Source organism: Rhincodon typus, chromosome 23 (assembly GCF_021869965.1).
Source record: "Rhincodon typus isolate 14 chromosome 23, sRhiTyp1.1, whole genome shotgun sequence".
NCBI classification, from domain to species: domain Eukaryota; kingdom Metazoa; phylum Chordata; class Chondrichthyes; order Orectolobiformes; family Rhincodontidae; genus Rhincodon; species Rhincodon typus.
In genome coordinates, this window is record NC_063354.1 from 2,516,760 (window position 1) to 2,577,673 (window position 60,914).

Below are 60,914 nucleotides of genomic sequence, written 5' to 3' on the forward strand. Positions count from 1 at the left end.
TTAGATTCCAGCCTGTAACTCACTCCCGGGTATCTGCTATTCTATATGTAAACCACCCCAAACCCCTCAATTAGATTCCAGCCTGTAACTCACTCCCGGGTATCTGTTAATCTCTATATAAACCATCCCGAACTGGGGCCCCGTACAATTATAGCAAGACATCTCTGCTCCTGTGCTCGAACCCTCTCACTATGAAGGCCAACATACCATGTACCTGCTGAACCTGCATGCTGAACAATTACTACCAGGTCTAATTATACCTCTCCCTTTCCAATTTATCCGATTCAGAGAAGAATTGGCCTTCCTGTTTTTGCCACCGAAGTGGATAACCTCACATTGATCCGCATTATCCTGCATCTGCCGTGCCTTTACCCGCTTACTCAGTCTGACCAAATCACACCGAAACATCTCTATTGTCCTCACAGCTTACCCTCCCACCCAACTTTCTTTCATCTGCAAATTTGTAAACGTTACATTTAGTTCCCTCATCTAAATCATTAATATATTATTGAGAATAGCTGGAGTCCTAGCAAAGATCCCTGCAGTACCCCACTAGTCTCTGCATGCCATTTGAGAAAAAACCTGTTTATCCATACTCTTTGTTTCCTGTCTGCTAACCACTTTCCTATCCATCTCATGACACTATAGTAACAGAATCAGTGTTTGTCTGCATGTCTTTTCAACCCACTCAGTAACTTCTCTCCTTCCAGCGCCCTGTGTTACTGACTGTATCCCTACTGATGTTAACCCAGCTCCCTCACACTGTCACTCAGTAACCCCTCTCCCCCCAGCACCCTGTGTTACTGACTGTATCCCTACTGATGTAAATCCCTCTCCCTCACACTGTCCCTCAGTATCCTCTCTCCCCCCCAGCGCCCTGTGTTACTGACTGTGTCTCTACTGAAGTTAATCCAGCTCCTTCACACTGTCCCTCAGTAACCCCTCTCCCCCCCAGCGCCCTGTGTTACTGACTGTGTCTCTACTGAAGATAATCCAGCTCCCTCACACTGTCCCTCAGTAACCCCTCTCTCTTCCACAGCGCCCTGTGTTACTGACTGTATCCTTACTGATGTTAATCCCTCTCCCTTACACTGTCACTCATACAGTCATAAAGTAATCCAGCATGGAAACAGGCCCTTCAGCCCAAACAGGTCCATGCTGACCATGGTGCCATCTCAGCTAGTTCCAATTGCCCGCATTTGGTCCATATCCCTCTGAACCCTTCTCATCCATGTACCCATCCATGTTTTTTACATGTTGCTATTGTACCTTCCTCAACCACTTTCTCTGGCAGCCCATTCCATATACGCACCACTGTCTATGTGAAGAAGTTGCCCCTCAGGTCCTTCTTATATCTAACCCCTTTCGTCTTAAACCTATGCCCTCTAGCTTTCAATTCCGCATCACTGAGGAAAAGACTATAGGCATTCATCCTATCTATGCCCCTTATGATTTTATATACCTCAATAAGGTCACCCCCCATTCTCCCACGTTCCAAGGAATAAAGTCCTATCCTGGCCAACCTCTCCCTATAACTCAGGCCTACTAGTCCTGGTAACATCCTCGTAAATCTTCTTTGCACACTTTCCAGTTTAACTATGTCTTTCTTATAACAGGGTGCCCTAAACTGTACACAATACTCCAAGTGTGGCCTCACCAACAACTTATACAACTGTAATATAACGTCCTAACTTCTACTCAATGCCCCAACCGATGAAGGCCAGCATGCGAAAAGTCTTCTTCACCACCCTGTCTATCTGTGTTGTCGCTTTCAATTAACTATGTACTTGTACTCCTGGGTCCCTCTGTTCCACAACAATCCTCAGGACCTTACCATTTACTATATAAATTTACTGTAAGCACAGTAATATTCATTAAAAATCTCCCTCATCTCCTGTGGCTCCACACACAGACAGCCGTGCTGATCTTTAAGGGGACCTATTCTCTCCCTAGCCACCCTTTTACTCTTAATATAGCCATAGAACCTTCTGGGATTATCTTTAACCTTATCTGCCAGATCCATCTCATACCCTCTTTTTGCTCTGATTTCCCTCTTGAGCGTGCTGCTACACTTTTTATAGTCATCTAGGGATTCACTTGAGCCCGATAGCTTAAACCCAATGTATGCCTTCTTCTTTTTCCTGACCAGACCCTCAATATCCCTCGTCAGCCAGAGATCCCTAAACCTGCCAGCTTTTCCCTTCACCCTAACAGGGACTCACTATCCCTGGACACACTTTTAAAAGCCTCCCATTTGCCAGTCGTTCCTTTTCCTTCAAACAGACACACCCAATCCACCTCTGCTAGATCATGCCCAATGGGCCCAAAATTGGCCCTGCTCCAGTTCAGCAACTTATCCTGGCGACCTGTCCTATCTTTTTCCATAACTATGTTAAAACTAAGAGAGTTATGGTCATTGGACCCAAACTGCTCTCCAACTGACACTTCAGTCACTTGCCCGACCTCGTTTCCTAACAGGAGGTCCAGTGTTGCACCATCCTGAGTAGGACTCTCTACATATTGATTTAGGAAACTTTCTTGGACACATTTCACACATTCCACCCCGTCCGGGCCTTTTACACCCTGGGTGGCCCAGGCAATACAGGGGAAATTAAACTTTCCAACCAATACTACTCTATTATTCCTACAGGTATCTGCAATCTCTCTACACATCTGCTCCTCTGGCTATTTGTGGGTCTATAATATAGTCCCAACAGAGTGACCATCCCCTTCCTGTTTCTAAGTTCTCACCATATGACCTCATTTGAGGACCCCTTAAGAATATCCTCTCTAAGTACTGTTATTGTGTCCTCCCTTATCAAAAGGGCAACTCCCCTCCTCTCTTACTTGTACTTCTGTCACGCCTGTAGCTTCTGTATCCTGGAACACTGAGCTGCCAGTCCTGCCCTTCTCTAAGCCATGTTTCTGTTATGGGTATAATATCCCAGTTCCCAGAGCCAATCCATGCTCTGAGCTCATCTGCCTTAACAGTCAGGCCTTGTGTGTTGAAATAAATGTACTTTAAACCAGAAGCATTTCCCTCCCTTTACTATGACCCTGGCTATCCTGAATAGTAAACTTGCTCTCGATGGCTAATGTATTTTCCCCTGACTTCTCGATGGCCCCTCTCTCATTCAGAGTCCCACCCCTCTGCCAAACCAGTTTAAACCCTCTCGGGTAACAGTTGCAAATATCTCCATTCGGATATTGGACCCCCTCCGGTTCAAGTGCAACCCATCCCTCTTGTACAGGTCACCTCTACCCCAGAAGAGATCCCAACGATCCAAGAACCGAAAACTCTGCCTCCTATACCAGCTCCTCAGCCACACATCCATCTGGCCTATCTTTGTATTTCTATCCTCACTGGCGCGTGGCACTGGGAGTAATCCGGAGATCACTACCCTCGAGGTCCTGCTTTTTAACTTCTTACCTAACTGCCTATACAGGACCCCATCCCTTTGTCTCCCTCTGTCATTTATACCGATGTGCACAATGATCTCTGGCTGTGCACCCTCCCCCTTCAGAATGTTCTGCAACTGCCCACTCAGTAATCCCTCTCCCCCCAGAACCTTGTGTTAATGACTGCATGCTGACTGTATCTCACACTGTGCTGTGATACAGTTTCACAGGACCTGGGACACAGTTACATCGGTGTTGCAGTACATCAGTTGCTGTCCTTACAGTATAGTGACACAGGGGTGATACATTGTAACTGGTGCTGCAACACATTAAACCAAAGAACAAAACATAAAGAACAAAGGACAGGGCAGGAACAGGCATTCTGGCCCACCAAGACTGCGTCAATACATAACACCTTTCTAAACTGAAAACTTTTTTGCCCCTACAGAGTCCATATCCCTTTATTTCCTGTCTATTCATGTATCTGTCAAGGTGCTTCTTAAATGTCACTGTTCCATTAGCCTCTACCACCTCCTCTAGCAACACATTCCAGGCACTTACTATCCTCTGTGTAAAAATCCTGCCTCTCACATCTCCTTTAAACTTACTCTCTTTTACCTTAAACCTATGCCCCCTAATAATTGACATTTCTACCCCAAGAAAAAGACTCCAGCTATCCATTCTATCTCTGTCTCTCATAATTTTGTATTCTTCTATCAGGTCACCCTTCACCCTTTGCTGTTCAAGTAAAAACAAACCAAGTTTGTCCAGTCTCTGCTCACAGCTAATACCCTCCAAACCAGGCATCATCCCAGTAAACCGTTTCTGGACCCTTGCCAAAGCATCCACATTCTTCTGGTAGTTGCCGACCAGAATTGTACACAATATTGCAAATGTGGCCAAAAGAAATACAGCCACAACATGACTTGCTAATTTTTATACTCAATGCCTCGACCGATGAAGGCAAGCATGCCATACACCTCTTGACAACTTATCCACTTGTGTTGCCACTTTCAGGGAACTTTGGACCTGTAAGCCTAGATTCTTCTGTATGTTGATGCTACATGGGGAGGCAATGACCTAGTGGTATTATCGCTGGACTGTTAATCCAGAGACCCAGATAATGTTCTGGGGACCCAGGTTCGAATCCCGCCACAGCAGATGGTGGAATTTGAATTCAATAAAAATCTGGAATTAAGAATCCAATGATGACCATGAATCCATTATCGATTGTTGGGGAAAAACCATCTGGTTCACTAATGTCCTTTAGGGAAGGAAACTGCCATCCTTACCTGATCTGGCCAACGTGTGACTCCAGACCCACAGCAATGTGGTTGACTCTTAACTGCTCTCTGTGCAATTATGGATGGGCAATAAATGCTGCCTGGCCAGCGATGCCCTCATCCCGTGAATGAATAAAGGAAAAAAAAAAACTAAGCATTCTGCCATTAACTGTATACTTCCCTCTTGCATTAGAACTTCCAAAATTCATCACCATCGCCCAAGTCTTCAGCCTATCTATACTCTGCTGTATCCTCTAGCAATCCTCCTCACTATCCACAGCTCCCCCAATCATTGTCTCCTCCAAATCATTTACATATATTACATAAAAGAGGGGTCCCAGCACTGATCCCTGTGGGACATCACCAGTCGCACACCTCCAGTCAGAAAACACACCCTTCCACCGTTACTCTCTATCTTCTGTGACCAAGCCAGTTCTGTATCCATCTCACCAGCTCACCAGGGATCCCATGTGACTTCACCTTTTATAACAGCCTGCCTTAGGGACCTTGTCAAAGGCCTTGCTAAAGTCCACATGGACAATATCCAGTACCCTGCCCTCAATCATTTTTGTCACTTTCTTAAAAAACTCAATCAAGTTTGTGAGACGCAACATTCCCCACACAAAACATTGCTTATTTGTGCTCATAAGTCCATATTTTTCCAAATGTGAGTGAAGGGGCCATGAAATGTCCTTGCAAAAGGCATTAAGGAAAATCACTAAGCCTTTTGTATTTTGTTCTATTCATTCACGGGATGAGGGCGTCTCTGGCTAGGCCAGCATTTATTGCCCATCCCTAATTGCCCAGAGAACAGTTAAGAGTCAGTTAAGTAAAGGGTCTTCTCCAATAATTTCCCTACCACTGACATTACACTGGCCTGTAATTTACCAGATCATCCATGGTGCCCTTCCTAAACAAAGGAACAACATTGGCTATTCTTCAGTACTCTGGGACCTCTCCTGCGACTGAAGAGGATGCAAAGATTGGTACAAGGCCCTCACAATTTTTTCACCTGCCCCCCCTCAGCATTCTGGGATAGATTCCATCAGATCCTGGGGACTTGTCTTCCTTAATGTTTTTCAAAACACCCAATGCCTCCTCCTTTTTATATTGACATGCCCGAGAATATCAACATTCCCCTCCTGAGACTCACCATCCACCATGTCCTTCTCCTTTGTGAATACCGACACAAAATATTTGTTCAGGACCTCACCCACTTCTGCTACCTCCATGCATAGATTCCCTCCTTGTCCTCGAGTGGATCTACCCTTTCCATAGCTATCCTCTTGTTCTTCATTTATGTATAAATTTTCCTTAATCCCATTTGCCAAGGACACTTCATGGCCCCATTTAGCCCTCCTAACTCCCGATTAGTTCTTTCCTGCTATCTTTGTATTCTTTGAGGGCTCTGTCTGTCTTCAGTTTCCTAAACGTTATGTATGCGTCTTTTCTCTTTTGGACTAAGCTCTCCATTTTCTCTTGTCATCTTGCTAGGTTCCAGAATCTTGCTATCCTTATCTTTCATTTTCACAGGAGTATGCTGATCCTGAATTCTAATCAACTCACCCATGACAGATGTGGATTTACCCTCAGACACCCAACTTTAATCTATACTCCCCAGTTCCTGCCTAATGTGGTAGTGAGCCTGCTTTCTCTCAAGGACTACTCCTTCCCTTAAAACTTTAATTTAGCATTTAAAGAATTATAATCACTGTTCCCAAAATGATCCCACACTGAAACTGTGATCACTGGCCGGGATCATTCTCCAATACCAGATCTAGTATGGCCCCTTCCCTCCTTGGATTACTTACATATTGTTTCATCCCTCCAGGATGCACCTAACAAACTCCCACACGTCCAAGCCCCTGGCACTAAGCAAGTCCTGGCTAACATTTAGGAAGTTTAAATCATCCACCATAATAACACTGTTGTTTCTACATTTTTCCATAATTTGTCCGCATATCTGTTCCTGTATCCCACTGGGGTTATATTACAGTCAAAGTGATCACACCCTTTCTATTCCTGACCTTTACCCATATTGCCGCCAAGGTCTCATCCCTTGCAGCTGCAATATTCTCCCAAATCACTAACATAACTCACCCATCTTTTTTACTCAGCCAAGTCTCTATCTTGGCTGAAACATCCAAATCCCAGAACATTAAGCTGTCGGTCTTGGCCCTCTCTCAACCAAATCTCCGTAACTGCTACAACATAGTTATATGTAGTAATCCAAGCTCTAGGATCATCTGCCTTACCTACCATACACCTCACATTAGAACAAGTACACTTTAGACTGCCAGTCCTGCCATGTTCAGTAACCTCTCCCTGTCTGTTCTGTCTTTTAGCCATACTGGCCTTACTCTCCAACTCTTCCTCAGTCATTTCACCTGATGACCTACTGCTCTGGTTCCCACTCGCTTAAACCCTCTCAAATGACACTAGCAAAGCTCCCTGCTGGGTACTGAGGCAACTCAGCATCCTGGTGATTTTCTGAAAAAGGGTCCAGACCCGAAACGACAGCTTTCCTGCTCCTCTGATGCGGCTTGGCCTGCTGTGTTCATCCAGCTCCATACCTTGTTATCTCAGATTCTCCAGCATCGGCAGTTCCTACTATCTCTCCTCACCATCCTGGAGTCCTGTTCATGTCCACAGAATATCTGTCTGTGCCCCTAACTATAGAGTCACCTATCACTACAGTTTGCCTATGTATCAACCCTCCCTGCTGTATAACAGTGCCATTCACACTCATCTGGCTGCTGTTGCTTTCATAGAACATAAAAATAGAACATAGAACATAGAACAGTACAGCACAGTACAGGCCCTTCAGCCCATAAAATTGTGCCGAACTTTTACCCGAAACCTAATGTCTGTCTAACCTCCACCCCTACCTTATACTATCATCCATATGCCTATCTAATAGCCGCTTAAATGCCCCTAATGAGGCCGACTCCACTACCCTCTCCGGCAATGCATTCCACACCCCGACCACTCTCTGAGTAAAGAACCTACCTCTGGCGTCTCCCCTATATCTACCTCCACTCACTTTAAAACTATGCCCCCTTGTAATAATTACCTCCACCCTAGGAAAAAGTCTCTGGGCTGTCTACTCTATCTATACCTCTGATCATTTTGTACACCTATATCAAGTCACCTCTCATCCTTCGTCATTCTAAAGAGAAAAGCCCTAGCTCTTTCAACCTTTCCTCGTAAGACCTTCACTCCATTCCAGGCAACATCCTGGTAAATCTCCTCTGCACCTTTTCCAACGCTTCCACATCTTCCCCTGAGAGACCATCCCACCCAGCAGTATCCAAAACGATACACCTGTCTGAGAGGGGAATGGCCAAAGGGGACTCCCACACTGCCTTACTTGTCTTCCTGGTGGTCATCCAACTCTTCTCTGTCTGTCTCACTAAGCCTGCTATCCACAACATTTTCAGCCTCATGGACTCTCCATCGTGAGGTCATTCACGGCTCCATGTCCTCCATGCAGTAAATCAGGAGCTACAGCTGAACACACTTCCTGCATACAGAGTCACCACGGAGACTGGATGTGTCCCTGATTCCCCTGAGATTGCAGGAGGAGAATCACTGCTGCCGTACAATGGTGCTGTGACACTGTTATGTCAGTGCTGCGATATTGTTTACACTGGGCCTGCAATACAGTTCTACCAGTGTGTGACACATTTGCAACACAGCTGCAACATAGTCACACTGAAACTATGACAGTTACACCAGTACTGTGCCACAGTTATACCAATGCTCTGACTCAGTTACACTAATGCGGCACGGTGGCTCAGTGGTTAGCACTGCTGCCTCACAGCACCAGGGGCCCAGGTTCAATTCCACTCTCGGGCAACTGTCTGTGTGGAGTTTGCACATTCTCCCCATGTCTACGTGTGTTCCCTCCTGGTGCTCTGGTTTCGTCCCACAGTCCAAAAGATGTGCAGGTTAAGGTGAATTGGCCATGCTAGATTACCCGTTGTGTCCAGGGATGTGCAGGCTAGGTTGGTTAGCCACTGGAAATGCAGGGTTATCAGGATAGGATAGGATAGGATAGGGTACAGGGGCTGGGTGGATCCCCAGGGGGTTGGTGTACAGTTGATGGGCTGAATAGCCTCTTTCCACACTGTAGGGATTCTATGATGCTGTGATTCAGTTACACTGATGCTGCGTGACAAATACCCTGATACAGGTATAGCACAGTTATGTAAGGGCTGGGATAGAGCTGTACTGTCTCCTTCTAACAGGATCCTGGGTGAAGGATGGAGTTGGTGGCTGAGGAACAGACTTTATACTTCAGCAGAGCCCAGTGTGGTCCGAGTACATTTACATAATTACTGGGATTGCGTTCCTGTGATGACTGAGGTGCCTTCCTGTAAAGAGAGGGGATTCCTGGTCAACATTGTCCTCCCCAACCAACTGCATCACAAACTTATTTATTCTCTCATCCATCATGCCTCAGTGTAACTACACCGTGTGCTCAAAGAGCAGGGTTTTATAAAACATTACACTGCCTCCTCTCTTACCATTCATTCAGCATTCTATCGCATTGACAACAGTCAACATTACAACCGCAATAGGTTCATTAGATTAACCCAATTCTCCACAGAGATTAGATTTTTCAGATGATTAATCTCTCTCGTAACAGGTCTGATAAGGGATGCAGAATCGACAGAATAACAACAAGGTGGGAGGGGAGGGGAAGGCAGAAAGACTGTCTCACAGACACAGTGACACACATTGACAGAAGCAGAGAGGGAGTGTCAAATTCTCATTAGGCTCCCTTTCAGAAACCCCTCCAATCATCACTGCTCCTGTTCTCCATTAGCTCACTGAGTGAGAGGGAGAAATCTAGAGAGAGAGAGAGAGAGAGAGAGGCAGGGGAGAGACCAGGAGGCCAAGAGAAAAGACTAAGAATAGTACAGAGAACATGAAGCAGAAACATAATGCTAAAAAGAGTAAGAGGCACAGAGTGAGAGAGAGACAGGAAAAGCGGTGGTGGAATGTGAGACAGAGGGAGAGGAAGAGAGGATGGAAAGTGTGTGTCAGCGAGAGAGAGAGATAGAGATAGTGACTGCGACAGAAAAGGTGATGAAGGTTTGGCCACCTAAGATCACAGCTGCGAGTAATGACTGCCCAGACAGCGAGGTAAAAATGTTTTTATTCACTTATGGGACGTGGATGTCACTGGCTAATAGGCAGGCATTCATTGCCCACTCAGAGTTAAGAGTCAACCACGTTGCTGTGGGTCAGGAGTCACATGTAGGCCAGACCAGGTAAGGATGGCAGTTTCCTTCCCTAAAGGACGTTAGTGACCCAGATGGGTTTTTCCAACAATCAGTGGTGGTTACAGGTCATCTTGAGACAAACATTTAACACACATTAATAAAGGCCGACAGACTATCAGGGTGCTGAGGCCATTACCATGGCAATGCCCAGCGAACAGCGGCACTTACTAAACACTTGCTTTTTTTTAACTGCCAATCGCTCAATAATATTTGCTCTGTTTTGTTCTATTCTCATTGGCAGGGAGATACACACAGATCCTGCGGCATTGAGTGCTCCATCTCGAGACTGTGGGCTCATGTGAAAGCACTGACCCTCACTACCTCACTTCATTAAATTTGATACACACTGCAGCTCCTCAAACGGAACACAGCCATTCCCTCCCCTCCCACTCCTCATCTCACCCAGGCCAATCCCCTCAGACTCAGCCCTCCTCTATCCCCCTCCTCTCCTCTTCCACTTCAGCTTCACTTCCCCTTCCCCCTCACTCCTCAACTTCACCTTCACACTCCCTCTTTTCTTCGCCCCTCTCACCTTCCCTCTCTCCTCATCCATTTCAGTGCAGCACCTGCTCTGAAATATCTGCTCAGTGACGCCCAGTTTGGGTTCCGCCAGGGCCACTCAGCTCCTGACCTCATTACAGCCTTGGTTCAAACATGGAAAAAATACCTGAATTCCAGAGGTGAGGTGAGTGACAGCCCTTGACAACAAGGCTGCATACAATTGAGGATAACTAAGGAGAAGGTAGGACCACTCAAGGAAATGGAGGGAATTTGCACTTGGAGGCAGAGAATGTGGGTGAGATCCTAAATAAGTACTTTTGTCAGCATGCACCCAGGATAAGGATATGGAGGATTGTGAGATTTGTGTGGAGCATGCTAATATGCTAGGGCAATTTGAGATCAAAAAAGAAGTGGTGTTGGATCTCTTGAAGAGCATTAAGGTGGGTAAGTTCCCAGGGCCCGATGGTATCTATTCCAGGTTGTTGAGAGATGCAAGAGAGGAAATTGCTTGGGCCTTGACCAAGATCATTGTATCCTCATTAGCTATTAGAGAGGACTGGCGAGTAGCTAATGTTGTTCCTCTGTTGAAGAAGGGAAATAGGGATAATCTAGGAAACTATAGACCAGTGAGTCTCACATTAGTGCTTGGGAAGCTATTGGAGAGAATTCTTAAGATCAGATTTTCACACATTTGAAAAAGCTTGGCCTAATTAGGGACAATCGGCATGACTTTGTCCAGGCCAGGTCACGTCTTGCTAACTTGATTGAATTTTTCGGAGGAGGTGACAAAGATGATCAATGGGGGTAGACCAGTCATCCAAGTGGATTTTAGTAAGACTTTCAACAAGGTCCCTCATGGTAAGCTCATCCAAAAGATTAAGATACATGAGATACATGGGATACATGGTGACTTAGCCACATGGATTCAGAATTGGTTTGCTGATAGAAAGCAGCGGGTAGTGGTGGAAGGTTGTTTTTCTGTCTGGAGGTCCATGTCTAGTGGTGTTCCACAGGAATCCATACTGAGATCTCTGCTGTTAGTGACATATATAACTGACTTGGATGAAAATGTAGATGGGTGGGTTAGTAGGTTTGCAAACGATACAAAGATCGGTGGAATTGTGGATAGTGTAGAAGGTTGCCAAAAGGGATATGGATCAGTTGCAGATATGGGCAGGGAAATGGCAGTCCAGGTAAGTGTGAGGTGCTGCACTTTGGGGGATCAAATGTTAGGGAAAAGTATAAGTTAATGACAGGACTCTGAACAGCATTGATGTACAGAAGGACCTTGGGGTTCAAGTCCACAGCTCCCTGAAAGTGGCCACGAAAGTAGATAGTGTGGGAAAGAGGGCGTATGGCATGCTTGCCTTTAGTGGTCAGGGAACTGACAACAAGAGTCAGGATTTCATGTTGCATCTTTATAAGACTTTGGTTAGGCCATACTTAGCGTATTGTGTTCACTTCTGGTCACCACATTACAGGAAGGATGTGGAGGCTTTGGAGAGGTTGCAGAAGAGGTTTACCAGGATGCTGCCTGGATTCGAGCGTATGAGCTATAAGGAGAGGCTAGAAAAACTTGGGTTGTTTTCTCAGGAGCAGCGGAGGCTGAGGGGAGACTGACGGGAAGTCTATAAAATTATGAGATGTACAGATAGGGTTAACGATCAGAATCTTTTTTTCAGAGTTCAAATGTTGAAAACTAGAGGGCATACATTTCAGGTGAGAGGGGGAACGTTCAAAGGAGATGTGAGGGGCAAGTGTTTTACACAGAGAGTGGTAGGAGTCTGGAACGCACTGCTAGGGGTAGTGGTGGAGGCAGATACGATAGGGGTGTTTGAGGGACTTTTAGATAAGTACATGAGTATGCAAAGAATGGAGGGATACAGACCAAGGGCAGGCAGAAAGGATTAGTTTAATTTGCCATCAAGTTCGGTACAACATGTTTGGTGAGGTACTGGAAGACTGGAGGTTGGCTAATGTGGTGCCACTATTTAAGAAATGTAATAAGGAAAAGCCAGGGATCTATAGACCGGTGAGCCTGACATCAGTGGTGGGCAAGTTGTTGGAGGAAATCCTGAGGGACAGGATTTACATGTATTTGGAAAGGCAAGGACTGATTAGGAATAGTCAACATGGCTTTATGCGTGGGAAATCATGTCTCACTAACTTGATTGAGTTTTTAAAGAAGTAATGAAGAAGATTGATGAGGGCAGAAGGGTGGATGTGATCTACATGGACTTCAGTAAAGCATTCGACAAGGTTCCACTAGGTCGACTGATTAGCAAGGTTAGATCACACGGAATACAGGGAGATACAGAACTGGCTCCAAAATAGGAGACAGAGGGTATTGATGGAGGATTGCTTTTCAGACTAGAGGCCTGCGACCAGCGGAGTGCCACAAGGATCAGTGTTGGGTCCACTGCTTTTCATCATTTATGTAAATGATTTAGACGTGAACACAGGAGGCATGGTTAGTAAATTTGCCAATGACACCATAATGGTGGTGTACATGGACAGCGAAGAAGGTTACCTCAGAGTACAACGGGACCTTGATCAGATAGGCCGGGGGGCCAAAGAGTGGTGGATGAAATTTAATTTTGATAAATGTGAAGTGCTGCATTTTGTAAAGGCAAATCAGGGCAGGGCTTATACACTTAATGGTAAAGTCCTGGGGAGTATTGCTGAACAAAGAGACCTTGGAGTGCAGGTTCATAGTTCCTTGAAAGTGGAGTCGCAGGTAGACAGGATGGCGAAGAATGCGTTTGGTACGCTTGCCTTTATTGGTCAGTGCATTGAATATAAGAGTTGGGAGGTCATGTTGCAGCTGTACAGGACAAAGTTTGGCCACTTTTGGAATACTGTGTGCAATTCTGGGCTCCCTGCCATAGGAAGGATGTTGTGAAACTTGAAATGGTTCAGAAAAGATTTACAAGGATGTTGCCAGGTTTGGAGGGTTTGAGCTACAGGGAGAGGCTGGATAGGCTGGGGCTATTTTCCCTGGTGTGTGGGAGGCTGAGAGGTGACCTCATCGAAATTTATAAAATCATGAGGGGATAGATTGGGTGAATAGCAAAGGTCTTTTCCTCAGAATAGGGGAGTCCAAAGTTAAAGGTGACAGTGAAAAGATTTCAAAGGCACCAAAGGGGCAACTTTTTCACACAGAGGATGATGTATGTATGGAATGAGCTGCCAGAGGAAGTGGTGGAGGCTGGTACAATTACAACATTTAAAAGGCATCTGGAAGGGTATCTGAATAGCAAGGGTTTAGAGGGATATGGGCCAAATGCTGGCAAATGGGACTAAATTAATTTAGGATATCTGGTCAGCATGGACGAGTTGGTCTGTTTCCATGCAACTCTATGACTCAAACACTGTGGACCGAGAGGCCTGTTACTGTGCTGTACAATTCTATGTTCTATGAATGTGGCATCAAAGAGCCCTAGCAAAACTGGAATCAATGGGTATCGGGGACAAACTCTTCAGTGGTTGGAGTCTTACCTGGCATATGGAGATGGTTGTGGTTGTTGGGGGTCAGTCATCTCAGCTCCAGGACATCTCTGCTGGAGTTCCTCAGGGTAGTGTCCTAGGCCCAACCATCTTCAGCTGCTTCTTCAATGACCTTCCCTCCATCATAAGGTCAGAAATGGGGATGTTCGCCGATGATTGTACAATGTTCAGCACCATTTGTGACTCCTCAGATACTGAAGCAGTCCATGTTCAAATGCATCAAGATCTGGACAATATCCAGGCTTGCACTGACAAGTGGCACATAATATTTGCACTACACAAATGCCAGGCTATGACCATCTCCAATAAGAGACAATCTAACCACCACCCCTTGACATTCAATGGTGTTACCATTACTGAATCCCCAACTATCAACATCCTGGGGGTTATCATTGACCAGAAACTCAACTGGACTCACCATATAAACACAGTGGCTACAAGAGCAGGCCAGAAGCTGGGAATACTGTGGGGAGTAACTCACCTCCTGACTCCTCAAACCTGTCCACCATCGACACGGCACAAGTCAGGAGTGTGGTGGAATACTGCCCACTTGCCTGGATGAGTGCAGCTCCAACAACACTCAAGAAGCTTGACACCATCCAGGACAAAGCAGCCCATTTGATTGGAACTACATCCACAAGCATCCACTCCCTCCATCACTGGTGCTGAGTAACAGCAGTGTGTACTATCTACAAGATGCGCTGCAGAAATTCACCAAAGATCCTCAGGCAGCACCTTCCAAACCACAACCACTTCTAGCTGGAAGGACAAGGGCAGCAGATACATGAGAATGCCACCACCTGACAGTTCTCCTCCAAGCCATTCATCATCCTGACTTGGAAATGTATCATTATTCCCTCAGCGTTGCTGGGTCAAAATCCTGGAATTCCCTCCTGAGGGCATTGTGGGTCAACCCACAGCAGGTGGACTGTAGCAGTTCAAGAAAGCAACTCACAACCACCTTCTCAAGGGGCAACTAGGGATGGACAATAAATACTGATCCAGCCAGCGACACCCACATCCCATAAATGAATAAAAGAAAGCCCAGGGTGAGATCCAGTCAGCAACACAGGGCACTGGGGAGGAGAGGTAGACAGATTCTATTTAATTGAGGTGTTGCTATGGAGAATGCACCAGGGAATATTTGTCCCCCAGGCTCCTGTTTAATGGTAACTGCACGAAGAGTGGACATGGTCCTCTTATGTGCAGAGGATCTAATGCAGATAATGCATATCTGTGACTTCCAGTAGGTCTGATGTGAGCCCAGGAGATAATATTTGATTTGTTGTTCATGTATTTCTTTGCACATTATCCCCATGCTCTTTGTGAAAATCTGGCTCAGAGCATTTTTAAACAGGTTCTGTAAATATCTGGTACAGTACATTGTCTGGCAGTTCCCATTCCCACTGCCATTCCCATTGCAGAGACCACATTGCAGTAAGTGTTGGTTGTTCAAGGAACTTCGGATCAGAGTTGATGAGCTAGAACATGAGCTTCAGACACTGTGGCACAGAGTGAGTATAAAACTAACTGAGCTCGGGGATCATGACCTAGTCTGCAGGGAGCAGTCGGAGGGTGGAGCAGTAGTACAGAGTGAGTATAAAACTACCTGAGCTCAGGGATCATGGCCTAGTCTGCAGGGAGCAGTTGGAGGGTGGAGCAGTAGCACTGAGTGAGTATAAAACTAACTGAGCTCAGGACACATTGTAGCTGCAAAAAAAATTGGAGTGATATAAGCTGCCACCTGATTGGTAGGAAATCTGCACTAAATTTGAAGAGGAACACAGCAAGTAAGCATTAATACATGAATTAACACATTAATAAATTTATTTAGATTATTAAGGTAATTAACTAAGTAGAAATGGGTAGGTGATGAGCTGTAGCTGTATGATGTGAGAGCTGACTGATCCCATTGCCAGCTGCAGTGACCACATCTACAAAACATGTTGAATAAAAACCGAAAGAACTGTAGATGCTGTAAATCAGGAACAAAAACAGAAGTTGCTGGAAAAGCTCAGCAGGTCTGGCAGCATCTGTGAAGGAAAAAATCAGAGTTAACATTTCACGTCTGGTGACCTTTGCTCAGAACCTGTGTTCTGAGGAAGGGTCATTGGACCCGAAACGTTAACCCTGAATCTTCTTCCTAGATGCTGCCAGACCTGCTGAGCTTTTCCAGCAACTTCTGTTTTTGTTGCAGCAAGTGTTGGTTGCTTGAGGAAATTCAGCTCGGAATCGATGAGCTGGAATCTGATCTTCAAACACTACAGCACATCCAGGATTTAGTTTTCTTTATTCATTCATGGGATGAGGGCATTGCTGGCTAGGCAGCATTTATTGTCCATCCTTAATTGCCCAGAGGGCAGTTAAGAGTCAACCACATTGTTGTGGGTCTGGAGTCACATGTAGGCCAGACCAGGTAAGGATGGCAGTTTTCTTCCCTAAAGGACATTAGTGAACCAGATGGGTTTTTCTGACAATCGATAATGGATTCATGGTCATCATTAGATTGTTAATTGGGAGAAGTACCTGGATGCTTTGTTTCAGGAAGCAGTCACAGCTGGTAGATTAAGTACATCACATACAGTCAGTGATCAGGGACAGCAGGGTATGATTGTAAGTGAGGCTGGTAGGAGGATCCTGAATTCAGCAACAGAGGAGCCTTAGCTCTTGACCTTGTCTAACAGGTACGAGGTACTGGCTCCCTGTGAGGATGAGGAAAAGGGCTGCAGGGAGGATGAGCCAACTGACCACTGCACCATGGTACGGGAGGTCATTCAAGAGGGGGGAGCAAAAAGACAGGTGGTAGTTGTGGGGGACTCTATAATCAGGGGGATAGAGAGTATCCTTTGTAAGCAGGATCGAGAGTCCCACATGGCGTGTTGCCTGCCTGGTGCCAGGGTAAGGGATATCTCTGACCGGCTTGAAAGGATATTGGAGCGGGAGGGGGAGGATCCAGTTATTGTGGTCCACGTTGGGACAAACAACATAGGCAAGACTAGGAAGGAGGATCTGTTTAGGGATTATCAAGCACTACGAATAAAATTAGGGAACGGGTCCTCAAGGGTTGTAATCTCCAGCTTATTACCTGAGCCACATGCAAATTGGTGTAGAGACAAGAAAATTAGGGACGTAAACACGTGGCTAAAGGAGTGGTGTGGGAAAGAGCGGTTCCATTTCATGCTGCATTGGCATCAGTTTTGGAACAGGAGGGATCTGTACCGTTGGGATGGTCTCCATCAGAACCAGTGTTCTAACAAAAAGGATAAATAGGGTGGTCACTAAGACTTTAAACTCATGAATTGAGGGAAGGGAAAGGGAAAACGACAGGAGGTATAATGGCAAATAGGTTAACATGTGTGCAGGAGGGTTTAACTACATCGAAGAATATGAAAGAAGTTAAAAGGAAGGAAAACTCAGGAGATAGTATTAATGGAGATCCTAGAATTCAAAAAGAAGGTATAAAAGCCAGCATAAAGGCACTTCATCTGAATGCTCATAGCACTCGAAACAAAGTAGATGAGTTAATGGCACAAATCATCGTGAATGAGTATGATTTAGTAGCCATTACGGAGACATGGTTACAGGATGGTCATGACTGGGAACTAAATATCCAGGGGTATCAGACTATTCGGAAGGACAGACTGGAAGGTAAGGAGGTGGTGGAGCTCTGATATTTAAGGATGATATCAGGCTGATAGTAAGGTTGAATTCATTTGGGTGGAAATTAGAAATTCCAAGAAGAAAAAGTCACTGATAGGTGTAGTCCATAGGCCGCCAAGAAATAACATCACATTGGGGCAGGCAATAAACAAAGAAATAACTAATGCCTGTACAAATGGTACGGCAATTATTGTGGGGATTTTAATCTACACGTCGATTGGTCGAACCAGGTCGGTCAAGGCAGCCTTGAGGAGGAGTTCGTTGAAGGTATCGACGATAGCTTTCTTGAACAGTATGTAATGGAACCGACAAGGGACCAAGCTGTAATAGATCTGATCCTGTGTAATGAGACAGGAATAGTTAATTATCTCATACTTAGGGATCCTCTTGGAAGGAGCAATCACAGTATGGTTGAATTTAGAACACAGATGGAAAGTGAGAACATGAAATCCAATACCAGGGTCTTGTGCTTAAACAAAGGAGAGTAGAATAGGATGGGGGAGGAGTTGGCTAAAGTAGACTGGAAGCAAAGACTTTATGTAGGGACAGTTGGGGAACAGTGTAGAACTTTCAAAGCAATTTTTCAAAGTGCTCAGCAAAAGTATATACCAATGAAAAAGAAGGACTGTAGAAAAAGGGGTGATCAGCCATGGATGTCTAAGGAAATAAGGGAGGCTATAAATTGAAGGATAAGGCATACAAAGTGGCAAAGACCAGTGGGAAACTAAACGATTGGGAAAACTTTAAAGATCAAAAGCAAGCCACAAAAAAAGCTATAAAGAAAGGTAAGAAGATTATGAGAGTAAGCTAGCTTAGAATATAAAGACAGAAAGTAAACATTTCTACATATATATAAAATGAAAAAGAGTGGCTATGGTAAACATTGGTCCATTAGAGGATGAGAAGGGGGGTTTAATAACGGGAAATGAGGAAATGGCCGAGGCTTCGAACAGGTATTTTGTGTCGGTCTTCACAGTGAAGAACACGAATAACGTACCAGTAATTGATGACAAGGAGACTAAGATAGGTGAGGACCTTGAAATGATCATTATTACAGAAGAGATAGTGTTGGGCAAACTAATGGATCTAAAAGTAGACAAGTCTCCTGGCCCTGATGGAATGCATCCCAGGGTTCTAAAAGAGATGGTGGGGGAAATAGTAAGTGCACTTGTGGTAATTTTCCAAAATTCAGTGGAGTCTGGGGCAGTTCCAGCGGATTGGAAAACAGAAAATGTGACACCACTGTTTAAAAAAGGAGACAGACAGAAGTTGAGGAATTATGAGCCGGTTAGTTTAGCTTCTGTAGTGGGGAAAGTGCTTGAATCTATCATCAAGGAAGAAATAGCAAGACATCTAGATAGAAATTGTCCCACTGGGCAGATGCAGCATGGGTTCATGAAAGGGAGGTCATGTTTAACTAATTTACTGGAATTCCATGAAGACATTATGAGTGCAGTGGACAATGGGGACCCAGTAGGTGTGCTGTATCTAGATTTCCAAAAGGCATTTGACAAGGTGCCGCACAAAAGGCGGCTGCATAAGATAAAGGTGCACGGCGTTACAGGCAATGTATTAGCTTGGATAGAGGATTGGCCAACTAACAGGAGGCAAACAGTGAGGATAAATGAGTGCTTTTCTGGTTGGTGATCAGTGGCTAGCAGTGTGCCTCAGGGATCAGTGTTGGGACTGCAATTATTTACAATTTACATAGATGATTTGGATTTGGAGACCATGTGTCGTGTGCCAAAGTTTGTGGATGACACTAAGATGAGTGGTATAGCAAAATGTGCAGAGGACTCTGAAAGTTTGCAGAGGGATATAGATAGTTTAAGCGAGTGTGTGAAGGTCTGGCAGATGGAGTATACTGTTGATAAATGCGAAGTCATCCATTTTGGTAGGGATAACAATAAAAAGGACTACTATTTGAACAGTAAAACATTGTAGCATGCTGCTGTGCAGAGGGACCCGAGTGTCCTTGTGCATGAATCACAGAAGGTTGGTTCGTAGGTGCAACAAGTAATTAAGATGGCAAATGGAATATTGTCCTTCATTGCTAGAGAGATAGAGTTTAAAAGCAGAGAGGTTATGTTACAGCTGTATAGGGTGCTGGTGAGGCTATACCTGGAGTACTGTGTGCAGTTTTGGTTTCCTTATTTGAGAAAGGATGTACTGACACTGGAGGGGGTGCAGAGGAGATTGACTAGGTTGATTCCAGAATTGAGAGGGTTGGCTTATGAGGAAAGACTGAGTAGATCGGGATTATATTCATTGGAATTTAGAAGAATGAGGGGGATCTTATAGAAACATATAACATTATGAAGGGAATAGATAAGATAGAAGCAGGGAGGTTGTTTCCATTGGTGGGTGAAACCAGAACTAGGGGGGCATAGCCTCAAAATTAGGGGGTGCAGAGTTAGGAATGAATCGAGGAGGAACGTCTTCACCCAAAGGGTTGCGAATCTGTGGAATTCCACATCCAGTGAAGCAGTTGAGGCTTCCTCATTGAATGTTTTTAAAGCTAAGCTAGATAATTTTTTGAACAGTAAAGGAATTAAGCTTAAGGTGAGAGGGTGGGTAAATGGAGCTGAGGTGATGAAAAGATCAGCCATGATCTTACTGAATGGTAGAGTAGGCTCAAAGGGCCGGATGGCCTACTCCTGCTCGTGGTTCTTACGTTCTTATGTGATGGTCCCCTGTAGCTGGATCACCTTCTGTTGTCACCTTTCACAGCCGTGCTACACTCACTCAAACCTCGCCAATTTAACTTCACGAACCAGGCACCTTCCAGAAATAATCCCAATTAAATATAAACCAACTGCTCTGAGTTTGTGGCTGCAGCAATGGTTTTGCCCCTGGCTCAGCATCAGGAACTTGATTCAAGCCTCCCCCTCTTTGTTGTTTCATGGTTTAGTTGATTTTCCTCCTCAGTCCAGGATTGAAAAGATTCGCAGCTGCTCCTAGGGGTCATTGCTCTATCGAACAATCGGCTCTTTACTGCTCGGGACCAAGGGGCATTATCGAGACAATACAAACAGGTTTATTTAAACTTCCACCTGGACATAAGGAATAGAATTCTCACTCTCACTCTGCCTGCCTCTGCCGCTCTCTTTCGTTTCCTTTCATTTTCTTATTTTCCATTTTCTTCTTTCAGGTCTATTATCAGTCTCAGTTCCTTCCTTTTTATCTCTTTCTGTTTTTCTTTCTTCTGCTTACTTTTCCTTAGTTTCTGTTTTATGTCTGATTCCCGGTCACTGATCCACTCAGTCAGTGATCACGTGACCCTTGAGGCTGTCTAGAGGATGGATCTCCTTCCCCTCTTGCTCCTGAACTGGCCGATAGAGGACTCCAGTCCGCTCCCCGACCTTCCTACAGCCCACCTCCCTTATCTTCCTTCTTATCCCCTCCCTAGCCTTCCTACAGCCCCCCCACCTCCGCTCCCTGACCATGCAGTTCTCCAATCCAGGAGGGAAAAGACATGAGAACCCAACAGCTCCTCATGTTAATGAAAAACCAAAACCCAGAAATCCTGTTCTGCCAGCTGGCCACACCCATTCAGGCTGTTTTAAAACAAAACCCCAAGGCCTACCAAGCTGTTTAGTGTTTCTGGGCATTTCTGCCTTACAAACTCTCTTCAAAAAAAACCCAACAAAATAACCATTTTAAAGCCACAGCATTTGATACACAGTTCATTCCAGTTCACAACAACTTACAGTGTCATAGGATGTAGTTCCTCATTTCTACAGCCTCTTCCTCACACTGATGTCTGTTGCTGATTATCTTCAATCCACGTCCTCTATTCACTGAGCACCACTGATGCTAGAAACAACTTCTCCTTTGATTTAATCAAACACAATGCGATTCTAAACCTTCACTTGCGCTGCTCTGTTCTAGGGAGAACAAACCCAGTTTCTCCAAAGACCCTCGCCCCAGACACCATTCTCCTCCCAGAGCTGTCCAAGGCTTGGATATCCTTCTGAAAGTGTGGTGCCAGAATTCACCATAATATTCCAGCTCAGACCTTACCAATGTTCCATAGAAATGTAGCATCACTTTTCAGCTTTTACACTTTTTGTTTGCCAAGAAACCTGTTATTTATTTTTTAAACAGCCTTCTCAGCTTATCCAGTCAACGATTCCTGTCCCCAGTCCTCCACAATCCCATTCCCCCTTTAAAACTGCATCATTGCCTCTGTCAGTATTTACACCAAAATGCACCATTTTTGAAAACAAGATAAACTGCTTCTATTAACCGGCTACTCCCCAGGATAACTAGAAACCTCTGGCATGATTTCTTACACAAACAACTTCAAGCTGTGGAGCCTGTGAAATACTTTCCTCAGTACACACCAGAGATTTGGTGTCAAACTGAGCTCAACAGATTCACTATATTGCAGCCTGCTGTGTCAGTGTCCCTACAACCCAAACAAAATAAACCAGAGCACAGCGCAGCACAATTCTTTTAAAGATTAGGCCTTCGAGACTACTCCATCATTCAATATGATCATGGCTGATCATCCAACTCAGTCCCTTGTTCCTGCTTTCTCTCCATATCCTTTGATCCACTTAGGCAAAAGAACTTTATCTAAGCCCTTTCTTGAAAACATTCAACGCTTTGGCCTCAATGATCTTCTGTGGCAGAAAATTCCACAGGCTCCCCACTCGCTGGGTGAAAATATTTCTCAGTCCTAAAGTCTTTCCTGCATCCTTAGACTGTGATCCCTGGCTCTATCCTCCTTGGTCATTGTGAACATCCTTTCTGCATCTACCCAATCTAATCCTGGCAGAATTTCATAGGTTTTTATAAGATCTCCCCATTCTTCCAACAGCCAGTGAATACAGTCCTAATTGACCCAGTCTCTTTCTTCGTACGTCTATCTTACCATCCCTAGAATCAAAGGAAAGTTATAACAGAATTTATAAATTTACTGCTTGGAAACCACTAACTTACTTTTTAAAAAGACTGAAACCACATTCCACAGATTTGAAATCATAGTCAAAGACAGATGAACATTTGTATCACTGTGCCATCTACATTCAAACTCCATTTCAAATGGAGATAGACTGTCTGCAAAGCATTATCAGGAACAACATAAGGACTACGAATCAGATCCATCAGCTTCCCGTTAGCAAAGCAATCCCAGCAATCATCTGGATACGCAACTGGTTGGAGACAACTATTCGATGTGATCGGGTTATGGGACTCAGTATCCGAAAGGAATCTGCCCAAGTGTAACCTAATCATGCAAGGCAAGTCTGGAATCCACTAGCCATATTTGGGTTACTGGGCAGTCAGAGAGAGATCATATTTGACAAGCCAGCCAACCCTTTTGTGTTAAGTACCTGCTTTTTCTCTGTAAATGACACACTGAAGAATCAGAACCTGAAAAGAGTTGCCACTCTGTCTTCCCATTGAACTTGTAAGTTTTGAACCATTTGCTGATTTTGGCTCTCCTGAGACCAGAAGAACTCCTCAAGAACTAAACCCAGTTCCTGCTGTCTCCTGAACAGATGAGCCATTCCTCTGCAACTTTAAATCAAAATAAGAAGTCACATGACACCAAGTTACAGTCCAACAGGTTTCTTTGAAATCACAAGCTTTTGGAGCACCGCTCCTTTGTAAGGTGAAGTGAAAGGAAGCACACAGACACAGAATTTATGGGCAGAGAGATAATTATAACATAAGGGTGTCAAAAGATAGTACAAAAGATAGTGTGAGTGGAAGGTTGACAGGCTGAATAACAAGTCTTTGCCGGTGATCAAAAGTGTCAAATAGTGTGAGTAAAGTGTTAACAGCTGAATAGCAAGTGAAGGGGGGAACACTTCAGTGGACAAGGACATTCAGCCTCCAATCTTCGGATAAGCGTCCTCCCAGTCAGCTTTCGAGACACACAATTCTGTTCTGAGGAAGGGTCACCGGACCCGAAACGTTAACTGTTTTCTTCTGATACCTACAATGTTATTCCAGCCATTTGGTTTGTCTCTAAGTGAAAAGAGGGAAAGTTGGTCACAGGACATAAACAGTTTAAAATTCACCGAATTGGCAAGTTCATCCCTTCCCTTCTTAAAAAAAAAATTGTTGCAGTTAAACAGGGCAAAGGGAAAGACGAGAAACCATCCTACAGCTCCTCATCTGATCACAACACCCTGATTCAGGTGTGAGGTCAGTGCAGGCCAATGTCCTGACTCCAAGAACAGGTCAGAGGCTAGAAATACTGAGGGAGCAACTCATCTCCTGACTCCTCAAAGCCTGTCCACCATCCACAAGGCACACGTCAGGAGTGTGATGGAACACTCCCCACTTGCCTGGATGGGTGCATCCCTAACAACACTCAAGAAGCTTGACACCATCCAGGACAAAGCAGCCCGCTTGATTGGCACCAAATCCACAGGCATCCACTCCCTCCACCATTGACACTCAGTTGCAGCAGTGTGGACTGTTTACAAGATCCTCAGACAGCACCTTCCAAACCCACAATCACTTCTTTAAAATTTAGTCATGGGATGTGCACCTCTCTGGCTAGGCCAACATTTATTGCCCATCCCTAATTGCTCAGAGGGCATTTCAGAGTCAACCACATGGCTGTGGGTCTGGAGTAGGCCAGACCAGCTAAGGATGGAAGTTTGAGACAACAAGGTGCAGAGCTGGATGAACACAGCAGGCCGAGCAGCATCATAGGAGCAGAAAGGCTGACATTTCGGGCCTAGACCCTTCATCAGAAATGGGGGAGGGGAAGGGGGTTCTGAAATAAATAGGGAGAGAGGGGGAGGCGGATAGAAGATGGATAGAGGAGAGGATAGGTGGAGAGGAAACAGACAGGTCAAAGAGACGGGGATGGAGCCAGTAAAGGTGAGTGTAGGTGGGGAGTTGGGGAGGGGATAGGTCAGTCCAGGGAGGACAGACAGGTCAAGGGAGTGGGATGAGGTTAGTAGGTAGGAGATGGGGGTGCGGCTTGAGGTGGGAGAAAGAACAGGTTAGGGAGGCAGGGACGAGCTGGACTGGTTTTGGGATGCGGTAGGGGGAGGGGAGATTTTGAAGCTTGTGAAATCCACATTGATACCACTGGGCTGCAGGGTTCCCAAGCGGAATATGAGTTGCTGTTCCTGCAACCTTCAGGTGGCATCGTTGTGGCACTGCAGGAGGACCAGGATGGACATGTCGTTTGAGGAATGGGAGGGGGAGTTGAAATGGTTCGCGACTGGGAGGTGCAGTTGTTTATCGCGAACCGAGCGTAGGTGTTCTGCAAAGCGGTCCCCGAGTCTCTGCTTGGTTTCCCCGATGTAGAGGAGGCCACAACGGGTACAAGTAGATGGGGTTTTCCAACAATCAACAATGGTTTCATGGTCATCATTGGATCCTTAATTCCAAATTCTTTTTTGAATTCAAATTCCACCATCTGCCAGGGCAAGATGTGAACCCAGGTCCCCAGAACATTAGAGACAAGAAGGTGCAGGGCTGGATGAACGCAGCAGGCCAAGCAGCATCATAGGAGCAGAAAGGCTGATGTTTCGGGCCTAGGCCCTTCATCAGAAATGGTCTAGGCCCGAAACGTCAGCCTTTTTGCTCCTATGATGCTGCTTGGCCTGCTGTGTTCATCCAGCCCTGCACCTTGTTGTCTCGGATTCTCCTGCATCTGCAGTTCCTACTATCTCCCCAGAACATTAGCTGAGTTCTGGATTAATAGTCTTATAATAATACTACCAGGCCATGATTTCCCACTTGCACCTAGATGACCAAGAGCTGCAAATACATAGGAATACCACACCCTGCAAATTCCCCTCCAAGCCACCCACTGTCCTGTCTTGGAAATATATTGCCATTCTTTCAATGTCATGGGGTCAAAATCTTGGAATTCTCTCCCTATTGGCATTGTGGGTCAAATCACAACACACAGACTGCAGCTCACCACCACCTTCTCAAGGGTAATTACAGACGGGCAGTAAAAGCCATCTTTTCCATTGACACTCAATAAAGAATGAATAAAGGTTATAATGCCCAGGCCATAAAAAGTTTGATACAACATCACCATCTAGTGGCACAATTTAATAAACATAGCTAGATCACAAATCTTCAATATAAATTACAAGCCTTTTGGTGCAACTCATCCCAATTGGTGATTACTCTGGATGTGAATAACTTATTTTCATCACATTAACCTCATCATGATCCTAACCCTTCATCTAACTCTCCCATAGATCCTTCTCAAAATCTACCGTTTGGTCACCTGTCCTAATTCTTCATTATGTAATTCAATAATGATTTTTTTTTTGTGATTACACTCCTGTTTAATACCTTGGACATTTCACTATGTTAAAGGTGCTATATGAACACAAGGGATGAGAGTGGAGTCCAGAATTAGTTACACTGTGCTCTTTATGCAATCTCCAGTAATGAATTAAAATCTCAGATAAAAGAAAAGTACTGCGGATGCTGAAATTCAGGACAAAAGTTGCTGGAGAAACTCAGAAGTCTGGCAGCCATGTGTGGAGTGAAAAATAGAGTTAACGTTTCAAGTCCAGTAACTCTTTTCGGAACTGAAGAGTTCAGGCTCCAAAGAATTGTGTTGGACTCAGAATGTTAACTGTGTTTCTCTCTCCACATGTGCTGCCACTCCTGCTGAATTTCTCCAGCCAAAAACCTTCTTGTTATTTCTGCTAATGAGATTAAAGTCTGTTGCTAAATGCAGTCCCCACCTACTGTTAAAGCCTCTTCTGTCTGATCCTGAAAGAAAAACTGAGGGATTCAGTGTGGAAGATGATTCCATACTGAGGAAGATGTTCAGTAACAGACACAGCTAAGAGTTCAGAAATCTCAGTGTGTATGTGTGCTCACAGGTAGCAGAACAGCAAGGTATAAATGCTGGAGTAAAATGCTTGAATTAAACCATCAAATGATTCATTGGTGATGCAGCTCTGAGATGAGCTAATGGAGAAAAAAATCCAGAGTAATAAGTGATGAACAAAATAACAATTGCAAAGAAGTAACACCAGCCAAATCTCACATTTTGCAACACTTCATTCTGCGATCTCTCAGCCCTCCAGCTTTTTACAGAAATATCTCTATTTCGCCTTTTTCTCCAATGTATTACTGGGCAGGTGCTGCACTATCAGGAGGATCATCTTTTAGACGAGACATTGGATTGAGGTTCTATCTCTCTATTTTGAAGTAGATCAGGTGGTTCCCAACCCCATCCCATCTACTTTGACACATAATTAACCCAGATTATTTTGTTATTTTCATTCTAGTGTGGTAGTTTGATGTGTGCAACATGTGATTTTGAGAACAGACACTGCACTTCAAAAGTACATCACCGGATCCCACATAATCTATCACCATTACTGCCACAGCTCACCAGCTGCAGACTACCTCAACTGAGCTTCTGCTACATCTAGATGCGACTGTTCCAATATTCTCCTGATCCTTCATAAACTTGAGCTCTTCCAAGACCCTCACTAAGTTCCGTTCATACATCACTTGCATTCACTCTAATGGTTCCTGATCTGGAAACACCTCAAATTTAGAATTCTTGCCTTTATTTTCAAATCTCCTTTTCTGTACCTTCCATCTGTATAACATCCTCAGAGGTCTTTGCACTCCTCCAATCCTGACCTCTTGAGAATCCCCAATTATGATTCCTCCATCATTGGCTAAGCTCTCGAATTCCTCCCATAAACATTTCCACCCCTTGCTCCTCCTTGAAGGCACCTCTTAAAATCTACCAAACTGCTGTGCCTAATATCTCCCCATATGCGGCTGTGATAACTGTGTACATTACCACTTTTACAATTTGGATTTTTCTAAAAATAGAGGTAAACACATTTTGGTTAGTCTTGTGAAGGTGATTATTTTTTAAGGTCAGAAAGTCATTTGAATAGTGATCTAAATACATAACTTCTAAGGTATGCAATTTCAGTAAGCTGCCTAGGTGTTAATCAATGAAATGTTTAAACTGATGAGTTTATGACAGGCACAGTAAATAGATCACAGTGTTGGAGCAGAGGAATCAAATCAGCTCTGCATAATTGTTTTGTAGTTTCCAAGTCAAGAGAGCTTGTATAAAACTCTTAAGACAGTTCAGGCCATCAGAACTGTTGAAGGCTCAAGTCAGCAGACTCTGAAAGGCATTGTAAACTCTTGCCAGGGGTCCAAGGAAAAGTAACTGAGAGAAGTAAGTTTAATAAAGACCTAGAAAGTTGAGGATGGAGTGAGATTTCCATGGAACTGAATTTCCGTTTTGTGTTAAGATATTTGTAACTTTTATACATAGCTTTGCTTCTTTTGTGTAATAACCTTATGCATATAAAAGAACACCTGCAGCTTCACATGAATATGTTTCAATGACTAGCCACCACAGTAACCAACTGTAAAGATTAAACATGATCTATCAAGCCAGGTTTTATTCAGGTATCTGACTTGTCCAGTATTACCATCAAGTGGGATCATAACTTGGCTTCATATAAAATTCTGTATAATGCTTCTGAAAAAGCACTTTGTATTTTGTACATTAAAGTTGCTGTATAAATACAAATTCTTTTACTGCTCACACTGAAGCAATTATTATAGTGAGAAAGAAGTAAGTTTAGGGAAAAAAGATAAAAACAGGAAGATTTGCATTCATACAACATAATATGTACAGTACTCAATTTACACACAGCAAGAACTTTCAAACAGTAAAGTTACAATGATCCAATAATGTACTTTAGTGATGTTGGTTAATGGATAAATATTGCCTAGCACACCAGGCAGAACACGCCGCCAACCACCCCAAACAAACACACACACTCTTCTTCGTATGGCAAAGAGTGGAATCGTTTGAGTTTACCAGGAGGGAGAAGATTGGGCCTTGGTTTAATGTCTTATCTCAGACAGAGCACCACTCCTTCAGCACTGCACTGGAAGTCTCAACTTTGACTTTGAAGTTCATGCTTCTGGTAAGCAACTTTCTCACCATCTTCTGACTCTGAGGAGAATGCTACCCATTAAATCATGACTGCTGTAATACTGGAGGATGTCCTCTGGCATTGCTCATCCGAGCATTTAGATTGAGATGCCTGTGCATCTGTCCCCTAACCATCTAATTTTGCATGAGAATGTGGATGGAGATCTGGAACACCTAAGACTATAGCAGCAAGAAATATAAATAGCACTGACATTTCATGCTACTCTACAACAAAAAGCATCACCTTTTTAACAACGTGAGTGGAATTATCTGTGAGTGGAATTAAATGACTTCCAAATTATGCGATTGGGGTTCTGTGAAGTGTATATCACATTCTGATGATGTTAATGTTGGTTAATACCACACCTAATTGTATACACGCACAAGATTTGCATGCAATTAAATAGGACTTCTTAGATTTTACATTGTTGGCACTTATCTGATTAGAAGAGCGCAAACATCTTTCTCAGCGTTTAATTTATTTTTTAAATGATGTGTTGTCATTTTAATTGCATTGATTAAATTGCCAAGCAGTGAAATTAAATGTGATGAGGCATTAATTAATTACATCTGAACATTCTTTGGAGTGAATTATAATTATGTTAATATCAGTTTTAATTAAATAGTGACAGTTTTTAAATGGCTGCCATTAATAAATCCAGAAAAATATTGTTTGAAAGCGTGTGCTTGCTGACATTTTGAGCTGTGTTCGGTGCAGAGTAGTTTCAAGCAGGCCTCTACAATCAGATAGAGTGCACTGTGTTAGGGCGTATACACTGGGTTACAGACCACTCATAATGGGAGCAGAACAATTCGGCCACCAGGACTATAGTGCGAATGGTCTCTCATTACGAATTCAATGAAAGCAGGACTAGTCTGCCATCAGCTTAAATTCAGTCATATAAGGCTCCACCCAATCTTCGTTCAATAACAGGCTAAAGAACAGGCTCCACTCTGTATAATCTACAAGCTGCTTCCTTATGGAAAACGCAGAGTACTCCTAACGATCAGATCCACGCTGCTGTGCAGTGAGATCGCTGCTCCAGTTCGTTCTGGATCATGTGATAGGGCCATTAACATCACAAGTATATGGAGTTTGAAACACACATACAGCACCAGGTCCATCTCTCCCAGTGATAGTCTGTTACAGGACACTATATATGCCTCCACGGACATCACAGTTGGGTGGACACATTCCATTTATTATCTCAAAAGGACTTGGACAGGAGTAAATCTGAAAACTCATCTCACTGCCAATTTATTTCATAGAAACAAAGGGTTCCATTTCTTTACGAAATGCTCAGAGTTCCCCTCAGAGCAAACTATGAGCTGTCTCTGTACAGTGGAATCCGACTGATGAGACTGTTCTCCAACTTGCAATGCCACATCAAAAGCGATGGCTGTATCCGGAGATCTAAATGTCCAAAACAGAATCTTTTCTTATTCTAAAAGACAAAACACAATTTCAGGAGATACCTCATGACTGTTTTCAACACGTATAGAGAACATGTTCATGCCTGACAGAAGGTGCAGAGTGACATTTTAATAAGTGCATTGGCATCTGGAACGCACTGCATGAAGGGCAATGGAAGCAGATTCAATTGTATCTTTCAGAAGAGAATTAGATAAATATGAGCAAAGGCAAGATTTACAAATTATGAGTAAAGGGAATGGGACTAATTGCCTCCTTCTTTGTAAGAGCTGATACAGGCACAATGGGCTGACTGGCCACCTTCTGTGCTGTACAATTCTTTTAAATTGGTGCAGATGGCAGCATGAACCCAACTGCAATACAATGAGAGATTTGCAAGTTTCCAAGTTTAGTTTTGGCCTGTCACTGGTGACCATGGTCAATTGGAGTTCCTGAATGAGATAATTTACTGCCCTCTAAATTCTCCACCTGGCATTGAGCAGCTGCCCTCAGATGGAGTGCAAGCTGGGGAATTTGTGCCTCCCTGAGCCAAGTTTCCTGCAAGCTGCCAGCCAATTACATACACTGCAGTTTTCACACACACAACTGTATGTGCAAGCAACAATAGGAAAGATGGACGCAGTCACTCACCAAAGTCTCAGGTTAGAAGTCAGCATAGTGCTTCAACCTAGGAAGAGATCAAATCATTTAGGAATTGACTCAAAGAACAGAATATTAGAAATATTTAGAAGTAAACAGAAACTTACTGGACATTTTAAACTAAGATCTTGAGGCCTCTCCTTTCACAATCAGTGAAGTTAAAAAGTTAATTTCACAACAATGGAACATTTAGGAAGTGTGAAGGGACTGGCAATTACAGTACCATTACGATACAGATCAACAACCCTGGGATGTGCACCTTCGATCCTCAGCTGTGTCTTGGTGTGGAACTGCCTCAAAAAGATGAGGAGAAATTCAGCACTGATCAATAGCACTCAAGAAACCACTTGGTCAGATATGGGACAATATCACATTAGTACACCAGGGGCACCCTCCTCGGTTCTGGGGACTGTGAGGAGGGAGCTTTGCTATGATGTGCTAGCCTGACTGAGGTCAGGAAACACAGAATGATGAAAAGGAAAGAAGTTTGTTTAAAAAAAAACTTAGAATGGATTGAACTGCCAACATGCATTACCTTCTGGCAAAGAGTTAATCTGTACATTTTATGACAGAAACCAACAGCATCTCTAGCCCTCGACAAACCGTTGCAAAACCAACTTTTCAAACCACACTCTTCAATTCAGGAACATTGTTAAGGTCACTCTGATCTGTGTTGTTCCAGAGATTCATAGGTTAAGTTGGATTTGAAATAAAGAGAGAGCGAGATAGAGAAAGGTTCTGTGAGAAATAGAGAAAAAAGTAAAAACAGTGAGGGAGATTGCAACAGATAAGTCAGAGGTCTACAGCATGGAAACAGACCCTTCAGACCAACTTGCCCTTGCCCATTCACAATTTAAACTAGTCCCATTTGCCTGCATTTGGTCCATATCCCTCCACACCTATCCCATCCATGTAATTGTCTAAATGTTTCTTCAATGACAAAATTGTCCTCACTTCCACTACTGCCTCTGGCAGTCATTCCAGACATTCACCACTCTCTTTGTGAAAAAATTACCCTTGGACCCTTTTGAATTTCTACCGTCTCATCTTGAGCATATACCCTCTAATTTTAGACTCCCCTACTATGGGGAAAAGCTGTCAGCTATCTACTTTATCTGTGTCTCTCACAATTTTATAGACCTCTGTAAGGTCAGCCCTCAGTTTCCTAGGGTCCAGGGGAAAAAAGTCCCAGCCTATCCAACCTCTCCTTATAACTTAAACCTTCCAGTCCACGTAGCATCCAAGTAAATCTTTCCTGCACTCTTTCTAGTTTAATAATGTCCTTTCTACAGTAGGGTGACCAGAACTGCACGCAGTACTCCAAATGTGGTCTCACCAATATCTTGAATAGGTGCGACAAGACGTCCCAACTCCTATACTCAGTGCTCTGACCATTAAAAGCAAGCATGCTGAAAGCTTTCTTCACCACCCTGTCTACCTGTGACTCCACTTTCATAGAAGCACACAGTGTGGAAACAGGTCATTTGGCCCAACAAGTCCATACCGACCCTCTGAAGAGCATCCCAACCAGATTCATCCCCCTAAACTTGCATCTCCCTTGGCTAATGCACCTAACTTATACATCGCTGAACACTATGGGTAATTTAACATGGCCAATCCACCTAACTTGCACATCTTTGGGCTGTGGGAGGAAACAGAGCGCCCAGCAGAAACCCACACAGACACAGGGAGAATGTTCAAACTCCACACAGACAGTTGACCAAGGCCGGAATCCAACCCACGTCCCTGGCACTGTGAGGCAGCAGTGCTAACCACTGAGCCACCGTGCCCCCAGGAGCTATGAACCTGTACCCCTAGATCTCTTTGTTCTATAACACTCCCCAGGGCCCTATCACTGACATAGTAAGTCCTGCCCTTGTTGCCTTACCAAAATGCAACACCATGCATTTATCTAAATTAAACTCCATCTGCCATTCCTCAGTCCACTGGCCCAACTGATCAAGATCTCGCTGCATTCCCAAATAACCTTCTTCACTGTCCACTATACCACCAATCGTGCTGTCATCCGCAATACTAACCATACCTCTGAAATTCTCATCTAATTCATTTACATAAATGATGAATAACAGTGGACCCAGCATCAATCAACACAGTTTGGAGCTGAAGGAACACAGCAGGAAGCATCAGAGGAACAGGAGAGTCGACAGTTCTGATGAAGGGTCCTGACCTGACCTCTGTGTTGACTCTTACTCCAGCATCTGCAATTCTTGCTATCTCTGACCCAGCACTGATCCCCGTAGCACACCGCTGGTTATGGGCATCCAGTATGATAAACCACCCTCTGTCTTCTACCGTCAAGCCAACTTTGTATCCAATTGGCAAGCTCCCCGTGAGGTTTAACCTTACTCAACAACCTACTATGCTGTACCTTGTCAAAGGCTTGCTAAAGTCCATGCAGACGACATCTACTGCACTGCTCTCATCTACTTTCTTGGTCACCCCTTCAAAAAACTCAACCAAATTCGTGAGACACGATTTCCCGCACACAAAGCCATGCTGATGATCCCAAATGAGACCTTGTCTCTCTACATGCCAGTAGATCCTGTCTCTCAGAATCCCCTCTAACAACCTACCCACCATGGATATTAGGCTCACCAGTCTGTAGTTTCCAGGCATTTCCCTGCAGCCTTTCTTAAATAATGGCACAGCATTAGCCACCCTCCAATCTTCGGCACTCTACCTGTGGCTGTCAATGTTACAAATATCTCCACTAGGGGCCCCACAATTTCATCCACACCCTCCCACAAAGTCCTGGGATACATGAATAATAAAAAAAAATTGTAGACTCAGTGAACAAATTCTAAAGAATGTCTTCTCTCAGTACTGTTATGATGTTCTCCCTAATCAAAAACACAAACCCCCTCCTCTCTTGCCTCCCTTCCTATACTATCTGTACCGTGTTTCTGTAACAGCTATAGCATCCCAGTCCAAGTACCTATCCATGCCCTGAGTTCATCTGCCTTATCTGTCTGGCTCTTGCATTGAAATAAATGCAGTCTAGCCCAAAATTCCCTTGCTTCCTGTCATGCTCTTGCCTGCCCTGTCCAGTACTGAGGTTACCAACACTGCCTTTACTAGTTAACTTGCTCTCTTTGTCTCCCTACTGCTTTGGATCAGCCCCTTGCCAGACAAGTATAAACCCTCCCAAGTGGCTCTACCGAATCTCCCCTCCAGGATATTGGTCTCCCTTCAGTTTAGGTACAAACTGTCTCTCTTGTACAGGTCATTTGTACCCCAGAAGAAATCCAAATGATCCAAGAATCTGAATCCCTGCCCACCACACCAGCTCTCGAGCCACACATTCATCTGCCAAATTGTCCTATTCCTACTCATGCTAACATACGGCACCGGAAGTAGTCCAGGAATTACTACCCTTGAGGTCTTGCATTTTAGCCTTCTGCCTAGCTCGCTATAATCACTCTTCAGGACCTCACCCCTTTTCCTACCTATTATCACTGGTACCAATGTGCACACCAACCTCTGGCTGCTCACCCTCCCCCACAAGAATTTCACACAACCGCTCAAAGACATCCTTCAGCCTGGCAACAGGAAGCAACACACCATCCTGGAGTCTCGATTGTGGCCACAGAAATGCCCGTAGTGCCCCTGACTAGCAAGTCCCCTGCTACTAATGCTCACTTGGACTTTGTGTGATCCTGGTCTACATCAGAGCTAATTGTGGTGCCAGATGGATTGAGATAAAGACAGGAAGGAAGCAGAGTGATATATAGAATTGTAAAACAATGCAGGGATAAAGCAACAGAAAAATGCAGACAGAGACACAGATAAAAGAGACAAAAAAAAAGAGAGAAATGGATGCTGATAGAAAATTAAAAAGACAAAAGGATACGGAAAGAGAAAAAGTGAGTGATAAAAAGAAAGATACAAACCAAAGCTCCTCAAGCAGGAGTGGGGTCAGATTGTGAGGGCACTGAAAATAACCAGAATTCGAACCCTATTTGCTTGATGGTCACTCCAGTTTGCAGCTTATTGCACAAGGACGGAATTCTCAGAGACCGTTGTCAACATATCTGCAGAGACCACCCAAAAGATCAGGCAGCTGTGGGAACCAGGAGCTCAAGAGGAAGCTTATCAATCAGAGTAGATTAACACCCAAGAAGATGACAGAAGCATTAAACTGCAAATTTCCTGCTCCCAAGGAATGCACTTGAATCCATAATGAATGTACAACCCAAAAATCAAATACAAGATGTCCAGATGAACCAGACTTAAATAGCCTCGATCAGTTTTCTGAGCTGTGTGTTAAGCGCACCTGTACAACAAGGCTTTGCCTTGGTTCGTGGCTATGGAAAAGAATCCACTCCTGGGGGAGAAGTCCATTTCCTGTACCAAGCAAATCGTCTTCTTACCAACCAGTGGGAAATTGGAAAATGCCGTGAAGGATGGGATGTGGATCTGCAGAAAAGAATCCAGAATTATTTATGAAAAGAAAACATTGCAGTTTAAATATCAATTAACATCCTGATCAAAACCTCTAAAGGCTTGCAGGAGGTCAGAATCTTCACCAACCTGAATAAAAGGTGAATGCTGCACCCTATCACTACCGTGACAAACTTTCTGGGGTACAGCTGATGCCCCATGGAATTGTGGGAGATCTGGTACACAATGGTAAGTTTTGCTTATTGATGTGGGGTTGAGTGTAACAGGGCCCATCCTTTGTTTAGGAAATTGATACCTCCATAAATCAGTCATGGACTAGTTATGATTTCTTAGGGCATTTTTGTTGACAGCTGCCATTAAATCTCCAGCTCCTTCCCTCAGAGGAGCTTAGTATAATGTTCAGCCGAAAGTGCTTAGTCTCTAGCTCATTCTTTGGTTATTCTTCTTTGCTGGATTTCCTCCTGGTCAGTTCTGTCTTGCTGCTGTTTTATTTGAAGTGAACGTGATACATGTCACACTGGCTGCACCTTCATCAGAAACAATCAAGTGTGAAGGATGTGATAGACCAGACAGTTTTTTTTTGAATTATGAGAAAGATTGTTTCACAATTCCCTGTTTATGCGCCAATGGAGGAGATGAATCCAAGGCCCCTCCAGAATTGTTGTGAGGTGTTATGACCACTCAGATGTGGTTAGCTCCTCTTCCTCTCCACCCACCAGCCACTCACTGTGAGCTCCCACAGCATCTACCCAGCTCAACTGAGGGATGGAGTGCTGAACATAACAACAGTCAGCAATAGGCAACCTCTTCCTCAATAACACCGATTGACCATGAGCTACACAGTTTAAATGTCAAGGCGAAAACACATCTCCCAGGTCATCTGCACATTGGCAGAGAGACCTACAGCACAGAAAAAGGCCCCTCAGTCCACTGTGTCTGTGCAGATCAAAAACAACCAAATGACTGTTCTCATCCCATTTTCCCTTGCATACCTTGGCATCACAAATGCACATCCAAATACTTCTATAAAGATATGAGATATCTTGTCTCTGCCACCGATACAGGCAGTGAGTGGATTCTAAGAAGTATTTAAAGTAACACTACAGCTGCAATTACAAGTTTACCCAAAATGTTCTATTTTCCATCTGATTTATGTTGGCCACACAGATTGTAATTGTGCAACAAATGTTCAGGATCCCAACCAGAGAGACAGCTCCATGATTATCAACGGGGATCACAATGATTCTTGTTTGACTGAAGGCAGACTACCAGAGCTGATTAAAAATGAACTTGTGTGTAAGTCAGTCCCTCATTTCACTGTACTAAGTTAATTGAACATAACATTGAAAGGCTCCATTAATCAAAGAAAATGGAAGAAAAATGCTTAAGCTCAGTGACTTTCTTTTTGTCAGCCTTGTTTGCGTAACAAGGACATGTCACACAGCCACATAAATTCCATTGATGACTGAACTGTCTGGGTGGAACTGAAGCTAGAGTTCCTCATGTGTAACAGATCAGGCTCTGATTTATTGATTGAATAATTTAACAGTACAAAGATAAAGACAAAGAAATTAATTCCTCTAGTACCAGACTCTATGACAAGGGTACATAGTGCCAAAATTACAGAATCACAGAACCATTATGGTACAAAAGGAGGTTATTTGACCCATCGTGCCAGCAGCGGCCCTTCAAGCGAGCATCATTACCTAGTGCCAACCTCCTGCACATTCCCCATACCTTTGCATGTGTTAATGATCTGGGCTTTGCTGTGCAGGGGACAATGTCAAACGGACAGGAACAAGACTAGCCACTTGGCCCTTCAAGCCTGCTCCACCATGCAATAAGATCATGGCTGGTCCGATTTTAACCTCAGCTCTACATTCTTGTCTAACTCCCGATGATCTCGCATCCCTTTGGTAATCAGAAATCTATCTACTTCTGTCTTAAAAGTATTTAAAGATTCTGCATCCACCCCTTTTAAGGAAGGGAATTCCAAAGACTCTCAACCTTCAGAGAAAAATCAGAATCCGGTTCAAAATGAATTAAAAATACCGTCCTCTCCATTGGTCAGAAACGTCACCTACCATCTTGACTGCATCGTCTGTGGACTTAGAGGCAATAGCTAAGATTTCTGTTGTTGGATTAAAGGCCAATGATGTCACTGCGGTAACCAGGTTCCTGATAACTTTCACAGGTTTAGGGTTAGTTTGGTGTAGACAGGTATCTTGGGAATAAACATTCACAATTCCAGAACTGGACCTGTCAGAGAAAGCAATGAAAGAGATCCATTAAGCTGCTTTTTATTGTTAGTTAGGATTAAAGGAAGGACTACATAAAAAGAAAATTACAATCCACTTTCTACTATCTTCATAGTCACGTAATCCTCCAACACTAGAGCTGTTGACTAATCTAACAATCAATCTCTTATCAAGCTTTCTACAACAGATCCAGGGAGGAGGGCAAGGAAAGCACCCAGTGCTGGAGAGATTTGGGAACCCGTTAGTTGATGGACGTGTTTGGATTTTGACACCAGGGGAAGTTATTCAAAGGGTTCCACGGTATGCTCACGAGCTGGCAAGGCTACAGTCTATAAAGATGGCTTCTCCTGCAATGCAGCACTCTCTCAGATCATCCTGGCCACAACCACATTGAATGAGGCGTCTACCTCATTAAAGTGGGAATGGAATTGGTCACAGGGCAAGACAGGCTAAACGCCTGATCCATCTCCTGGGTCCAGAATTGCTCTACAGGTTCACTGTATACCTAATTAAGTTCTTTGGCAAATCCAATCTTATTTTTGACCTCTAAGAACATATTTTCCATGTTTGTTCCATTCAAACTCAGAAATATCAATTCTAATTTACCACAAAATCCAAGTTTTTAAATGTTAATTTAAACTGTACACAAATGATGCAGTTTTTCTAGCAAAGCAAGGCAGTGTGTGCTCAATCTGCATGGGAAAGATGTGGTGAAAAAAGATTGTGCCTGAGTTTCACCATCGAATGTTCACACTGGAAGATCTCCACGAGGATCAAGCACAGCTGAAGGTCACTGACTCTCACTTGACAGTCACATGTCAACCTTAATAAAAGGGTGAGTACTGCAGTTCTCCCAATTGCAAAATCGTGATAAGGGAGTGGAGGTGGCAAGATAGTTGTATTTATCATGGAAACAAAATCAAAGAAAGGCTTATAACTGCAGAGAGTTCAAACATGCAGATTAGAGCCAGCAAAAGAAATATATAGACCCAGCTCTTTGCACAGCATGAGAAGTAGGAAGGGGAAGCTTGCCAGTGCTGCCCAGTATCTTTAATGAGATGTTTGTATTGCTGGTAATACCACTATAAGGACTTAAACCAATAAGCAAGTAAAGGATCCACCATGGATTAAAGGGGGATAACGGAGTTATTTTCTGATCCTGCTGGGGACGCTTAATGTTATATTTTTTGAATGGTTTGTGCCTAGCCTGGGAACAGAACAGAGAGAAATCGGAATCCCTCAACATAAACTGTCACTGCAATACCCAATATTTGAGGTATGCCAAAGCTCAAATAATTCAGTGCTAGAATTCAGAATAAATGTATTTCAATACGTTAAAGAAGACTGAGCACTAAACAATTACTAAGGACATGCAGAAGAAAAAAGTGATGTCCTGGAGTATATAAGGAAGTTAAAGTGAACAGGCACACATAGCCTGGTTCAATCTCCCATGTCCCTATTATGGGATTATAATCATGAGGATCTTTGTTATTGTAATCAGTTGCAACGACCCTCAGTCAAACTCTGGAGAAACTGAATCAGCAGGACAGCCTAAGACCGAACACATGGAGAACACCTTTAAAAACCTTGGAAAGATAAGGACTGACAACTGTGGGAAAGGTTGCACTGCACTTTTGTTCTTTCCTTCAGAAACTGTCAGGACAGCGTGCCACTTACCCACAGGCCACATACTGCCCATTCCGGGAGACAGCAATACACATTCCTCTCAGGCAGCCTTCGTCGATGAATCTGGTCAGACACTTCCTACTCTTCACATCCCAAACATAAACCTCCCCTTCATCTGGAACAATAGCATAAAAGGACGAAGACTGGTTAAAAACTAGAGAATGCACAACCCTGAACTGACCCACCCAGCATGAGCACCAGCTAAAAACAAATGCTGTAACTCAGGGATTCATTACACTTATTCAGGGGCTGGTCAATGGACCAGGTAAACCAGAGCTCTTTTGTTGGTACTCAATAAGCTGGTTGCATTTACAGCGCTCTGTGGAACCTGACACCTCAGACAAGTGAAAGGGGTCTCAAACAAAAAGATATGCAAAATCCAAAGAAAATGGATTCAGCTAGACAACATTCTTGTTTGCCCAATCAATGTTAGGTGAATTTTACTCTTGACATCACACCAAGAATGAGCTGTACACCTGGGAAGAATAGGATACAGGTATATCAGCTGAGAATGAGGTGGTAAGGGATAGGGATTGGGATAAGGTGGTAAGTAATAGAATATAGGGGCAGGAGCAGGTCTTTCAGCCTTAGAGCCTGTTTCACCATTCAATGAGAGCCATAGTTATATTCACTGCACAGTTACAGCACAGCATTCAAAAACTGCAAGAGTTGTGACTGTTATGGATGATGATAAGAAAACGGGGAAGTAGGACTGGTTTCAACATAGACCATTTGTATATCATTTGTATTTCCATTTTCATACGGAAAAACTACCCTCATCTATTCTAATTGCTTAACTGGTAAATGGGTTATGCACTACATTCCCAACACACTTATTTGATCCCCAGCCCATTACCAATCTCGCAGTCTCTGTCCTACACCCTATCCCTACCTTATTACCAAATCCAAAACCACAGTAGAATGTCTGCTTACCAGAGTGTGTGTAGATTGTGCTCCCATCAGGAGAGAAGGTGGCTGCGACTGCCTTTCCATTAATTTTCATACTACCCACCAATTCCTTAGTCTGCCGGAGGAACATTGATAGACAATCTGAATTGGTTGGCATTAAATATTAGGCCATCAAATGAACAAAAGTATTTACTGTCCCATGAAATGTGGAGTAGCAGGTCAGCTCCAAGGGTGAATGTACAGGTTGCAGTGACTCACAAGCAAGAACCAAACCCTGGTCAGTGCCTGGGAGAAAAGGGTAAACTCACTCCTGGTAGGTGGGGAAGGAGATTATAATCGTTTACATCAGTTCATTCACTCCTCCAAGCCTCCCCTCCCCTAGATGGGCAAGGGGAAATCTGTAGGGGTTATTGAGCCCTGACTGTTAGAGAGCTGGAAATATGCATGACCAGCACGAGCAGCTGTGCTCCTGTAGCACGTGATGCCTCTGTAGCCAAGTAGCCTTTCACACAATGCTCTGGTCCACACATGAAAAGTGGCCACTGAGACGAGGTTTTCCACCTTTCCCAGTTGCCAGCATTTGCCCGCCAGGTCTCAGAGCTCTGAGACATACTGACAATTCTGTAGTCCCAAACTCAGCCTCACTCTTCTGGGGAAATGCTTTGTGTCTGCGTGGGAGGGTTAGAGGGAGGGGCTGAATGTCAGTCTTCTGCCTCCCCCACTGACTGATCTAGGAATATAGAAAATAGGAGGATGGGTGGGCCATTCAAGCCTGTTCTGCCATTCCTCATGATCATGGCTGATCATCCAACTCAAAAGCCTTTTCCTGCTTTCCCCCATATTGTTTGATCCCTTTAGCCCCAGCTGCTGTATCCAACTCCATCTTGAAATCATACAATGTTTTTGCATCAACTATTTTCTGTGGCAGAATTCCACAGGCTCACTGCTGGCTGGTTGAAGAAATTTCTCCTTATTTCAGTGAAGCTAGAGTTAGATCATAAGTACAGCACTACAAGGATTTCCCTTTGTGTTATGGACCATAAATGTACAAAGCAGAAAACACCAAAAATCAAGGACAGCAGAAAAACAATTTTTTTTTCTTTATTCATTAATGGGATGAGGGCATTGCTGGCTGGGCAGCATTTATTGCCCATCCCTAATTGCCCAGAGGGCAGTTCAGAGACGACCACGTTGCTGTCGGTCTGGAGTCACATGTAGGCCAGACCAAGTAAGGATGGCAGTTTGCTTCCCTAAATACATTAGTGAACTGGATGGGTTTTTCCAATAATCGACAATGGATTCATGATCATCATCAGATTCATAATTCCAGATATTTTTATTGAACTCAAATTCCACCATTTACCTTAGCGGGATTCGAATCTGGATCCCCAGAACGTTATCCGGGTCTCTGGATTAACAGTCCAGCGATAATACCACTAGGCCACTGTCCTCGTCCTCAGCATTAATACACCTCTGGTAGCCGTTCAGAAATGCATTTGTGCTGGCATGAAAAATTTAAGCTGTGCTAATTCCCAGGCAGCACATATCTGATGTGACAGATGACCTGTAGTTTTCAGATCAAAGTAATAACACTGCAATGTCACCTCAGTAACCATGTGCATAATGAACAAGGCAGTGTTGAAACCTAATTAACTTGTCCTGTCAGCACTGCAGACCATCCCTATGAGTATTCCCAGAGTTACAGGGCGCAATCTCTTCATCCACATTCACATGGTGAACACACACGAACTTTTAACCTTTTTGTGCAGTGCTTGGTAAAAACGATGGCTCAAAAAGCAGAATGTCTCTGTTCACAGGCTCAGCAATCGTACCAATAAAGTCAAAGTACTGCTTGCAACTAACTGATGGACAGTTGGAAGTTCAACTCAGATGGGAAATATCTCAAACTTTAGCCAGAATTCTAAACTTTGCTGAAGAGACAGGTTTTGCAGGCTGTCACTGAAGGGTGGCATTTGTTCGACAAAAATATACAAAATTTCTTTGATTGCAAGTTTATGCTGAGATTCCTATGCTCCTCTAATTCTGTCCTCCCAAGTACCCTCTGATTGGATGGAATCAATCCATCTTGGCTGGGCATTCAGCTGTCTGGACCCTAAGGTCTGGAGTTCTCTCCCTACATTTCTCTGCTTCTTTACTGTTCTTTTGCCCTTGGTGGATTTTCTTAAACATTATCTCTTTGACTAAACTTTCATTGCTTCTTGCAGTTTGGAATCAGATTTTGGGTTCACCAGGGCCACTCAGCTCCTGACCTCGTTACAGCATTGGTTCAAAAATGGACAAAAGAGCTGAATTCCAGAGGTGAGGTGAGAGTGACAGCCCGCAAGGCTGCATTTGACAAAATGTGCATCAAGGCCCCCTTACCCCTGACCCATGGAAACCAACAGTCAGCTATCATCATGGAGGAACTCTACACCAGTCCCATGGAGGGCCTTGGGATATTTTTATTAACTAACTCGTGGGATATGACAGTTCTGCCTCGCTGGTTGCTTAAGAAGGTGGTGGTGATCTGTCTTCTTGAACCGTGAAATCCATGTGCCACATGTAGACCCACAATGCTGCTAGGGACAGAGTTCCAGGATTTTAACTCAGTGACAGTGAAGGAACAGTGATACATTTCCAAGTCAGGATGGTGAGTGGCTTGGAGGGGAACTTGCAGGTGGTGATGTTCTCCTGTAACTGCTGCCTTTGTCCTCCTAGATGGAAGTGGTTGTGGGGGTTGGAAGGTGCTGTCTAAGGACCCTTGGTGAACTTCTGCAGAGCATCTTGTAGATAGTATGCACTGCTGCAAAAGAGGTGGAATGGTGAAAGTGACAGTGGATGCGGTGACAATTAGCTGGTTGCTTTGTCCTGGATGGTGTCAAGCTTTTTGACTATTCTTGGAGCTACACTCATCCAGGCAACTGAATTGTATTCCATCACAGCAGTCCAGATCAGTTTTTGGCCAATGGTAAGCACAGGATGTGAATAGTGTGGGAATCAGCAGAGATAATGATATTGCATGTCAAGGGGCAGTAGATAGATTCTCTCATGTTGGAGACAGTCATTGCCTGGCACTTGACCTGACTATTGTCTAGGTCCTGTTGCATTTGAACACAGACTGCTTCATTTTCTGCGGAGTCACAAATAGCACTGAACATTGTGTAACTGTCAGTGAATGTCCCCATGTCCCATTTCTGACCTTATGATGGAGGGAAGGTCATTGATGAAGCAGCTGAAGATGGTTGGGCCTAGGACATTACCCTGAGGAACTCCTGCAGAGATGTCCTGGAGCTGAGATGACTGACTTCCAACAATCACAACCATCTTTCTTTATGTCATCTTTCTTCATGACCCCAACCAAAAGAGACAGTTCGTCCGTGATGATAGCTGACTGTTGGTTTCCATGGGTCAGGGGGAAGGGGGGGGCCTTGATGCACATTTTGTCAAATGCAGCCTTGATGTCAAGGGCTGTCACTCTCACCTCACCTCTGGAATTCAGCTCTTTTGTCCATTTTTGAACCAATGCTGTAATGAGGTCAGGAGCTGAGTGGCCCTGGTGGAACCCAAACTGGGCATCACTGAGCAGGTGCTGCTCAATAACACTGTTAAATTACACCTTCCATCACCTTACTGATGGTCGAGAGTAGACTGATGGGGCAATAATTGGTCGGGTTGGATTTGTCCTACTTTTTGTGTGTACAGGACATACCTGAGCAATTTTTACACATTCTTGGGAAAATGCCAGCGTTGAATTGAATTGAATTAGGTTTATTGTCTATACATGCTCACATGAGTTGAGTGAAAAGTTTCCAAGTTGTCACTTATGGGGCCATCTTAAGTACAAAAGGTACCCAAGTACAAAATCTTAGTTACAAAGCAGAAAAACATAAGTTAAAAGGTTGAACCTTACAGTCCTTCTTACTAAAAAGTAAAAAAACAAAGAAGCAGAGTTAAAAGTTCAACACCACAGTCCATAAGCATTTCACCTGACAAAGGAGCAGCGTTCTAAAAGCTTGTGATTTCAACTAAACCTGTCGGGACTATAACCTGGTGTCATATGACTTCTGACATAAGCACCCAGCCATGCTGGGCTCACATTCCTCACAAGGGCCTGACCCACACTGGGCTGCCTGCTCTCGCCACCTCACAGGCTGTTCCTGCTCCCATTTTCACAGCCAGTCTCCTTGGGCTGCCGTCTCCCGCTCTCGTCGCGAGTCACCTCGGGCTGCTGTACTGAAACTGTGCAGCAAGTCCTGGAGCACAGGTCAGAGTCGTACAGCATGAAAACAGAACCTTTGGTCCAACTAGTCCACGCCAACCATGTTCCCAAACTAAAATAGTCCCTTCAGTACTATTGTCAAAAAGTTGTAAAGGGCTCATAGCCTTTGCAGTATCCAAAGCCTCCAACCATTTCTTGATATCACTTGAATCAAATTCGTTGCAGTCTGTTATCTTTGATGTTGTGGGAGGCCAAGATGGTTCATCCACTTGGCACAACTGGCTAAAGATTGCAGTGAATGTTTTGGCCTTATCTTCAGCACTGATGTGCTAGACTCCCCCATCATTGAGGATGGGGATATTTGTGGATCCTCCTCCTCCAGTGAGCTGTTTAATTGTCCAACACAATACACGACCGGATGTGGCAGAACTGCAGAGTTTAGATCTGATCCATTGGTTGTGGATTCACTTAGATCTATCTATCACTTGCTGCTTATGCTGTTTAGCACACAGGTAGTCCTGTTTTGAAGGTTCACCTTCATTTTTCAATATGCCTGGTGCTGCTCCTTGCATGGCCTCCTGCACTCTCCATTACACCAGGGTTGACGGTAATGGTAGAGTGGGGGATATGCTGGTCCATGAAGTTGCAGATTGTGTTGGAGTACAATTCTGTTAAAGGCACTACAGAGATGCAACTTGTTATTTTCTGTTGAAGTTAGTGACTAAAATAATGTCACCATAACCAAATTAGTAGTTGGTTAGTGATTTCTATTGGACTCTGGTTTACACAGACCCAGTAGATTACAGAGTTGATCCTTTGTAACTTACCTTCATGGAGAGAAGGTGCAGATACCCTGAGGTCCCAAGGAGCAGCATAAACAAGCCATCTGGTGAAACTTCAAACTCTTTAACTTTCCTTTCCTCCAACCCTACAAACACAAAAATCAAAAACGGTTTCAGAGACAAGAGTATAGCATGAGAATCCAGGAAAAGCAGCCATGCCTGGTATAAAATTGGAGTAAATATTGCAGATGATGGATATCTGAAATACTCAGCAGGTCAGGCAGTACTTGTAGAGAGAACACAGTCAGCATTTCCGTGTGTTTGAAGACCTCTCGGTTTTTCTGTCTCTCTCCACAGATGCTGTCAGACCTGCTGAGGATTCCAGGTTGGCAACTCCTGGGATCTGTTGAAATTTTCTAACATGCCAGGGGAGGAGATAGCCTATCACCCAGCATTATCACTAGACTCTTAATCCAGAGACCCAGGTAATGCTGTCGGTTTGAATCCTGAATTTGAAATTCAATAAAAATCTGGAATTGAAAGTCTAATGATGACCATTGTCGATTGCTGGCAAAAGCCATCTGGTTCACCTGGTCCTCGAGAAGCAAACTGCAGTCCTTACCTGGTCTAGCCTACATGTAATGTGGTTGACTCTCCCTTCTGGGCAATTATGGATGGGCTTTATGTGCTGGCCTAGCAAACTATGCCCACACCTTCTGAATGAATAAAAAAAAGTTACAGATATGTCTTTCTGTCGCTGTGAAACAGAGAAACACTTGAGTGTAACAGGTGGCTGCTGACTAGTCTTGAAATAGTCAGGAAGGTCAGATTCCAGCAATACTCAGGACCCCTGAATTTTTCAAAATACTCTCCAACCTTGATGTACGAGAGCAATTCTTTTACAACAGCAGGTCAGACACTTTCTCCTCTAACACTGTAGCACAAGGCTGATGTGATGCCCCCATTCCACAGAGGCCAGTGTCAAGAAGCTTATCCTCCTTTGTGAAGTGAGCTGATCCAGAAAAAAAAAAAGTGAGATCATGGAAACAGAACTCAGTATTATTCATTTATTCTGCACACAGCCATGCGATGGAATAATGCTGAGAAATAGTTTCTTATTCTTCACATTTCTAATTTAACTTTCTTTTGAAGTTTATTTTTCACTGCAGCCTTCACTGGTTTTCTGTTCTCATCCTCTCCTGCTCCAGAGATCGATTTTTATCTCGCTACACCTCTCTCTTTGGAACTCTCCAAATTCTACTTGATGTTCTGCTGCATTCGCTGCCTTCACATACCTCTTTAAAACTCTTAACACATTTTCTTCAACACCACCCCCACTCCCCAGTTCAATCAATCTTCCCTAGCCATTGCTCAGTTTCCCCTTCTCCTGTGTTTTAAACCCATTCTTCCAGGTAGCAGATTTCTGTAAAAATAAAATCCTCAAGAGTTCAATCGTTAATGCTGGCTTCTGATTGTCAATGTGTCAAAATTCTTGCCAACCGTTCAAGGAGCCTGAATGCTCTGGGAAATATAGTTTTAGAAGTGCAGGAATTCTCACCTCGGACATTGTAGACAGGAATGATTTTCCCAGCCATCATATTGTACATGTAGAACATCTTGTTGTGGATGCCTGTAGCAATAACCTGCTCTCCATCTGCACTGAAGCGAGCTTTGTACACAGGAAACTGCTCCAGGTGAATACTCTGAATCTTGGGGTTTGTCTTTTCATCGACCTGAAGTGGAATGAAAATTGGGTGCTACCGCATCTGAATCAGTCTGGCTCATGGGCCACAAACACTATCAGCGCTCTACGCTTGCACAAAAGGTCACAGGATAAAATGTTTAGTATTAATAATACATTGGCAGGATTGGAAAGCCTACCTGAAAGAGTGAGATGGACTGATCAAGCCCAGCAGTCAGTATTACTTGAGCAGCTGGATGGAACTGGGTTGTTGTTAACTTTGCATTTGATCGTCTGCTGTAGTTGGCATCTTTACAATTCTTTATCTATCAAGAAGCAATAAACTGTGTCAGAACAAAGAAACTAATTTTTCACGCAAGTCATCGTGTTAGTCCCACATTCTCACTTTCAGTGGCATCTTCATTAGGACATGGCCTCATAAGTATGAAGAACTCACTCAAGGAACCAGCCTTCAACACAGTCCATTGAGTTCTGAAATGATGTTACAACAGCCACTTTGCTTTATCACCCAATGGGAGTGATAGATAGTGAATGCCTGATCTACCTGCCCTCAACCAGGAGAGTGAGGCCAGCTGAACTGTCCCTCACTCATCTCCAGGCTGAGCTAAACATTGGTTGAGCATATGCCTCCTTGAGCTCACTTCCATACTACCACACAAGGGGAATCACATGCAGAATGAATGATGACCCACTGACCCATTCTTACAGTTGAAAGGTTGGGAATTCATCACAAATCTTAACAGTATTTTAACTAAAATGAGTTGTCTTTCATAAACAATTCTACCTAGCCAACGTTCCATTAGATTAGAGGCATATTTTGCAAAAGGATGAGACTGTCTGGTTGCAGACAGCACAACTGCAAATCCAAAGGCACAGGGTTATTGACAGTGCAACAGGTTAGACAAAGCAGAGCCAGTGGATGTGATCTATTTTGATTTCTAGAAGGCCTTAGACAAGGTGCTGCACAGGAGGCTGTGAAATAAGATAAGGGCCCATGGTGTTAATGTCAAGGTACTGGCATGGACAGAGGATTGGCTGACTGGCCGAAGGCTGAGAGTGGGGATAAATGGGTCTTTTTCAGAATGGCAGCCAGTGACTATCGGAGTTGCGTAGGGGTCAGTGTTGGGATCGCAACTATTCACGTTAGACATTAATGATCTAGATGAAGGAATTGAGGTTATTGTTGCTATGTTTGCAGATGCAACAAAGATGGGTGGAGGCACAGGAAATGTTGAGGAGGTGGGAGAAGCTGCAGAAGGACTTGGACAGGCTAGGAGAGTGGGCAAAGAAGTGGCAGATGGAATACAATGTGGGAAAGTGTGAGGTTATGCACTTTGATAGGAAGAATAGAGGCATAGAATATTCTCAAAATGGGGAAAGGCTTTGGAAACCTGAAGCACAAAGGTACTTGGGAGTCCTAGTTCAGGATTCATGCAAGGTTAACATGCAAGCTCAGTTGTCAGTTAGAAAGGCAAATGGAATTTTCGCATTCATGGCAACAGGGCTAGAATACAAGAGTAGGCATGTACTGCTGAGGTTGTATAAGGCACTGGTAAGATCACATCTGGAATACTGTCAGCAGTTTTGGGCTCCATATCTAAAGGAGGATGTGCTGATGTTGGAGGGGGTTCAGAGGTGATTTACAAGAATGACCCTGGTGATGAAGTGCTTATCATATGAGAAGCAGCTGAGGATGCTGGGTCTGTATTCGATGGAGTTTAGAAGGATGAGGGGGAAATCTGGTTGAAACTTACAGAATACTGAGGGGCCTGGATAGAGTGAATGTGGAAAAGATGTTTCCACTATTAGGAGAGACTAGGACCAGAGGGCACAGCCTCAGAGTGAAGAGACAACCCTTAGAACTTAGATAAGGAGGAATTTCTTTGGCCAGAGGGTGGTTAATCTGTGGAACTCATTGCCACAGAAGGCAATGGAAGCTTAGTCATTGAGTGTATTTAAGACAGAGATAGATGGATTCTTGATTAGTAAGGAGATGAAAGGTTACAGGGGGAAGGCAAGAGAATGGGGTTGAGAAACATATCATTCATGATCGAATGGCAAAGTACATTCAATAAGCCAAAATGGCCTATATTTGCTCCTATATCTTATGGTATGCCTCAGTGGCAGGATCGCCATCCCCAGATCAGAAGGTTCCATTTTCAGTCAAGAAACCAAGCACAAAGTCCAGACTCTTGCTCTCAATATCAATACTGATTAAATGCTGCACCACCAGAGGGTCAATGCTGAGGGAGCGCCGCACTGCCGGAGGGTCAGTGCTGAGGGAGCGCTGCAACATTGGAGTGCAGTACTCAGGAGCACTGTTGTGTTAGTGGAGCTATCTTTCAGATAAGATGTTAAACTAAGGGTTCATCTGCCTATTCAGCTGAACAGATCAGACAGCACTCTCTGCATTGCAAAGAAAGGTTCCCCATGCCCTGCCATAAACTGATTGGATATTTGTCTCATTTGCTTTCTGAGGTCCTGCTGTGTTCAAATGGACTCTCTCATTTTCCACTACAGTGGCTACAATGCCAAAGTGCTTTGATGCCACTTTGGAACATCCCTACATCATGAAAGATGCCCTAGAGGTGCAACTTATTTCTTTATTAACGGCACCTCAGCCCCTGTTGGGAGATTTACTGGAAAAACATTCCCACTATGCATTTCCTTCCATCCCCAGGCCACACAGTGTGTTTATCTCCAGGCTTCCCTAATGTTACTGTGAAACCAGTCCCAAAATAGCAACCTCTGACTGATGCTCTGGGGATCCAGGTTCAAATCCTGCCACGGCAGATGGTGGAATTTGAATTTGAATAAAATTCTGGAAATAAGTGTCTAATAAATCTATGAATCCATTGTGTAGCAGCCTCCTGGCTGCTAAAACACAGACAGATTGCTAACTTGGCCAAACAGCAAGGGATGCTGGGCACATTGGCCAAGTAAAACTCTTAAGTTAGAAAACGCACATACCAGACAGAATGCAAACCCAGCAGCCAGGTGCTAATAACATGATCACAATATCAGAGACAACAGTTATCCTGGACAGACATACCCCCAGCAACTTATCCACTAAACAAAGGATGGCCCAGACAGAAAGGCACCAAGTCCTCCTACACAAAGAAACAAACACTAACAACCCATCCCAATGATTGACAAAGTTTCAAACTATTAAGCGTGTCCCCCAATTGGCCAGAATAATAGAAAGTTCCAGAAAAACCACCAAAGAGGTCTCTTGGATCTCCTGAAGGCCTTCAGAGACTAGTATGGCAAGAGGCAGAGACCAGCTGACCATAGAGAAAGAGAGAAAGCAGCTTTGCAGACCCAGAGAGAGAGTGACTGTATAAATCTACAAAGGACTACAAGAAACAAGAGTATTGTCAGTTTAAGGGGCCAAATAGGATTAGAGATAGTACTGTTTAGCATTAACAGCTATTGTAACATGTTTCCTAATAAAGTTGTGACTGTTTATATTGATAGTGGCTTGTGTTCACAGTGATTTGACTACTTCAGTATCATGGGATACCTGGGCAAATTCATTCAGCTGGACAGTTGCCTAACTTGTTTTAAGGAGACACTAGACAACAATTGTCAATTGCCTGAAAAGCCTATCTGGTTGATTAATGTCCTTTCGGGAAGGAAACTGTCATCCTTACCTGGTCTGGTCTACATGTGACTCAGACCCAGAGTAATGAATCTGACATTTAAATGCCACCTGGGTATTGAGGGATGGGCAATAAATAGTGGCCTGGCCAGTGACACCCACATCCATGAATGAATGAAAGAAAAAACCTTGCCTGGAGGACTTGTTTAAATAAAGATAATGCTCCTAAAGAATAATAACATTAAAAAGAAGCCATGGGATTAAAGAGGGCAAAGCTGGTGATGAGTCCATGAAGTTTAGGGAACTGTGTGTACGTAGCGATTTGAATAAACAAGAACTGTGCTCGTTAAATCCATGTCTTTAACCCCTGTACCATCACCTGCTCAGAGAGGTTTGGAATCTCAAGAGTCACAACTGGGAGGGTTTGAGCTGCTGCAATGCACGGAGGTGATTGAGGCAGGATACGGTGCACTCTCTGAGCACGGTATTACTGCTCTCAGTAACGTCACGACAGAAAGCTGACAAGTCCAGACAAAGATCTGCTCCACAGGAAGCAAGGGGAAAGCTAGAGGGGCTGTCAAGCTAAGCTGCTCTCACACGCACATAGAGCAGAACAGCTAACAGGCTGCCAGCTGCACTCTGATCTCACAGGCCAGCTCAGGCCGCAGTAACTGCCAGATATCCACCAGTACACACACCATAACCGGCCTGACATCTGATGTGAGACGGTATTGTTTCTATGTCATAAGTCGTGATCTGCAGTGCACTAGCTGTAAAGTGAGGTGGAAGCAAACTGAATAATAACTTTCAAAAAGGAATTAGCTAAATATCTGAAAGGGAAACATGTGCAAGTTTGTTGGGAAATAGAGCTGGCAAAGAGCAGGCACTGACACAATAAGCTGGTTGGTCTCCTTCTGCATTATATAATTCAATTAAACCATTTCTTAAGTGAGGGCCAGCCCCGATTCAAAGCAAAATGCTACTGTTGTGATTATTGCAAACTACCTTCTCTGATTGCCCAGCAGGAATAGGTTAGAGTGAGCTATCAGACCAATCAACTGGCTCAATGGCTTACTGCTCCTACATTGGAATTAAATCCAGAAAAGTGTGAAACAATGCACCTTAGGGGATCTAACAAGCGAAATGATTCCATTATGAATGTTAAGACTCTGGATTTACCAGGATGCTGCCCAGGCCGGAGAATTTGAGCTATGAGGAAAGATTGGATGCGCTGGGGTTGTCATCCTTAAAGCGACAAAGGTTGAGAGGTGACTTGCCAGAGGTGTATAAAATTATGAAAGCCACTGATAGAGTGGATAAGAAGGCAGTTTATTCGATTTGGAGAGAGGTCAATAACCAGAGGATATAAATTTAGCGTAAGAAATGGAAGGCTAAGAGAACAGCTGAGGAGAACCTTTTCCACTCAGAGTTTGGTGGGAGTTTGGAACTCACTGCCTAAAAGGACGGTCGAGACAGAAATTCTTGGAACATTTAAGCAGTATTTAGATATTCAATCAAGATATTTAGGTATTTACTTATGTTGATCTAGCGTCCAGGGTTATAGGCCAAAAGCTGGAAACTGGGATCAGTGTAGTCAGATCATTGTTGATAGCATGAACACAGAGTGCCGAATGGCCTCCCTCTATACGACAGACATCTAAGAGTCTACATTCCTACAACTATGTGTAATGAGGGGTCTTCCTCTTCTGATGTAGCACCTTGGCATGGATCCTATCACAGCCCCACAGAGGGAGAATTTGAAGGTTGGTGATTGTTGGTGAGTATGAGAATGGGACAGCTATTCTGCCCAGAGCTAGAGTTCCTCCATTACAAAGATAATGCTTCATATGGTGCCACAGGTAAGCGAAGCCTCCAATGTTTTCTCCGAACAGCCATTCTGCCAGTGTGAGCTCCAACAATCCTCTCACATTTTCCAGTAGCTGACCACTAAACCAAGACTGGAGGAGCTCACAACAGTCCAGTCCCTCTCTTGCAAGATAACATATCCCCCTTTCCATTGTCCTCCTTATTAAACCCTGACACTGGGTCAGCTGGGACAAAGGCTGCAACCTTTTCTGACCATCTGAGAATTAAGGAGCCAGTAAGGGCTGCACTGTTTTATATCTTCAGCATTCAGGAACAGCCATCGGGTCAATACACAAACAGAAAACGCGTGTATTAACATCCCTTCCCCATCACACATAAACTGATAAACCGGTTGCACTGTGACAATTGCAGCTGTTGATTTAAACATTGTCTCAGTGAGCACGCTCACCTGTAACAAGCCTTTGGGAAGGGACTCAGAGTGTGTCACAAAATTGCCAGTTTTCTGCAACAAATCTTCATCTTCATCGCTTTCTAACGTACCAAATAAAAGAAAGTTCATTATGCAAATACACGGAATACACACAGTAATACACACCTTAACATTTAAGGCAACTGTTTTAAGTGCCAGAGTCATACAGAACAGAAACAGACCTTTCAGTCCAACTTATCCCCGCTAACCACACATCCCAATCTGACCTAGTACTATTTGTCAGCCTTTGGCCCACATCCCTCCAAACTCTTCCTATTTGTATATCCATCCAATGCCTTTTAAATGATGTAATTGTACCCACCTCCACCACTTCTTCTGGCAGCTCATTCCATATACACACCACCCTGCGAGAAATAGATCCCCCCCACCCCGAGTCTCTTTTAAATCTTTCCCCTCTCACCTTAAACCTACGTCCTCTGGTGTTGCAGTCCCCTACCCTGGGAAAAAGACCTTGGCTATTCACCCTATCCATACCCCTCATCATTTTATAAAATTCTTTAAGTTCACCCCTCAGCCTCTTATGTTCCAGGGAGAAAAGCCACAGCTTATTCAGCCTCTTCCTATAGGTCAAACCCGCCAGTTTGGTGAACATCCTTGTAAATCTTTTCTCGACCCTCTCGAGTTTAACAACATCTTTCCTATAGAAGGACAACCAGAATTGTATGCAGTACTCCAAACCTGGCTTCATTAATGTCCTGTACAGCCACAACATGGCATCCCAACTTCTATACTCAATGTTCGAACTAATGAAGGCAAGCTTGCCAAATGCCTTCTTCACTACCCTGTCTACCTGCAACTCCACTTTTAAGGAACTGTGCACCTCCACCCCTTGGCTCAGCAACGCTTCCCAGGGACTCACCATTAACTGTACAAGTCCTATACAAGCTGCTATACAATCACTGAGAAATTGTCTGTTGGACTTGCAACCAATATCTGTCCAGATTATAATGGCTTACCATCCTCCAAATCTTTCTTGTCCTTTCTTCTCTTTTTCACTTTGTTCTCTGCCCAGGATGGTGTTCCACCCATTGCAGCCTGAAACCTGAAGATTAATGTAAATTGGAATTAAACCATTTTAAGACATACAGACATAACCCTCTTTGACAATGTTCCCACACACTTGCAGAAACAACTGCCCATTAACACAGTGAGATCAGATACAGCAGCAAACCAACACATGATGGTACACTGTGCCTCTCACATCACCAACTCTGTCAAAGTGGCAAATCATACCAACAACTTACCATTACACGCTTCACATTTTCACTTCTATCATTGATTAGGAATGATTTCTCTCATTGTGTTGAATTTCCAAACACATTCTACATGATTTCATACGAGAGGTCAATGGAAATCTCTCTAGTTATGCTGAACCATTCCAACACACCCTGCAGCTGGGAGCAGGCCTCTGGCTGAGGTAATATTTGGGGAGTGTCCAAAGAAACTGGGATCATTCTCCACAAACCCAACACTGCCAACTCCACTCTATGCTTTTCTTCCCCCACCTTGGAAACTGCTCCCTATATCAGAGTTGCATTAAGAAGCCCCAGCATGTGAGACCAAGCATTATTCCAGCCTCCAATCTCATGTACTGCAGGTCATAAGGTCACATGTGCAAGACCCACGCCAGGGTGACATTCCCACTGTAGCAGCCCCTCTTGTAGCTCAAAATCAGGGGTGATGAGTTTTAAACCAAGCACTCTCCAGTCTCCAGAGTTGAAGGTAAACTATTTATTCATTGACACTATTCCCGGCATCCTAAGTCCAATATGTATGCTTCGACTGATCCAATAAATACAAATTATCTGATCATTATCACACTATCATTTGTGGGAGCCTGCTGCATGTGGATTAAAAATGGTTTATGATCAGAACAGTGATCACACTGCGTGAAGTGCTTCAATTTCTCTAAGAACTTTGGGGCATTCTGAGGTTGTAAAGGCTATGAGGTTGTATAAGTGCAATTATTTGTGTTAAAATGAGTTTGAGACAAAAGTTTTAATGCATGGTTTCTGACCCCAGTCCCTCAGCAGTTTAACAAATCTCTGAAGAGATCAGTGCCAAGTCTGTTCCAACCTCTCTTGGTGCTCATACACGTACACACTCTGCAGCAACAGTCACTTGGATGATCAGGAGCAGCAAATGCTGTGTTCCTTCCGCTACCTCAGGTGAGAAAAGCTACTTAAACACAGATCAGGGAATCAAGCCAACATTCCATAGATATATTATTAAATGTCAACCAGCTGAACCTCCACAAAAGAATCCATCCCCTGGTACAATGTGACAGCCTTTTAGCTTGACTCAACTCAACTGAAACAGTATGAAAGATCGTGAAGCGAATGAAGAGGCCACTTAAGACAAGCAGCTTGTGTTGGATATTCGAAAGATTCCAATTAGTCTCACTCTCTTCCCAAACATCCTCCGCCTGTGTCCAATGACCCCCTGCCTCTTGACAGTTTTACAAATTCCTCCCTCTCAACTGGATAGGATTTATGAAACAGCATACCATTTTTCAGGGTCACTGTCACAAGTTCACTGCTCACTGATTAAAGCAAAATGCCTGGGACTAGGAAGCAATAAGTCATCAAAAGAAAGAGATATTTGAAAAGACTGTAACTGGTCTGTTAGTACATACTGTTCCCTTAGTCTCTGCTGCAGCTGCCCCATACTAAGAGTCTTCTCCGTGGTGCTTTTCACGAAGTCTTTCCGGAATCGATGAGTCATATCCACACTGCAAAAAGAAAGAAAAAACAAGTCCACTCACAATAAACTGGATTCCATTTATTACATAAAACCAGTGAATTGTGGGAGCAGATATACCATCAGACAGTAAGAGCTTGACTTCTGCTTCACTCTGCAGACCAGCATTCAACAGTACCCCTACAGCCAGCAACACATTCACTTAGAGATCCACTTTCAGATCTCGGATCAAGCCAACATTCCATTTTCACCTTACTACATCTTTACTCATTTTCCCAATCCATGGATCTTATCTCCTGTCCCTTATCTAGCGTTTTGAGTCAATGTTTGTATTTGGTGATAGTGGGAACTGCCGATGCTGGAGAATCTGAGATAACAAGGTGTAGAGCTGGATGAACACAGCAGGCCAAGCAGCATCAGAGGAGCAGGAAAGCTGACATTTCAGGTCTGGACCCTTCTTCAGAAATGGGGGAAGGGAAGGGGGATTCTGAAATAAATAGAGAGGGGAGGAGGCGGATGGAAGATGCTCATTGGAGCAGATAGGTGGAGAGGAGAAAGACAGATCAAAGAGGCGGGGATGGAGCCAGTAAAGGTGAGTGTAGGTGGGGAGTTAGGGAGGAGATAGGTCAGTCCAGGGAGGACGGACAGGTCAAGGAGACGGGATGAGGCTGGTAGGTAGGAGGTGGGGATGGGGCTTGAGGTGGGAGGAATGGATAGGTGGGAGGAAGGACAGGTTAGGGAGGCGGGGACAAGCTGGGCTGGTTTTGGGATGCGATCGGGGGAGGGGAGATTTTGAATCTTGTGAAGTCCACATTGATACCATTGGGCTGCAGGGTTTCCAAGCAAAATATGAGGTGCTGTTCCTGCAGCCTTCGGGTTTGGTGGTGGTTTTCCCTGTGCTCCCTATAATCACGGCCACCCCTTCTTTCACTGGCCCGTTCTGGTATACACGTCACTGTGATTCCAATTTTCAGTTGATGTACTCTGGGAAAAATAGCCTTGTCCTGCATCTCTATATCACTTTGCCCGTATTCAGTCAGCCCTTCACCTGCCATAATCTGGTCCTCACAATTGTCCTCAAATGTCTCTGTGAAGTGCATGGCACCTGATCACTTTTTACGACTTGTTCAGATTCTGTACTTGTGCAATTAGTACCAATTAACCTGGAGGAACACACCTGTTTGGTTGCCATGCTGTAAAATTGTTGTTTCTCCATCACTTACTATTACCTTCCGTCATCTACTACAAACTTTTCCAGACCGTTCTATCTTCCTTACCTTCTCTTCTGTAACATGCAATGTCCCCCCAGTTAAAATTTATTTCCAATGGCCTTATATGATCCTGTAAGACTCGCCAAATTGTCTGAAAACTGAGCCTTAATGGACATTCATGTCAGTGAACACAGAGACCACTAGAAAGCTAACTGTAGTGCCTTCACAAGCTGGGTACAATCACCCAGTACTAAAGTATTCTTAAAATTCTTCCCAAAACCAGTGAATATGGTCTGTGGCCCGCAATCATTTGCAGTGAGTTTTTCAATGGCTTGCACATGCAAAGACTATAATTTAGGTTTTATGAAGCAGAGGAAGGATTCTGGGTAATCCAAGATGGAGTTGTGGCTGTAAGAGCTGCTCCTTTGAGGTATTTTCAGTGTTGGAGTCGATTTCCTCGAATTCTAGGAGCGGTAATTAATGTTTCACAAGCTGTTGCATTGTTTTGGAACTTTTGGAAAAAGAAAGAGATTGGAACAACAGCACTTTAAAAAGGAGGAAGAGAGACAAGGCAGGGACCACGTGGGAGATGAAACAAATGGAGAAATGAACCTGCACAGCTGTCTGACTAGGCAATGAACTTTCACTGCTGACTGCCTCTGCTGTTTATTTCAAGTACCTCTGCACATCGGAGTTCTTCAGAAGGTGGCGTGTGTATGGTAGGAGCTGCCAGAGGAAGTGGTGGAGGCTGGTACAGTTACAACATTTAAAAGGCATCTGAATGGGCATATGAATAGGAAGGGTTTACAGGGATATGGGCCAAATTCTGGCAAATGGGACTAGGTTAGTTTAGAATATTTGGTCAACATGGACATGTTGGACCCAAGGGTCTGTTTCCATGCTGTACAGCTCTATGACTCTATTACTACATGATTTCTTTCAGACACTCTATTACTAAAAAGACTTTCTCGAGTCGTGTACAGTGTATAAACAGGCCCTTCAGCCCACCGTATCTAGGCTGATCAACAAACCTCAAACTACACTAATTCCATTTACCTGCACTTGGTCCACAACTTACCTGACATTTTAAGTGCTCATCCAGATGCTTTTCAAATGTTGCAAGAGTATCTGCCTCCGGCGTGTTGTATATTTCTACCACCCTCTGGGTGCAAAAAATTTCTCTTATTCGCTTTAAACCACCTGATCCTCACCTTAAACCTATGCCCTCACACCACCCGTTCACTACCACCTGTTCTTTTCTTCACACATATCCCTAAATTCATCATTGACAAATTCTCTTCAAACCTCCAATGTCTGTCAGGGGCTCAGCAGATGACCCCCTAGTCCAGTCCCCTTTTCCATTTCTCTATTCCCTTGTCCAATATTACTCTTTTTCCGTAACTATATACTATTGTGCACCGACTAAATCTAATTGGCATGACTACAGGTGCAAGATGAAAATGTTTTCTCCTATACCTCATACCTTCAACTCTACTGCTACAACTTGTTTAAAGTCTCTTACTAATAGGAGGCCTGCTATAAGACATGATGGTGTCCGTCTGCATTTATTACATACACATATTTATTGCTGATTGCTTCTATAAGTTATACATTCTCCACTTTCCTATACCTTCTAGTGAAATTTTGAACCTGTGAAAAGATGGATGGGCAAACTGCCAATATAGTTTTAAGATAATTAGCCTTTTTTTGCCCTTTAAACTCTTGTCTCCTGATGCCAGTAACATCTGTTTAATATTTTGATTAGAGAAGTTAGTTCCCATTAAAGGACTACAATAATGTCTGGACTGTGTAAATTGCAAATTATCCGACAGAGCACAACTGAATGAGTCTGTGACTAAAACACTCATGCACAGATCAGCAGTGAATTGACTGAACGTTGGAACAGGCTTGAATGATTGAATGGCCACCTCCTATTCCAATGTAACTACGTAACCATTATCGAAAACATCAAGAAGGTGCTAACCTTAAAATACTTCTGTGGGGTGTTGGAGAGGAGAAATTAAGAACGGAAATTAAGAATGCAGATATTTGAGCTAAGTCAGCTCCCCTTAACCCAACAGAACAAATCTCACTCACAGATCTTCTGCTTCATCCTCTTCATCCACCCACACAGCTTTCTTGGATACAGGAAGATTGGATTTGGCTTCATTTTCCACTTCAGAGTCACTGGAATCATCGTCCAGCAAAGATTTGCCTAAATTTGTCTGTTGTCCAAGCTGTGCAGACAAAATAGACAAGTTATATAAAGACGCAGTGGTGAATGGCAACAGTATGAACCAAGATTCAGCGTGTCACGATCTGCACTCTCAAGGCTGTATTATGTTTATCTATGATGCTTATTGGAATTTATCGACTTTAGTTCATCCAAAACTCAGCTGCCCACTTCTTGACTCTCACCAAGTCCTATTCCCAACACCCATGCTCACCACCCTATACTGGCTCCCAGTCTAGCAATGCCTCAATTTTCATATCCTCCTGTAGTCTAGCTCCACTCCCTATCTCTAAAATCTCCTCCATTCTGTAAGATATCTGCATCTGCTCTAATACTACTATGCATTAAGGTAATTAATGTAACAATGCCTCTAATTACCTAGGCCCTAGACTTTGGAATTCCCTCCTGAAACCTCTTTTTCCCTTTGGATGGTGCTTAACACATACCTCTTGGATCAAGCGCATGATCACCTGTCTAGCGTCTCCTTATTTTGGCCTGCCACAAAACATGTTTCAGAATGCTGTGAAGTATATTCGGGTGTTTGACTCTATTATAGGTGCTATCTAAATGCAATTCGTGTTAATATACATTAATATAAATAGTGATGGTGCCACACTGGAAACTTTAGGCACAGGCCTTTACCCTGACCTTTTTGCCTTACAACTAAGATATAGAGAGTAAGATACACCTAGGGAGACAGAAAAAATACCTGAAAGACTAGAGAGAGAATTGTAATGAGTGGCATGGAACCCACCTCCACTTAAAAAAAAGTAGAAGAGCAGAAAGCCCTGTCAAACCAACACAAGGTGACATCCCCTCAAACACAGACACATCCTTAAACAGTGCTACCAACAGAGAAAGAATGTGACAATGAGGAACAAGCATAGTCATTCAGCCCCTCTAACCTGCTCTCCTATTCAATAATGATTGTTTATATGATTGTGGCATCAACTCCAAATTGCTGCCTGATAACTCATGACTCCCTTGACATTGGAAAAATCTATCTACCCCTATTTTGTCTTAAACACTTGTTCAACTTCAGCTGAAGTTGAGTGTAGAGACGAGGGCGAGGCATTACCGGAAAGATGTGAAAGCACTAGAGACAGTACACCAGGAATGAGAAACTTCAGCTATGAAGACTTTCATCTAGGGTTGGCCACTGTTCTCCTTGGTGAGAAGAATGCTGAGAGATTTGATCAACGTTTTAAAAATGATATGGAGACAGCAGATTTGGAGAAGTTGTTACCACTCATAAAAAGAACAAGAACGAGAGAGTATAGATGTGAAGTGATTTGCAAAACAAGCAAGTGATCTGCTTCAATAAGATCACCTTTCATTCTCTAAGCTCCAATAAATACAATGACTTTAAGAGCATAGGGTGGTGGATTGGCCGTGCTAAATGGACCACAGTGTCCAGGGATATACAGGGTTACAGCGATACGAAGGTGCAGGGCTGGATGAACACAGCAGGCCAAGCAGCATCAGAGGAGCAGGAAGGCTGACGTTTCGGGTCTGGACCCTTCATCAGAAATGGGATACTCTTCGGAGGGTCGGTGTAGGCTCGATGGGCTGAATGGCCTGTTTCCCCAATGAAGGGATTTTCTGATACTACAACCCGCCCCCGGCCCCGGACCTGCAGCCGCTCCACCAGCGCTTCCTCGCCCCCGAAGAGCAGCTCCTCCAGCCGCCGCTCCACCGCCTCCTCCTTCTCGCTAGCCACCGCCGCCGCCGCCGCCGCTCTGCGCTTCTTGGGCCGGGCCGCCATCCCGCACCGGCTGCCGGTTACACTCTCTGCCTGTCCCCGGAGCAGGAGCGTTAGGAAATGCCGAGGGCAGGGCCTTAGCAACAGCGTGGAGACCGACGGCCAGCACTTCCGGGTGAGAGGGCACCGGGCCGGTCTACAGTTGAGCGGGTGGGGGGGGGATTGCACGGATTGGTCACTGAGACTTACTAAGACACTTGGACAGGTAGCACCAGTCACAGTATGGGTTTTCGCTTGGAGGGTACGAGTTTATTCTTGCTGTCTGTCTGGGTTAATGTTATTGCCGTATCTTTGCAACCCCACCCCCCAAACCTAGGCCGGTAATGGCACAGGCCGGTTTCCGGTTTACTATTTTATAAAAAGGCGGCGCGGTGACGGCGGCGCTCTTTTAGCGACTGGAGCCTGAGGGTGAGAGACCGGGGGGACGTGGGAGGGGAAACCCGGGGGTGGGGGCACCGGCTCTC

The 60,914-nt window shown here is 44.1% G+C and overlaps 1 protein-coding gene across 2 annotated transcripts; it reads right to left on the reverse strand.

The window, feature by feature from the left end:
• Nucleotides 1-29,812: 29,812 nt before the first annotated feature.
• Nucleotides 29,813-60,571, reverse strand: utp18 (UTP18 small subunit processome component). 2 transcript variants are annotated; one of them, XM_048610858.1, is made up of 14 exons: nucleotides 60,322-60,571; nucleotides 58,553-58,692; nucleotides 55,180-55,275; nucleotides 53,501-53,586; nucleotides 52,503-52,585; nucleotides 46,806-46,931; nucleotides 46,483-46,657; nucleotides 44,970-45,070; nucleotides 39,948-40,038; nucleotides 39,006-39,129; nucleotides 37,155-37,329; nucleotides 34,943-35,085; nucleotides 30,640-30,676; nucleotides 29,813-29,991 (listed from the first exon to the last, which is right to left on the reverse strand). In XM_048610858.1, exons 1-13 carry the CDS (start codon nucleotides 60,451-60,453, stop codon nucleotides 30,652-30,654), a joined length of 1,497 nt encoding a protein of 498 aa, XP_048466815.1. In that variant the 5' UTR covers nucleotides 60,454-60,571; the 3' UTR covers nucleotides 29,813-29,991; nucleotides 30,640-30,651. The 2 variants fall into 2 exon arrangements, with proteins under 2 accessions (XP_048466815.1, XP_020373089.2); XM_020517500.2 differs by having other exon boundaries at nucleotides 29,813-30,022.
• Between the last annotated feature and the right edge of the window lie 343 nt (nucleotides 60,572-60,914).

Coding starts and splice junctions, on each gene's coding strand:
- utp18 (XM_048610858.1), bottom strand. CDS start 60,453: ATGGCGGCCCGGCCCAAGAAGCGCAGAGCGGCGGCGGCGGCGGCGGTG. Junction 58,693..60,321: donor CGCTGGTGGAGCGGCTGCAG/GTCCGGGGCCGG, acceptor TTGTCTGCACAG/CTTGGACAACAGACAAATTT. Junction 30,677..34,942: donor GGCAAAGCCTTGTTGTACAG/GTGCGCTTAACA, acceptor ATCTCTTCCTAG/GTTGAAGCACTATGCTGACT.